Raw genomic sequence first — 72,089 nt, forward strand, 5'->3', positions numbered from 1 at the left:
AGTGCCCACAATTTAAAAGTTGATTTTTTATATTTATTTCATATTTATCTTTTTTTATTAAAATATATGAAACTTGTATATTTAAGACTGTAAAAATCATTTTCTTATTGTGCATCCTTGATCGACACTAGTTCAAGTAAGAAAAAGACAAAAGAATAAAAAAGCACTTATTTGTAACAACTACTATACATATATATATATATAGGTATATGCAATGTTGATTTAATGATAATACTAAATTTTCTTTTCTTAATTTAGTTTGATTCACAGATCATGACAGGAATTAGCTAAAGAGTGAGTTTTTTTTTTTTTTTTTTCAAAGAGCGTGAGACTTGTATCCATTATGTTATTCACTTATTCAAATCATTATATTTGACTCTATTCTAATACCATTCCAAATAGGGCTTGTGAGCTCTATATTTATTGTAAGAGAAATGATAATTGCAGTTATGAATGCGCAAGCGCGACCCAATCACTTTAAAAAAAGTGAATAAATACGGGATCTAAATTTAAAAAAAAAAAATTAATAGTAGACTCTACTATTTTTCAAAGTGATTACACGACGCTTACACATTCCACGACTGTATGTAGTATTACTTTTATTGTAATTGATATGCTCTTTAAATTTTTGTCAAATTAGCTAGATGGTTAAGTATATAAAGAGATGGACATTATTGAATGCATAAGCGTAATTTATTCTATCTGAAAATTCTATAAAGACAACATTAAAAGCTTTGAGACTCGTTTCATGTATAATTGAATCATCCAACTCAATTAAATAATTGGAGAAAATCTAAATTTCATTATTTGGGTTGATGCTCCAACAAATAGGATGCTGTCGGAACAAAGCTTCAATGGAGAGCACCAAATTCTACTTAACCATTCTTATTAATAAGTGCATGTTCGGGATTGCGGTGGTAAATATAACTTATAATTTTAGAATTTATAATTTAAGTATGTTACACGCCGACATTGCAAGGAAGAGAACAGAGTGAGGGAAGTGTTGAGATGAAGATACCAGCACTCTAATTAGGGTTCTTCCAGAAGGCATGCTTGCTGGGTTAAGGCGTGTACGTGCGTGGACTGGTGGACTGGGCCATAGTAACGGTCATAAAGATTAGAAGCTGAAGTGGATGCATGTGGGCTTCTAATGGGCCAAGAGGGCCTGATCCATGTTTATTTTGTGCTAGTTTATTTCTTTTAAGTCTGTAACCCAACGATCTAATGGCAATTCTGTCTTTACATATTACTAGTATATCTAGCTTAGTACCTTCCTAAGGAATCATCCATATCTAGCTTAGTTTATTTCTAGTCATTTGTTGAATTTCCATTATTTTTCTAGTTTGATCTATTACAAAGTAATAAGTTATACAATTAAAAAATTATTTACTGTTTAGTAACCATGTGTTTAAAATACTTTTAAATATGTTATATTTATTTGGAAACAAATTAAAAAATTACCTTTTGATGTAGAAAAGACAATCATTTAATTTTTTAAAGATTATGACCATATACTTGAAAGTTTAAAAGTTATAATTATCTTGAAATTGTTTGGATATTTTCGTCAATTGAAAGTCTTTTTAAAATTCGAATTACATTCCGCATTATTCGAAAAAAACATTCTTTAAATATACTTTTTAGCTTATTTGATATTAAAAAATACTTTAATATGTAATTTAATATATAACACCCAAATAATCTAATTTTTCTATTAAAGAATTTTTAATATTATTTAAATACTTTTTAAGCCTTTTAATGTAATCCAAAACAGGCTCTAAATTTGATAAAGAACAATGTTAACCATGTCGAGATCTAAGGACGTTAAATTAGTTGGAAGAATACATCATTCACAATATTGATCATTACAAAACTTTATTTTACGAGATTTACATTTTTAAATTTCTCTAAAAAAAGTCACAGACAGAAATCGCTTCAAATATTATATATGTCTCTCTAATATTCATGAGTTGGATCAAATGATTAAGGTTAGGTTTGGGAGTTATGTTATATATAGTTGTAAAGTGTTTAGATGCCACGTAATCATTTTGAAAAAACATAGGGTCTATTATTAAAAAATTAATATTTTTTCTTGTAAATCTCGTATTTACTCACTTTTTTCAAAACAGTAGCATGATTGTAAATATAATTTCTCTAGATTTGGATAATGAATTAAGATGAAAGTTAAAAGTTGAATAAAATATTATTAGAATATTATTTTTTAATATTATTATTGTTTTGAAATTTGAAAAAATTGAATTATTTATTGTATTTTATGTGAAAATTTATAAAAGTTATAATGAGGAAATGAGATGAGTTGAGAATGTTTTTCAATCCAAACTAAGCCTCAATTGCCTCAATGGCACGTGTGCAGAAGTTCTAAACACGTAAGCCACAACATTATTTTAAATATCGTACCGTACCGGCCATTGGTCTGATACAAGTATTACATATATTTCATACTGATCCAAATACCTGTCGATATTTTGATATTTAATTTTTTCTTTTTTTTTTTATTTTTTTCAAATTATAAACTCATTTTTTACTCTCAATTTAGATTAAATTATTTATAATTTATATATATATATATATTTATATATAATTTATTTATATATAAACTATTATTTTATAATATAATATATTTATATATAATTTATTTATATATAAACTATTATTTTATAATATAATATATATATATATATAATTTATTTTTATATCGACTATCTCCAAACGAAATCGGTAATAATATATTTTATTTCAGTGGCTCGAGTATCATTCAAAACTTTGAGCCGCAGTGGAACCCAAAACCAAAACCGTGTAGCTCTTTGTGTGGGGTCCAATACAGCTAAAATACATGTAACTTTGTAAGGATAGTGATGTATTACAACTTGATCGGAAGGTGGAAGTGAATCCACGTGTTAATGTGTTTGCTCATTGACCGCAATGCCCAATAGTGACTGTCTCTGTCTGTGACTTTGAGTAGCTGTTCACCCAGAAAGTTATAAAGAAATGTTAAGTGGTAGATGACGTAATTTCATTAATACTTAAATTAAAAATAATATTTAAAAAATAATTCATGAAAAAACTATAATATATAATTAGAAAATAAATAATATTTAAATTATGATTAATACTTAAAAAATAATAAATATAAGAATTATTAATACTTCAATTAAAATTATAATTAATACTTAAACAATAAATAATACTTAAATTATAAACAATACTTAAATAATACTAAACATAATAACAGTAAACAAAAATATTAAAAAATTCTTAATATATTTAATTAGAATAGTTAGAATGAGAATAGACTTAAAAAATACTTAATATTTTGTTGTATTGTATAATTGTATTCTCGTATCTTACATTGTTGTTGTATGATATTATCGTATTTTATATGTAATAACCTTTAGACCTATTCGAGAGTTATCAATCTTGTTGAACGGTTGATTGATAATTTTTAAATTGTTCAGAGTGGATAGTTTGGAATTGTAAGATCATTATTGCAAACTATTGAACTGAATCTGTTGCGTCTGACATCATGATTTTGGTGTCTCGACAAGAAAAAACATATTGATGAAGATGTACATCCAGAGGTTGTTAGTGATGAATACGAAGAGAATATGAGCAAATGTTGGGTGACATTAGTACAAGAATGTTTATGTATGAAGGTAATACGAACACATCAAATTCAAATGATTCATGTCGTAACACTTTTACACGCTTGTGGAATGGTTCACATTGTGAGTTATATCCAGGATGTAGAAGGCACAACAAGTTGTCATTTATAGTTAGACTGCTTCATATAAAATCTATGTGCCGAATCTCTATTAAAGCTGTCAATATATTGCTCGACATGTTTAAAAAGGCACTTCCATTAGACAATATTTTATCCTGCAACTTCTATGAAGCAAAACAGTTGAAAAGAGGACACAGATTTGACTACAACGTAATATATGCATGTATGAATCATTGTGTTATTTTGGAGAGAGAATAAACAGCTGAAAGAGTGTCTCATTTGCCACGAATCAAGGTGGAAAATTGAGAATGCTAATGTGCCGCGAAAGGTCGTATGTCACTTTCCATTGATACCTAGATTACAACGGTTATTTATGTCACGTTCAAAGATTGTGGACATGACACGACACTCATCATCTAGAGTCATGAATGATAATTTTTTGTCACATCCTACGGACTTTCAAGTTTGGAAGGAATTTGATTTTGAACACCTATAGTTTGCTGAAAAACCTCATGATGCGTGACTTGGGTTGGCAACAGATGGTGAGTAGTATAAAAGTTTTCTTCAAAAAATATATATGATGTTATCTTTGACGCAGAGAGACAAGATGATGAAGAAGATGATCCCTCTACTTCAGAAGCATACCAAGAGAGTCAATTCGTCTTTAACTTATTTGTACATTTGAGCTAATATGAGATGATCCCAGTATATAGGGAAGATATTGAGGCTGGAATTGTTGATGCGACAGTTGAGCAAAACGTTGAGTCATCTAAAGTATCTACAGATGATGAGAGCGAATCTACAAATGCAATTGATATAGATGATTAACCGGTTTTGTGTTCACATTACACAGCATCTTGAAATTATGTCATTGAGGATGAAGGAAGTTCGCATCCCATCTCCACTTGTTCCTAGCTCTCCATATGATTCACCACTAGAGACTGACTCTACAGAACAAGCTAAATATTTAATCTAATACTCATTTTTTCAATTAAGATAATTGATACAATGTAAATAATTAAATATTTTATAGAGTTAACAGTACAATCTCGTCAAGGTCGAGACACTATTAGAGGCATGGCATTGGAAAAATATTATAAAATGGGTAAGATTAAGGTTAACATTCTTGACGATCATATCAGACGCGAGAGATAATAAGTAGCTTGGCATGCACCGTATGTGGGTGCTCTTAAACGGATTTATGCACATTTGGTTACAAATTCATGACATGAGAGAACGTTCGAATAAATAAATTGATGATTGAACAAAATATGTGTAAGATGTAAAATGTGGTGCATGCCATTGATATTCCAATGGTGAGCACGCGTATTACGTAAATAATTTAAAACGAACATACATATACTATCAATATTTATAGATTAATTAAAGTAATTTTCTGATGCTTAAGTACGTACTAAAGGTCACTTGTGTTTGCTTAAGCTAATCCATGCATGGCGCATACATGCAGTACTGGACATATGATCATCAAATATTGCAGTACTTATTAATTACCTTGTAGGCAGAATATTATTCACAACTTTCCATAGAAAATGTTTAGTAGTAACAGGGATATCAAGCCTCCGTATGTTCCTCCACATATCATCCCTTTTATTTTGCTTAGAAGGACCATACTTTTCCCTTTGTTGCTTTTGTTTTTCCATGTAGTAGGCACCCTTCTTTGAATTCTTCTATATCAACTTATCTGCCACCTCATTCTGACTAACTAGTATTGCATATATCACCTTAGCCTCCTCTTCACTAAAAACAACCTCAACCACTTTTTCCTTCCATACCCTTTTTTGCTCATCAATCAACTCACAAACTTTTACATTCTTCTGCAGAATTCTTACAGGTGATTGTACATAATAGGTAGTGGGAGTAGGCAACCATTTCTGGCCCCATATACATGTTGTTCTCTCATCCCCATCCTCCACATCATACCTTCCTTCACTATTCTTAAATTTGACCGGATGCTTTTCCAGAATAGTGAAAGTGAATTCCAGCAGCTCCAGGTTTTTAAAATATTTATCTTTAAAAACCTTGGCTACCAATGAATGAGTTTCCTTTAGCAGTCTCCATCCCTACTTTGCCAACATAATACTGTTGAAGCACTCCAATCAAAGATATGACCATATAATAAGCAGTAGTAGTACTCTGAAGGCCATGATCAACACGTACGACCAAAAACAATGTAGGGCTTATTAATGCTCGATCAACCCAATCAAAGAGTTTTGGATCGATGCGGCCTGATCTACAATATCTTATCAATAGGTACATGAGTCTGATCATTATTATTTTTCCATTAATCTAAATTAAGGAGGATTATTCAAAGGTATATTAATAATTCGATAGCTTGTAATGATGAACGTACTCCCATTAATTAATTAATGCGATTAATCCAATTAACTGTAAGGATTTCGTTTTATGATGTCATTAATGCAATTAGCTTAATGAGCTGTTTAGATCATATATAGGTATTAATTATGCATATATATAGATGATTGATCCCGCGCGATCCATCTTGATGTAGAGTACTGATGATCTCCAACCCATATTTTCAAGCTGAGTTAATCAATGCAGTAAATATCGGGTTATAATATTTAATACAAGAAAATTGTTATTTATAGTTAATTATTTTTTACGAAAATGATATTTTTTATTAAAATAAATTTATTTTCGTCATGAATAACTCGTCATAAATATTTACTTTTCTTAGGATAATTGTGTGTTTCCCTCCAATATGGAATTATGTATCGTGATTTTAGGATAATTGTGTGTTTCCCTCCAATATGGAATTATGTATCGTGATTTTGGATTAATTCGTCTTTGTCTTTATTATTTCTTGCTTTTTTTAACCCCTCATTAATTCGAAGCATATATATATATATATATATATATATATATATAAATATACAGTCTTCTCCAAAACATATAATATTCAAGCAGAGTCAATATATATTATATAATATCATGATCATGACCTGCATGTGTTTATTCACAATTGGTAGGAGATCATGTAGCTAGCAGCGACAGATCACGTACAATGGTGGCAAATAATTATCAAAAGATTAGATTAAAAATTGGATATATAGTTACGTACCCACAAAAGAAAGGATAACGGGCCACTTGGATTCTCAGTGTGTATTATATATCTTTGCTTTGAGAGACATCATGACAGTGCCTGATAATATTTTCAATTTTTTTTTTTTTTTTTGGGTGGGGGGGGGGTTTATAAATTCAACTACCTTTCCAAATAGTACCTTCCATTAATCCAACTTTCCATTCATCATGATGATAATCGATCTGCTAGATGTACATGAATTTATAAGGCATAAATTAGCTAGCTAGCTTTCTGCTGATGGCCGCTTGAAGTGAAGGTATAAAGTGAAGGTTGAACCCAATTAAGGGCGGTAGGGTCTGTCAGAGAGAAAAAAATTAATAGTGTTCATGTCATTCGGCTCCCAGGCGGACTGTGAGGCACTTGATCTTATAAGCTAGGAGTCCCGGAGGAAGATCATCATCGGCTCATTAATGGTCTTTTTGACGTTCTCTCTTCGGCAGGATCCTACAAAAAGTACTTACAGGGCAAGATCATCAGACTCATGCATGATTTAAAATGAGAGAGATCATAAACACGTTAAGTACTGATCAACCGACCTATAGTATTTAGCAATCATTATTTAATGCTGGTTGAAAAATTTATCCGGGGCAACGACTCTCTGAATGCTATAATTAAAATTCACGTTATGTTTGTGTTTATCTCTCTAACTCCACATTAAACTCTAGATAGCTAGCTAGAGTTAGATGATCATCAATACCAACTTTTAGATAATTTGAATCTGAAGTATGCATGGCTGGTTTCGTACTTATGATCAGCTTTACTCTCGCTTGTGGCAGTGGGGATTTGCTGAGATTTTGCGGTACTGTAGATATCGATGTGAATAACATGGATCATAGAGGTTGATCCATGGCTGGGTCCTGGCCTCTTTTTGCCAACATGGCAATCATCATGTGGAAACATGCGTGAATCTCATTGCTAGTGTAAGAAATGGCACCCATGGTGGGCACTCCTTCCCCTTCTTTCGGGGCTTATATTTATAAATTGACTCTTATAAACCACTTCATGAGTCTTAATGGCTGGTCCTTAATGGCCAGTTGAAAGTTACACTTAGAGAAGAAGCCTCTCATCTCTTGTAAATGAGGCACTTGCATCACAAACAAATTCTCTCTCTCAAATGGTTCTCTCTAACTAGTACCGACATCTAGGTTGTAAAATATATGAGTGTTACACTGGTATATTATTACCACGTAGCATACTCCACTATCGCTGGAAGATTTCGGATGAACAACAACTATGACGGAGAATATGTGGAACATGAACTGCACTAAATCTACGATTTGTCAACTATGTGTAATATCAAATTTTGCTATATACTTTGATCTAGTATTTCTAACCCTCGTGAACAAGGTTGTTTAATGCATTGAGCTTCAATAAATAATGCATGTCCTTAGTTCTTTAGATTAACACAAAAACTTATAACCAAATCCAAAAAATAATATGTATAAAATTTTAATGATCTGTAGCCTTATCCTGCAAGTAATAAGTAGCATCTCATGGCTAAATTAAAGGCTACAGGTAATAATATATCTTTGAATTTTCCACATAATTGTTGTGGCTTTTGCAGATGATCAGAAGCTTAGAGAAAGAAGATCGACGCCTCATGATAGTAAGTACGTACTTTTACAACTTCTCAAATTATATCACACAACATATATATTTAATTTATTATGAACATTGACATGATCATTATATTTCACACAGCAAGAGATTATCATGAACTGATTGCCTCTCAGGAAACAAGAAAGAAAAAGGACATTAATTTAATTCCTTCCCAGAAGATCGATCAATCATATTCAGATACTGATCACTCAGAAATATTATTTGAGATATTCTTTTTCTGGCCTGGATCGATCGATTAACATGACGCACGCAAGAACCGACATAGATATTTAATTAATTAAGACACACTTAGAAGAGATGGTGGTGCTTCTTTCCATGAGCCTCTTCTTCTTCTTCCTTTGCCTCTTTCTTCTCATGATGCTCATGGAACACATAGCCGCCTGCGCCTACTGCGGCCGCTGCTGCAATCTCCTCCTCTACCTTGTGCTTGTGCGCATGCTCTGGGTCTTTCTTTGCCTCATGCTTCTCATGCTGGATTTAATCAATATTGAAACAAAAGCACACAATTTTAAGAAGACTAGGCCAAAACAACTATATATATATATATATATATATATATATGAACAAGTAAAATATGAAGGCTAGCTAGCTGCATGCCTGTGATCTGAAATTGATGGCAGATGAAAACAGTACTATGATGATCTATCGATTGACAGGAAAACCTTAAGAAAACACAAAGTAAAAATGATATGATTTTAATCTTAAAAGGCGCATATATATATATATATATATATATATATATATATATATATATAGATCATGATTAGAGTTACCAAGGCATAAGTTCCTGCAGCAGCAGCACCAAGCTCGCCTAGGTGCTCGAGATGCTTATGGTGCTTCTCTTCCTTCTCATAATCAACAGGTTTTTGTTCTGATCCATCTTTGTCGTGGTGAAAGAGGTGGTGGTGGTGGTGCTCCTCAGCCATGGCGATCGATCTTCAGAAAAAAAAAATATATATATATTACAGGATGAATTATTATGCCAAAATTGTGTGAGAATTCAAATGGCTTTGTGGGGTTATTTATAATCGGTGCAGGTAGTCATGACCAAATATTGCAAAAGACCAAACGCTCCTGCCTAATTCGTGGGCTCTCGTATACATGCATGATTGTTCTAATCGACGCTCTCGGGTGTGCACTTAATTCCACTGATATATATATATATATATATATATATATATATATATATACACACACACACACACACACCACACACTTCACCTATTATAATGTACTAATTCAAGGACGAATTTAAAGCCGTGGCCCTACAAATTAAGTTTGACAAGATAAAATATTTATGTATTTTTTTTCCTAAAAGAAATTGAAATAAAATATGATGTCCGATAAAGAAAGTTGTAGTAATTCTAAAAGTAGAAGATATATCTAAAGAGTTATTCTATTATCAAATCGGTGTGTACAACACACAATCTACATCACTTAATAATAAAATTTAATTTTCAAATTATGCAACGTAAAACAGTGTGTGGTGTATAGGACTTAGAATAACAGTACTCCACATATATAAGAAATCACAATATCTAATTAATTTTAGAGCACAATAATTCGTCCGACTCTACCATAAAATTGAGTGACTTAAAATACAGCTAGGCTCAATGATAACGATAGGGAAACTTAACTAGTAATCGAGCCAATTATACTCTATAGGTAAGTAGTCGACATGATCTCCTAATTAAACCCCCAACTTTCTTGATGTATACACCCAAGAACCATGATCTAGAGGCGTAATCATGATGCAATAATATTAATCCAAGTCGATAGCAGGATCGATCCATCCAGCTTTTACTACATGAGTCACTCGATCTCCATGCAGTACTACCAGATCGAGGAGCTAGCTAGCCTAAATGAGAAAGATACACATGAAGCCACGTACGTGCTAACGTTGATCTCTTGAAACTATCATATATAGGGGCCTATTTATCGAAGCGCGCAATATTGGTGCAATTACTTTGATCTCTTGAAACTTTAATTGTTTGTGTTCTAATTAAGAAAGTAAGTTATCTCGGATAGGGGGTTAATTGTTATACGCATATATAGTTAGAATTGTGAAATCAGCTTATCTAAAAAATTTATAAATTCGGTGAGAAGAGATAGATTTAATCATTTTTATTTGTCTTAGAGCAGTGCTAGCACGAGACCCATCCCGAGAATTTTTTTTCATTCATTTTTTTTATATTCTTAAATATATTTTTTTAAAAAAAAAATCACAACATCACTAAAAAGTACTTTCTTAATTATTAAGTAAAAAAAAATTATCGGGACCCAAATGTCGTGACTCTAGCATTTTTCATTTGTCTTAACATTCCGCCCATCATTTATTTTATAAATTTGATAGGAAAAGATAGATTTAACCATTTCTATTTGTCTTAACACTCCCCTATCATTTATATTTGATTTAACACTCCCCTTAATGAGTGGGCATAACATATAGAATATTTAATTAAATTGAGTAAAATATAGGGTCAGAGTTCGAACTCAAGATCATCCGATCTACTTTGATATTATGTGAAATATTTACTTGTCTCGAAAGTTTAGCTAATGGGAATATATAGATTTAATCATTTATATTTTTCTTAACAAGAATTTCGTGAGTCTAATACTTGAATTGAGTTTCATTTGTATATCAGATCCTCCGTCGCTCTACATGTATACTTTTTTGACCAGGGGCCTTCTCACCCCTGACCAGAAAAAGTGGGGTTTCTAACGTACAAATTAGATATATATCATTTATATTGTCACAATTTTCATGTTCATGATCTGGAAAAAAAAAATATTGAAATTAATAACAGATCAGACAAGTTCTTTAGATAATAAACATGTCATTATTAACGTTAATTAGATAATATGAAAACCATGCAGATGAAACCCACTTACAAAAAAAAAAAAAAAAAAAAAAAAACAGATGACACCCACAGTACATAATTCATGTAAAGGAAACGGAAACGTACATATACCAACCAAGGAAGCATTCACAGACTCACCCTCTCCCACAGGTATTATTTAGGGTAGTTGCTCACAGGTTTTTTTTTTAATAGATAGATAGTACTGGTTGGCATATATATCTAAATGCAAGACAAAATAATTAAAAACACGCATATATAGTTCATGAAGACACTCGGAACAGATCATGATCAAGGATCGGCCTTTCTTTTTCTTTTTTTTAACCAAAAAGGTGGTGGTGCTTCTTTCCTTGAGCCTCTTCCTCCTCTTCCTTAGCCTCCTTCTTCTCATGGTGCTCATGGAAGGCAAATCCACCAGATCCAACTGCAGCCACTGCTGCAACCTCCTCTGCTATCTTATGCCTGTGTGCATTCTCTGGGTCTTTCTTTGCCTCATGCTTCTCATACTGATGTAAAAAAAGAGCAAAAACCAATAGAATTAGTTGGTCAAGATTCTCAAGCTTTAACCACAACAAATTAGATGTAAAAACTTCAAAAATATTCACGTTTTCCAACAAAACAAAGAACTTCTTTTAACTTTCTACCCATGACAAGTAAAAGGTTTGGATCCATGGATGTTTGCGGGCCGGTGAGTCGTGCATATATATTTTCAATATGGCTCCATACTATAAGCAAAATATCTAGAACATACTTTATAAAAAGAACAAGATGCTGCATGGTAAAAGCAGAAGTAGAAAATTAAATATATACTTACCAAGGCATAAGCACCAGCGGCGGCAGCACCGAGCCCGCCAAGCTCCTCGAGATGCTTGTGGTGCTTCTTTTCCTTGTCGTAGTCAACGTCTTCCTCGTTGGTGTCCTTGTACCCAGCCGGGCGGTCAGAATCGGGATAGTCAGTGGTGTCTTTGTACCCACCCGGGCGATCAGAATCGGTGTAAGCAGTGGTCTCACTGTATCCACCTGGGCGATCGCCGGAGTAAGCATTGGTCTCTTTGAAGCCACCAGGGCGATCACCAGAGTAAGCATTGGTCTCGTTGAAGCCACCAGGACGATCACCAGAGTAACCAGTGGTGTCGGAGTACCCACCGGGGCGGTCAGAACCGGAGTAATCAGTGGTCTCAGGACGGTTATAGCCACCAGGGCCATCAGTGGAGTAATTACCAGTCTCGGAGTAGACATTATCAACGGGCTTCTCTTCATCATCCTTGTGGTGGTGGAAGAGGCCGTGGTGGCGCTTCTCTTCAGCCATATGGATATCTGGCGGTGGTGTTTGAGTGTATGTTTCGAATCGAGTGTGCAGAAAGTGAAGTAGAGGAAGAGATTGAAGAGGTGTTTGATGGGTGGTGGGAGAGGTTGTATGTGGGGTTGCTATTTATAGGGGGATGGTGGCCAAATGCCATAGATCGAGTTGCTCTTTCTTCATCGTGGGTGGCATAATGTTGGTATGGACGGTCAGGATGTGATCTGTTGGGTTCACTCATCTTCTTTATTATGTCCACCATTTTTAAGATAATGTTTTTTTTTTTAATTTATTTTTTTCAATCTCTCTCTCTCCCCCTCATGCTTTGTTTTCCATGTTTATAAGGAATTCGGTCGATCTTTAATTATTTGCTTTTAATAATTAAAGGGTTCTTAATTAGAATTAAAAACCAACATGCATTAAGTAATTAAAGACCATATATATCTCAATAATCTTAATTTGTAAAAGCTTATTTCACCAACACTAGTTAACTTATAATCTCATTTTATACAAAGAGCTAGCTAGCTATGCACTGCTAATTATGATCATGATCATAAAAATCTCACACTAATTATTAAATATAATCATAAAAATAATTATCGTACAATTTTTATTTTTAGTAGATATTATTTGATAATTATCTTGAATTTTTTGGGTATAAAATGAATATTAATATATACTGCTTAATTCATTTGTTTATCTACAAAAAATTGCTTAATTAATTTCTGAAAATCGTTCGAGAGACGTGGGAAATGGTACTGCACAAGATCTTGTCTATGGTTGTTTTGTATAAATAGTTTTAATACTCATCATCTTTACACATCACATATTTTTTTATTTTATTTTTTAAAGCAATTAAATTTTTCTACTCATTATTTATATACCATATGTTTGATAAGAGAAAAAAATAAAAAATAAAAAATTATATATAATATGTGGTGTAATTGAAATAAGTTTTCGTATATATATAAAGCGATTGTTTGCCTGTCCTCTTCATGTTGTAATGTCCTTTCCCCGTGTGATTAACCCTAGCTGCTAGTACTTCAAGTTTAGGGCACTAGGATTGATGCATGGCTAATGCTCTGATTAAATTTTCCGGCTAGACACATCTCATCTGCATGTTACCGCGCGACATGCATGCATGCTTGATAAAAGTGAATTCAAATCATGCTTTTCCGGTGGCCACCGTAATTTTTTGTAATTTTTTTTTTTTTTTTTTTGTACTTAGTGAAATAGTGAAAGTAAAAGTAAAAAAAAATAATAATAAAAAAAAGATTTTAACTGATCAGTAAAGGATTTCGATTGGTCTGTGGACATAGTAACGTCTATTCTTATATGAATAATGCTAGTATAGTGGGGTTAAAAAATTAATTTTTTATCATGTGAGTTTCGTTGCTCACTTTTTTAAAGAAATTGCTCAATACTTACGCATTTCATAACCACAAATATCATTTATCTTCTTATATTTGATCTGCATGCGAAAATATTATATATGTATATGTATATATATATTGATGATGTTGAAGTACATATATGAGATCTAATATTTATATACATGCATGTAAACTAAATATTGGAGTTCGAAGATTATTCATGTAATTTTATATTCTGATTAACATATATATTCCCCATCTTATGATTACATGATGATCTCTTGCATGCTGATGGGGTTGAAGGTTTCACATCATCATGATCTACTGGCCTTTAAAATGGAACATAAGTACTTTCGCTTGAGTTAATAACCCCATGATGTTAAGGAATCATTAGTGCATTTGACACCATGCACGTACACATTCTTAACTTAAAACACACATAGATCAGTACTTTATATACTACTTATAACTATAAGCCGTCTGTAGATTAATGTGTAAAACACACACACATATATATATATATATATATATATATATATATATATATATAATATACCACTTACTGTGAAATCTGTAACAACTTTTTTAAAATTAGAAAGACATGTTTTATATTATTATAAGCTGATGCGGCACGTTTGTTCATAATTAGTAATATATGTATTAATTTTATGTGTCACTAAACGAGTATGTAAATAGATTTTTTTCATAATCAATTTAATGATCTTATGAGTCACATGAAAGTTGACAATGACAATCGGCCTCTCTCTATCTCTTATGAAACAAAGTTCTCGTTTGATTACACAGATGAGATGAAATGAAATGAAAGTTAAAAAAAATAATATAATTTTTTGATATAATTTTTGTTTTAAAAATTTTAAAAAGATGAATTATTTATTATATCTTATATAAAAATTTAAAAAAATTGTAATAATTAAATGAGATGATTTGTGTTACGATACGAAGATTATTATGTGGGCTACACGTGAATGAAGTTAGATACGACTTTGATGTATGTACGCCCTAGCAAACTAGTACTCTAGTTTATATATATATATATATATATATATATATATATATTAATGCTCGTAATTGCTCGTTAAATGTCATCCTCATGATCCACCATCTTCTTGCCTTCCACACCTACTCTCTCTCTCTCTCTCTCTCTCTCTATATATATATATATATTATCATAAAAAAAAAATTAAAACCGTCCAAATTGAAATAAATTGGAATTATAGATTATGGCAGATCAATGTAGTAACCCTGCCAAAAAAAAAAGTAAAACCCTCTACATGTCGCTTACGTGGCTCGAACGTATGTCGATTTTTTTTCCAAGCAAACCATATAGACGCTGATCATCGCTTCCAAAAATATAGGAAAACTCTACTACTCCGCCTAAACTATATTATTTGATTTGATCGCTCGGTTTTTTTATTTTTTTTATCGAATGATGAAAAAAGTAATTTTAAATATATTAATGTATTTTTTTATTTTTTAAAAATATTTAAATATATTAAAAAAATTATTTTTATAACTAGTGATAATATCGAGCAGTGCTACTTGAGCAGCAGAGTAGCACCGCTCCCAAAAATATTGTAGTACTAATAATTATATTTATAATGCTAAATACAGTTTAGGATGCATAAGTCTCGTATTTTCTTTATAATTATAAATATTATTTCTTTTTATTTTTTTATAAATAATTGTATTTTCTCAAATTGAGGATACCGACCATATATAGTTTACTATGTACGCGGAATAACGGATGTCGGCTTAAACCTCAAGGGGTGTCCCCCTTTTTGTATTTTGTACCTTATAATATATTTTTACTCACAAACAAAAAGAGGATGTCGGCTCAATCAAAAGACTTGTAATATATAGCATTCTTACAAGTGTTTTATTGGACTTGTATTATCAATTTTATTTAATTTATAAAAAAATAAATTAAAAAAGAAAAACTAAGGAAAAGAAATCTCCAAACTTCACTCCACAAACGTGATATACGCGGACTTTTCACTAATTAAAAGGACCTAGTTGTTAGGCATTTTCTTTCTTATTTATTTTTTTATTTTTGGGATAAAATTTAATTTAAAATAAATAATAAATTGAGTTTGAATAATGGATAAGGCTAGGGGGCCCCGGGATATTAATTTTTTTTATATTTTAAAAGTACTATACTGCTAGCTAGCTAGCTGGTTGATGACCTTTTTCTCCCAATAATTTATTAGTGTATGTGACACTTCAACGTCAAGGACTTTCTATTCAAACAGACATTTTCCCGAAAAAAAAAAAAAAAAAAAAAGGTGGGGGGCCAAGAAAATTAAGGCTGAAGTTGTTTCATTGCTCATGGGTAATAGATGATGGCCGGTGGAGTGGCCCCAATTGAATTGGTTTTTGTGTCGGCAAAGGGTATATTCACCCTCGATACTCATGTGTACTGTTTCTTTGCCTCAAACTTGATCATTTTCTATTAATATATATATATATATATCTTATGGTCTCTCTTTCTCCACACACACCTCCAAAAAAAGTACCCAAAAATAAAAAAATAAAAACTATATAATAATTTTCACTTTATAATTATAGTTTAATAAAAAAAACAATCTTGTATTTCGTTCAGCTTGATATTGAATTAGATCTGGAATCGACTCAAAGAGATCAGAAAGAGTTAAGAAAAAAGTTATGATTGTGTCCCAATAGGTAATAGATTATTGAATTTACCACATTTTCTTTGGATTTATTGCCATAGTTAATTAGTTACTTTTTATTCTTTAAATTCACAATTTGCATGCATTTTATACTATTATAATTAATAATTTCTATTAAATAAACATTAATACAATAATCTAATCACTCATATACATGAAATGCATTAAGGGTGTTTATGGGAGTCATATACCTCATGATCCCATTTTACAACATGTCATGGAAATTTGGAATATAATTATTTTTATATTTATGTCATGGAACATATTTCATGATCCCATTTTACACCAAATTATATTTATAAGTTGGTGTGAATAACACATCTAATAAAATATTTATATGACATAATTTAATTTAAAATTTAAATTTTAAAATTTAAATCTCACAATTTAAGTAATATGAATAGTGTGTTATACATACCGAGACTTTGAGAATAGAATAATTAACTATTTCCCCTATGTTGTACACTTTACAACATTAATCCCATTTTACAAAAGTGATTCATTTATATATGGTTCAACTTTTGGTGATTACAGTTAGTATCATTTAATTGACAGATAGTATCATCTCTCCAAAATCAACGGTTAAAATGGAAAAAATAGATCAGGACGTGACATATATAATCTTAATTAACCATAAAATATGTTTAAAAAAAAAAGAGAAATACTCTAGATATATGTAAATGGATTACACAAAAGTAATCACACAAATTGACATGACTTGATAAAGTTACTTTTATTGTAAAGTAGATTTGACGGATCAGATGAACCTATATCAGTTTGTGAGATTACTTTTATATAATTTATTTGTGATTACTAGCTATAGCAATGATCCTCATTTATAATTTCATGAAAGTATTTATCATTTTCTTTAGAAGCATTATCTATGTTTTTTTAAAGTAAATTATAAAAGAACTTCTAAAAAATTAAATTAATTAAATGCAAGTAGCTGTGCCGTATCGTGTAATCAATCTCATTTGGCTTGTTTTGATTGCGATGCAAATGAGATGACTCGTTAATTATATTTATGAAGGCCTAGCTAGCTGCATTAGATCATGAATGTACGTACGTACTAATGCCAACTCATCATGTCTGTATTTCCCACATTTTTGAGGCCATTACACGCACACGCATAACACTCGTCGTGGTATGGATAGCTATATACGATGAATCAGTGAGAGTGAACATCAGACACATGATGATACATGACCACCTTCCTACTGATCATGACTATATATCGATCGTTTATGTCCACAGAAAAAATTATCACAATATATATATATATATATATATCTTATATATAATATGGATTAATACATGAAATTACATACGAAAGGTGTTAGATTTATAAAAAAAGATTATTAAAATAATTTTACATATATATATAATATGTAATATGTTAGATCTACTTTATATATAAAAAAATACTTTATATTCTAATATAAAATATCAAACCATATTAGTTTATAAACTTTTTTTATAAGATGATCTCTAATTTATTTGATCAAGCATTTTTCAAAATAGAAAGATCTCGTCTATTTATTTTTTTACAAGATATTTCCTGTCATTTACGGCCAGCCCAACTCCCTTAATTCCTACAGTCTATCTTGAAAACTATATAATTATATACTTTGCATCCTCAAATTGTTGAGTATTTCTTATATTAAATTTTATTAAATTGACATATAATATATATATATATATATAGCTTATTAAAAGTTGATCACATTTTGCACTCTCGATCAATCATACATGACTGTAAAGATCAATGAAAAATAGGCAATACCAAAGAAATATTGCAAAGGAATTAATGAATAGCATTTATTTTTCTTAAATCCTCTTATATATATATATATATATATATATATTATTTGACACTTGTATAAATCATTAACTACTCTATTTTTTTTTTTATAAGAAACTGGTTGAGTTATATATAGTTAAAGCTGTCACCTATATATACTTCCACTTGGATATTTTTATATTTTAAGAATTGGAAATTATTATACCATTCAATTTATATATAATAGTAATTAATAATATAATAATAACGAATAAATCATTCAAGAGAGTGTGTTTTCAAAATCCAATAATAAATTTTTAGAAAATCTAGACTTTGGTAGTACTCTAAAAAAAAAAAAAGCTAAAACCTAGATTTGCATTGTGATTCCAAGCATGCCATAAAAGACGAACTTCGACTATGGAGTTGTGAATTTTGGTGATGATGCATAAAGATACGCACTCTTATTTGAATTTTGTTACATAAAATTATATTTATGTATTTCTTTCATATTTTATTAATGTGACTGGTCAAAATATGAATTATTTTATATTAAAAAAAATAATACAGTCAATCACATAAATAAAATATATAAATAATACGTAAAAGTGACTGTACATAAAAATTTTTGTTTTATTTTGTGATATATGATGCATACGAATCCAAATAATTTTTAATAATTGAATCGTATAATATTTATTAATATTTAATGATATCAAAAATATTTATTTTAAATCAATATAAATAAAATAAATATTATTCTGTGGCTCTATTTTGTCTATAATTTTGTTTAAAATAATTTTAGAAAACAAATGTCTATGTCGACAGTTGAATGAATGAGTCAGGATGGTGTGAACGGGTCCCATTTGCAATCACGTTCGTGTGGCCACGTTTGCTTCGTTAATACTTCAAACAAGGAAAAAGCTCACAACCGGTCGGTTAAGTTCGTCATTTTTACACCAGCCATTAAGGATTTGCCACGTAAGAGATTTAGCAAACTATACTTTACACTCACGTTCACTGGATTACACTTTTGGATCTATTCTCTCTCCCTACCCCATTTCCGTTGCCTGCAAGCCCCTCTCTCTCTATGAATCCACTAAAAGCTCAACATTCGCTTTCTCTTCTGGTTCAAGGCCCCGAATCCACAATACTCTTGGAGGTGATTTCTCTCCCTTTGATTACCATATGTTATTCTTTTGGCTTTCGAAGAAATTTTTGGGATTAAAATTTTCAAATCCACTGGAGTGTGCTGCTTGTCATGTAAAAATGGTTTTGTCGTTTCTCGTACTTTTTTGGCAACCAAAATGTGGTTAATGCTCTCGTAACTTGTAATTATAGACCAGATCTTGTACATGGAACTTGATAGGTATTAATTAAAATTGTAATGTCGGGAATTTACTTTTAAAAAAAAATTAATGTTGGGTTGGTTATGGTTATTCTGAAAAGATTTAAACTTGTGTTTGCAATCGTGAAAGGAAAAAACGTGATAGAGAAGAGGGAGCTTGGGAGTTGCAGAGAAAGGGAAATAAAGAGGGGAGAGGAGAAAGAAAAGGGGAGAGGCAGAGAGACAGTATGTGCTTGAAGAGAGAGAGCATATTTTAGAGAGAGAGAAAGCGATGGGGGAAAGATATCGGAAATCAAATATAAAAGTGTAATCTACTGCATGCGGGTATAAATTTGTGATTGCTGCAATGCTTACGTGGCAAATTCATAGTGGCTGGTGTAAAAATGGTGAACTCACCCGACCGGCTGGTAGCTTCACTCTTCAAACAAAGGAGAGATTCACGGATGGGGCTGGGGGCCACTTGATCTTTAACCACGTGGCTACACCGCTGGCAACTTCAGCAGCTTTCATTGGCCTTTGACGCAACCTACTCGTCTTTACTGTTTTTTTTGTAATCTACTCGTCAGACATTGAAGTCTCTTGTCTTGCCACCCTGGCAGATGACTATTGGACCACGTCGGAACGTAGGATTGTGACCGCGATGGACTTATTGAACAGGTTGGGTTTCAAATTGTCATGTATGTAGGTTAGGGGGTGCTACCTGCCTTTTACGGGGCGGGATCACCCTTATCCCGCCTCCCGCCCCTGTATGGGCGGGGGTTGGAATTTTTCTCCGAGCTCTACCCCCTGGGTAGCGAAGACGGGGTACCCCGTCTGTTGACGAGGGTGCAGGGTGGACCTCCAACCGTCTGCCTCCCACCCCACCAATCTCCACAACAAATTACAATTCAATGATTTACAATTTCACAGCATATTCATTGAGCACAATCAAGTAATTCACAAAACCACATGCACAATCAAATCTTCTACAATTCACAATCTCATTCTCCTTTAATCCCATCCTCCAATCTCCATCCACAAATTAAAAAAAAAAAAATATGGGGCGATTGACGAAGAGATTCGGGAGTGAGCCATTGAGCCCTACTTACATTTGTCCAGCGCTGAGGTTGAGATGGCGATGGAAATCTGCGACAGCTACGGCGACTCGAGATAACGATGGTAATTGGTCATTGGTGAGGCAAATGACGACTCGAGAATCGCACAGAGAGAGAGAGAGAGAGAGAGAGAGAGAGAGGAGAAGATGCATTGCGAGGAAGAAGAGAAACAGAGGTTGGGGGGCTCTTCAATTGGGTATTAACCCATAATCAAAACGCTATCGTTTTGATTATGGCCAGGGGTATTAAAAGAAATACCCAAGCACGACGTCGTTTTGTGCCTGGGTATTTCTTTTTATATAATACGTATTACATATAATATATGTAATTAATATATATTATAAACGAAGCGGGGCGAAGTTCCACTCCATCCTGCCCCCACCCTCGCCCCCGCCTCCGCTTGAAGGCCCATATGCGGGCGGGGTCGCCCTGCACCCTACATAGGCGGACGAAGTAATCCGCCCCGCCTCATGGGGGCGGAGCGGTCGGGGGAAAGGGTAGCTCTCGCTGCCCACCCCTAATGTATGTCGATAAATTCTATTTACAATCTTGAGTGGGAGATTATGTGTACAGTTTCATTAATGAGTAAAAGTAAAAGGAGAAAAAATATCATTTTAAAAATGATATTATTGTAATTTTTAATTTTTTTAAATATAATTGTATGAGCTCGCATGAGTAGTCCCCATTTGGGGACTGTATATAGACTAACTCATGTATCTATACCTATTCAAACACAAAGGTATTGTTTGGATTGAGAGAATCTTTCAACTTTTTTCAACTCATCTCATCTCATCTAATCTAATTATTATAATGTTTTTAAAATTTCTGCACAAAATATAATAAACAATTCAAAATTTTCAAATTTCAAAATAAAAATAATATTCTAATAATATTTTATTCAACTTTCATCTCATTTCATCTCAACTCACTATCCAAACTTCACCAAAATGGTCATTTCTCCCTTAAATTTCTCGAAATGCTAAGGAGTAATTCCTATAAAAATATTACAATAATTGTTTTAAACTTTATTATACACCAAAGTAATTATAAGGTGTAATTATAAAGGAAAAACCAAGTGATCATAATATTTACTCTAAAGGGAAAATCAAGAGTAGTTTACCGTCATATATACATATATATATATATATATATATCTATCATAGTTAACTGATTTTTTAATAGATTATATATGGTAATAAATTAAACTCATTGCAACGTCTTGGCCATATCATATAATGAACAAAGGTCTTAGACTTAGTTCATGGAGGAACTAACATATGAAGGAAGGGTTGCTTCTATCACCCCTTGAACTCCAAAGTCAGGAGTGATATTTTGAATTAGTTAGGCTCTAAGCTGGGTTGGCAGCTTGAAAGAAGAAACAAGCCCAATCCAATGCATTGAACAGAATGAAGCCCGTCTTTACTAGGCATGTGCTGTTTGTTTTCATAATCATTCAAATTTAATTATTATAATTTTTTTTAAATTCTTATACAAAATAAGATAAACAATTCAATTTTTTCAAATTTCAAAATAAAAATAATATTAAAAAAATATATTCTAATATATTTTATTCAACTTTTAATTTTTATTTTATTTCATCTCATCTACAAAAACAAATGAGGCCTAAGACTGCATGACTAGATGAGATGAGAGTCCCAAGTAAACTATAACATGAATGTGAGATACATAAAATGTTCACTGCCATCAAAAAGGAAGTTCTGGTTTTTTCCTGGTCAAAATTTCAATGGAGACAATTTTTGTGCAGATCTACAAAAGTCCAAGCAATCTGTCACCAAAGTTTGTTTGGCTTCGCTTATTAACATAATCCAAGGTAACATGGCAGAAAGAAACCATTTTTTTTTTTTTTTGGTACAACACCAGTTTATAAAAAAAGAAAAAGTGAAGGCAACGCTGAAAGAAAGATAAGAGCAATCTCCTGTGCAATCTTCATCTACGAAATCCAGTTTTCGAATCTAAAAGCTTGATTTCGCTGCTGAACTGATACAGTGAACAGAAAATAAGATAGGCGGGGGTCTGTGCGACAGAAAGAAGACGGAAGAAAAGCAAGACAAAAAGAAAATATAATTGCGTAGTGTCACTTCGAATTCAAGCTAGATATAAGGAAAACTTCATAAAAGAGGAAAATAAGAGGCTTACCTTATCTATTGCTTAACTTTCAGAGAGTTTTCGATTCGTTGGATGAGCTGATCTGCAGTCAAAGCACCCTCCTGAAAATGATTAAACCAATACACTTAGATCAAAAGCATAATACCACTTATAGCCCTGGCACCCCGGCGCGCCAGGGGGGGGGGGGGGGGGGGGGGGGGGTGTTTGTAGAATGACAGTGTTTGAGTTATATGGTGCTATTTATTTTATACCAATGACTTGTACTAAACATTGGAATTTCTCAAGAACTTAACATTGAACAAGGGAATGAAACGGTTACTAAGCAGCAGACCTCAATTTTTCCAGATCGGACCATTAAAAGGAATTACACACTTGCACAAAAATATTTCAAAATGAAACTAGTCACTGTCATATTTTGACCCAGATTAAAGAGTGTAAATAATTAGACAAATCATGTAACTGAAGGTAACACAGTCTCAGGCATCAGTGTGATCTATCGAGCCTTGAAGAAGTGTAAGATGAGACTTCAATGCACTTTCATAAGTCAAAAAACAAACATCCAAACGATGTTCAAAGTTCAACTTTGATATGAGAGCAAGACAGATGAAAATTCAACTTACAAAGCGATCATAAGGTTCTCCGTCCTTAAACATGATGAAAGTAGGCAATGCTTCTATTCTGTACTTATCAGCGATGCTAGGGTACTTCTCGGTGTCTATTTTCACCACTTGGATCTTATCTTTCAACCGAGCACTGACTTCACTGAGGACAGGAGCCATGAATTGACAGGGACCACACCTGGAAACCAGAGATTGGGTTACTCATTCTTCAGTTTTAATTTCATATCCTCCGGCTGCTAGCCTAAAGGTTACTCAAAATAAAGAATTCATGAAGTTAGATCTTCACCCCACTCAGTAGCCTATTGGGTGAAAAATTACCACATTCATTTGAAATAACGATTTATTCACAAGGCAACCAAATTCTACAAAGTTTCTGAAATAAGTTAACATTTTTCCACTTCATCACTTCAGGTGATAAGACGGATTAACATGATGTCCAGAAACCATCTCAGCCTATGTGCATTTCTCCAAAATTCGACAAGCAAAAGAAGGGAAAAATATGCAAAAACATGGATAACGCACCAGGTAGCATAGAAGTCAACCAATACAGGTTTGTCAGTATTAGCCAGCAAATCGTCAAAGGAGGAGAATGTTTGCTTAGCGGCTTTGACCTACAGGAAAAGTTCAAAGGACATACATATTGACTGTTACATCAGAAGAGTAGTTCAAACTTAGAAGTTCATAGCACAGAAATATTTAAGAAAAGCCAATTTTTAGCTCCAGATAGCCACAATACAGTCAAATTCGATAACCGCTTTGTTGCATCCAATTTACTGATATTTATAAAATTTCTTTGAAAGGTATAAAGACAAAGGTGAACTCTTTTAATTAACAAGAAATAAGAATTAGAATAGAGAGAGAGAGAGAGAGAGAGAGAGAGAGGGAAACCTAAAGGGCATCATCCTCAATAGAACCTTCACTTATAACATATCAGAGGGGACACCAAATAACGGATATGCCATAGCTTACATACAAATATGAATTCCATTTAGGTCAGGTGATAAAGAATTGTACTAAAAGCACGAATTTCCAATGGGCGTTCAAATCAAAAGTTAAATATCTTTTCAGAAACCTTTCTAGGTGTAATACACATAAAGAACAGGAAACATAGACAGAGAATACCGCCATCCACTTCATACCAGAACTCACGTCATGAAACATCGAAAGAACTCCTAATTCCTGACTTTTGACCACTGATTACCACTTGAATGATCCCCCTACCCTATGGCTATGTGATTTAGAGAAGTTAATCAGAGCTCCCTACAAACCGAAAATTGAGAATTAATAAGGAAATGTAGATTATAATTCAATGAAGATCTAGTTGCCAGACAGAAAGCTCAAGATTATTGGTATATCCCGTCACTTAAAATACAGATATAACCAGGGGCGGAACTGTGTTGTAGATTTTTTTTGGGGGAGGGGGGGGGTAAAGTTTTAAAAATTAATCTTATATACTGTATAATTACAATTTAAGTTTAAATATTCTTAAAATATTTAAGGCAAACACACTGTTTATCAGCCAAATATTCTCAAATTCATTAACATAATAATAGTCTTGACGTACTAAAAATCTAACTCACTGTTACACTCAAACACACATGACATGATGTGCTTTCAGCTTTCCCCATTTGAGCCTGAGAGGGTAGCACTGACACAGCCAAACAAATTTGAGAGTGGCACTGACACAACCTGAGAAAGTAGCATTGACATGTCATCCTAAAAAGCATACTTGACTACCTCTCTATGCCATGTACCTAGCCAAATGCCATTCCTTTTACCAGGCCGAACGGATTTGAGAGAGAGCAGAAACAATTCTTTTTTCAGACTTGAGATTGAGAGGAAGCAAAGCAAGAACAAAATCCACATAATTCGAAAGTCTACCCCAACACCATAGACACAAAAAGTAGAAACGGTAAAATATTTGATCTATCTCTTTATTTACTTTTGGTGTGCACTGTACGGATTGTTTAGTTTCATATTAATGATATCATATAAATTTTTCTATTTTTTTTTAGCTTACATGGTTACATGATTTTTTATTTTTTTTCTCATCTGGGTTATTCTAAGATGACATTTCAGTTTGAAGGGAAAATCATAAGATGACATTTCAGTTTCATTTCTTTTTGTAAAGTTCTTTAGCAAACTAAGGAAATCCTGAGGAAAATTATCTTATAAGATAATTTATAGAGATATTTTTCATATACAATTTTGAGATGTATGATATTTTTTTTTTTTTTTATAAATACATATTACTTATGCTGACACATACCACACGCTTTGCCAATCGCCCACCAAATCCTAGTTCCACCCCTGGATATAACATCTCCAATCACAAAGTAGCAACCTGTTATGGCTCATTTGTTTCCCTCGCGAAAGAAACTCGCTGATGTATCAGTCTACTCTCCTCTTTCCAAATACAGCCATACATTGCTCTTTTTGTTTCCGAAGACATCATCTTGAACTAGTGCAGTTATTTGGCTTGCGTTTCTTAAAACCACGGAAACAATCCTAAATGACTCTTTAAGGACCTCGGAGCATAACTTAGTTTCTTCTATTGCGTATGGTCTACTATATGATGACAATAATAAATAGGTGATTCTCTATACCATTACGATGTTCCATCGATAGAGCAGCCAATGTGACATATTTTCGTAGCAAAATCTGAGGATATTAAGCTCGAGAATAATATTATAACGGTAAAAAAATACAAATTTGCAGCCAAATAAGTTTAAAAGATCAGGAATTTAAAAGCAAATAAAAAAGAAAAACAAAACAAAACAAAACTTTCTTTTATTCTTCCCAATTTTCTAGGCAAACAAACAGAGCAAGGTCCATGAAATTCGAAACCCTTACCAAAAGGACTCGAGGGCGTGAAGGAGAGCACACCCCCGTGGTTCCGATTCGAACTTGCGGAACCCGTAGAGGGAATTGCAGAGAAGACGACGAAGAAGACGGAGCGGCCAAACGATTAGAGCACCCCGAATTCAACGAAGGAATCGTCGACGTTGAAATTGAAACCGCCATTAGAAGCAGAGCTGCAAAAGAGAGAAACTTGGTCTACTGTTCGGATTATCCGACTCGAAAGGAATGGAAAATATCTGTTTGAGAGGAAACTGAAATCCGAGAAACAAACAAATCAGGTATGCTTCATCCAAGAGCGAGGTGAAAGCAATGAGCATTAGAGGTCAGTTGGTGGCCGTTGGATGGCTGGGGCAACATTTAGTATTCAGATCGGACGGACGGATAAACCGAAGCTTTGACTTTCACAGTTCCACTCACGTGTCGGCGAAGAAGATTAGATTTGGTGACCATAGGTTCTACTTTACCTCCTTGTCTCCTGTCATCCTGGAGACTATTTATCCCACGCGCCTTTGGAAGCTTTGAATTCTACTTTCTTTTTTTTCTTTTCCTTTTTTTTATCCAAAATTTCTTTTAATGATAAAATATTATTTGGAGCTTTTCTGGATTTCATTTTCTTTTCCGGAAAAAGCATCTAGTATTATAAAAGAAAGTCCGCTGCATTAAGCAGCCAAGCCAAATTACAACATAAAAGGTGAGTCTTTCTTATTATGAAAATTTAGTAAAGAAGATGGAATTGCAATAAGTGGAATATTTCTAAATATATTTTTGGAGGCAGCCCAGTGTGCAATTGAATACGTGCATCGATTTTTATCTCCATATATTTTCTTGAGTTCCCATTTCTCAAAACCTTTTAGCACAAGCCTGATATTATGTATTAGTGGTTGCACTTTCCAGTCAGGAATATAAGTAGAATTCTTTACTATTTGGAGGGTATTGAGAGTCTCCTACAATCACAATTCTCCCAATCTTTCTTTCTTTGGCTTCTTTCACTCCCATAAGCATTGTTGTTGCTTCCCCATGATTTGAATTTTGACTGCTGATATGCTTTGTAATAACAAAAAGAATGGATCCTGATGTTATCCAGCATACAGTTGCCGCAATGCTTCCATTTTGTCTGACCGCAACATCAAAAGTGACTAGACAGTGATCCTTTGGCAAACTTTCTCATTGTTTGCTAGAATTAATATGTAAATTGCCTCAGCATGACAATGATCTTTGAAAATCTTTTTAGTGGAATATATAAAAGCAAATAAGTCAAGTTTGAAATCTTCATGAAGGATTTTATTTATAAAGAACCACATACTATCCATAGCCACAACTGTAAAAATTTGGAAATGATGTTCTTCCTCTGGAGGAATTCCTAAAGTTCTAGATGGGTCAAGGATGTAGTTAATCCACAAGCTAGTGTCCTTTTGAGCACAAGAGGAAATATTTAATGGCCAAGGGGAGTGAAGCCACAAAATTCTAGTGAAGCTGCAATTTAAGAAAAGATGAGAATGAGTTTCTTCACCAGTATTACAAAAAGGACAGTCTATGCTTTCAAGATTCACAAAATTCTTAATGCGAGACCGAGTTAAAATGATATTATTAAGAATTTTCCAACAGAGGAATTTAAGCCTATCTTAAATCTTGAGTTTCCAAAGATTTTTCCACATGTCAGCGTGAGTGATGCTATTATCCATCCTATTCTGGTCATGAGATAAACTAATGGCAGCATAGGCTGACTTAACACTAAACAAACCAGAATTGTAATTAGTCCAGACATGTTTATCAATGAGAGTATGGAAGCCTTGTTGAGCAAAGGGGATTTTTTCTATCTCATTCACTGAACTTTGATTGAAGAGCGCTTGAAGAAGGATGATATTCCATCTCCTAAGTTCTTCCATCATTAATTCTAAAACTCTAAGAAGGGGTCTTTTGGAATATTTATGTCTTTTTGAATTGGAGTGAAGTTTGGATTGTTAGGAATCCAATGATGATTCCATACTCGAGTTTTCACTCCATTGTTGATCTGAAAGCATAATCCCTTCTTTAGAAAATATTTTTGCTTAATAATTCATTTCCATATCCATGAATCAATAGATTTTTTATTGGTATTTAAAAAGGAAGTCCTTTTCAAATACTTCCTTGCAAGAACTCTACTCCAAATGGCATTAACATTGATGATCATCTGCCATCCAATTTTTGAAAGGAAAACTTGATTAAAATCAGAGACTAGTCTAACACCCAATCTACCCATAGACTTTGGTTTACAAATGGAATTCCAAGATTTGAGTGTTAGATTGTGAGATTTTTCTTCCGGAAAACCCCACCAAAATTTCATGAAAGTTCGGTCAATATTACTAGCAACACTTTTTGGAATCAAGATAGAGGACATGATATAGCTTCGCATTGAACTAGCAACCGTTCTTATAAGAGTAGTGCGTCTTGCTTGAGAAAGAAGTTTTGCTTTCCAACCCACCAATTTTTGGGAGATTTTTTGTTGAATTTCAGGAAAACAGATTTTCTTTGAGCCATTGAAAGACAGAGGAAGGCCTAAGTACTTAATTGTAGGAGAAGCATTCTTTAAGTCGAAAACTTCCTTGACTCTTTTTTTTTTTTTTTTCTAGGCAAAGTGTTTTCACTGAACTTTATAGAGGACTTCCTAGCATGAACTTTTTGTCCTGACCATGAGGAATACTTCTACAAGCAATTGTTAAAACTATTTGCAGTGGTACTATTGGCCTTTCCAAAAAGAATAAGATCATCGACAAAGAGAAGATGAGAGATGGGAGATTATTTTGACTAATGGAAATCCCATGAATGTTTCCCAAATTTTCCTCACGAGTAATGAGCCTAGTAAGAACTTCTATACCCATAATAAAAAAGGAATGACGAAAAGGGATCACCCTGTCTCAACCCTCTACTAGGCTAAATAAAACCTCTTGGAGTACCATTAATAATGATAGAATAAGAGATCGTAGTGATACATTCTTTAATCCAGTTAACTCATTTTTCACTAAAACTCAGATTATCCATAATCCTCAAAATAAACCCCCATTCCATGAAATCAAACGCATTTTCCATATCAATCTTAATCGCAATGTTAATCCCTATGATACTATTCTTTCCTTTTTTTTCTTTTCAAGAAATGGAAAAGTTCTTGGGCCATAATAATGTTCTCCTGAATAGTTCTACTATGGACAAAAACTGTTTGGTAAAGATAGATGATTTTTGGGAGGATTTTCTTTAATCTATTCGCCAGAATTTTTGCAATCACTTTGTAGTAAACATTAAAAAGACTAATATGTCTAAACTAATGAACAGTATTAGGATTATTAGTCTTTGGAATTAAAGCAATGTGGGTATGATTTAACTCTTTGAGAAGATTACCACTATGGAACAAATTCTGAACCGCTTTAATGAAATCATTTTTGACAATATCCCAATAATGCTTATAGAAGAGGCTAGTGAAACCATCTGGCTTAGGGGCTTTTCTGGAGGGGTTTGCCTAAGAATATGAAGAATCTCTACCTCGGAAGGAATTTCACAAAGCATGATATTTTCTTGATCAGTAACCTTCTCAGGAAATAGGGACTCTAATTCTGAACTTATACTTGGATTAGAAGTTGTGTAGACCATTTTAAAATGGTCCAAGAAAGAGTTCTGGATGACATGTTGGTCCTTAGTCCAAATCTAACCTAATTTGAGACTATCAATGGAATTATGATGTCTCCTCATAATGGTAGAAAGATGGAAGAATTTAGTATTCAAGTCTGTTGTGGTTAACCATTGGACTCTAAATTTTTGTCTCCAAAGTATTTCTTCTCTCCTTAACAATTCATTCAGATTGGCTTTTAGGTCAGCCTCCATGATCATAGAAGCATGGTTAGGGTCATTAGCTTGAATATCCGAGAGAGCTCTGGTGGTGTCTCTGATGGAAGATTGAATGTGCCCATAATGTGACCTATTCCAATAATTTAAGTCTCTCTGAACCACTTTGAGTTTTCTTTGGAGGATGTAGCTCGGGTTACCAAAGAATTAACTATTCTAGGCATTTTGAACTACCATTTGACTAGTCTGATCTCTAATCCAAAATTCTTTAAACTTAAAGCTAGGACTATGTTTTCTTCTTCCCATAGTGTCAAGCACAATGGGTGAATGATCAGAAGCACTTATGGGTAGATGCTGAAGGGATGAGTTTGGAAACAATTCCATCCAAGGTTGATTTGCTACACCTCTATTAAGGATCTCTCTAATTTGACCCATTCCATGCCTATTATTGGTCCAAGTGTATTTGGACCCATGATAACCTAGGTCAATCATTCCATTTCTGTTCATGTACAAGCTCAGACCATTCGAATAAGAGGAACTAGCATAGGGTTGACCACCAAATTTTTCATTCTAGCTACAGATAGAGTTGAAGTCCCTTATAATAAGTCTTGGTCCCTTAAAATCAGTTCCACTCAGCATTAAGTTGTTTCAAAAATTTTCTTTTTTACTGTTTTGTGCAGGGCAATAAACAAAATTAAGCAACCAAGGGGTGTGCACAGGATCCGAATACACAAATATAGTGATTATATTACAGTGAATACTTACAGGTTCCACCTCTAGTCCATTCATCCAAAGTACCAAAAGGCCCTCCCAATTATCATTGGAAGGAGCATACACAAAATTTACAGTAGAAAACCCTAGCCTATGTACAATACTAGACATATTCGAATTAACCAAAATTGTCTCCATCAAGAAGACTAAATCAGGTTTATGATTCCTGATTATGGCCCTTAAGCTTCTGATTGCACGAGGTCAAGCCAGATCCTTGCAATTCCATGAAATAATTTTCATTTCTTCCCTAGTGGCAATATCCACTCTGCCACAACAACCTCATCATCAAAAGTAAGAGAGTTGAAAAACTGGGTACGAGTTTCATTACCAGTTGTGATCTCAGATTTTTTGTATAGTGTAAACTTGATTCTCTTTGACCTCCTGCGGACCACGTCATTCCTTTTCGTTTTGATTGATTTTGTTGGAATTTCAAGAGCTAGTGCACCTTCTGCTTGAGAAGAATGTTGGTATTCCTCTCCTATCACAAAGTTCCCCCTATCTCTCATAGGAATAAAATCAAAACTGAGTGGAGTCTTTCCTGATTTAACCGAAGCTTGATGAAGGGAGGTTAGGGTTTGGACATTTTCAGCAAAGGGTAAATTATGGGAAAGAGAAAATGTGTTTGCTTGGCTCCCTGAGGTGAATGGGGATGAATATTCAACTGACTTGGATTGTTGAGTTGGGCTTGATAGGTGCTTCATGGGAGAAAGACTTTCATGAGAAGGGCCTGTCATCTTGAGAGAAGAATAGGTATCTGATAGATTATTGATCAGTTGGGGTGGGCTAGCTGTTATGACATTGTAAAGAGTAGATGGGCTAGACGATTTGCTTACAGACATTGAGCTTTTGAGCTGGATTTCATTCGTGTTTGGCCTGATTACCAAAACTGACTTCTCTAATGGGCTTACTAGAAGTGACACTGAGTGACTAGCATTTGGGCTCTGCAGATTCTCAAATTGGGCCAGTATTTGCTGAAAAAGTCTTTTATTTGCCTCTTGGTTTTTGTAGTATTCAGACAAAGCCTCACTATTGTTTGAACTGATGTGTATTAAAGAATCTTGGCTGCTTGTAAATGAAGAGGGTGTCGTCAATTCAGATGGACAAAACTCTACGGTCGAGATTTTCTCTACATTTGGTATTAACTTCTCGAAGGATGACGGTAGAAAATGAGCAGATGTACTTTCATCGAGTGATCCTGTCAGCTTTGTCTCCTTAGTTGAAACGTTGCCACCTGTCCCTTCTTTCATCTCGTCTAAACCCTTGCATGCCAAGCTTCCATGAATAACTGGATAATTACTGTTGAGACCACCTGAGAATTTATCTTGCACTGGTCTTGCTGCTGGTATTTCACTTCCTTTCCTTTACTTGACACCAACGGAGAAAAATTCCTTATTTCATTTGAAGAGGAGAGGTCCTCTTGCAGTTGAGCGTCAATATGTTTTAGGTCTAAAGGGAATGAATGAGAATCATAATAAGTGGTCCTTTTACTGGCTTGTGTTTCTGTTCGCATCCATGGCCCATGGTTTGATACTTCAGTTTTGATTTGAAGAGATGGACATACTTATTGAAGATGACCTAAACATCCACAGCAGTAGCAGAACTCCGATAATCGCCCATACTTAAAACTAATCCATGTAGCTGGCTTACGTTTGCGGATCAGTGGGAAACCTTCAGGCAGTGGTTTTTCTACATTTATTTCGACTTGTATGCGCATGTATCGTCAGAAAAGTATACCTGGGCCTGCAGCTTTCTCAACTTGTATGAAATTTCCAAGCTTGGAAGCGATTTACGTCAATCATGAACTCCAGAGGAAGCCCATGAATCTGCACCCAAAATGCAGACATTTTTGTATTAACTTCGAGGAGCCTTAAACCAGGTGGCCAACTGCAGATGACCATATGGAATCCTTTAACGTTCCATGGCCTTTGGTCCAAAACCCTTTGCTTTTCATCCTCATTTGAAAAAGTAAACAGAAACATGTTGACATCCAAGTCTTCTATGTTAAGCCCTGTCGAGAAACTCCATGCCCATTTAATGGTTGCATGAAGGGCATGCTTACTGAGAGGGCGAGATGATATTACCCTGCCAATAAGGACATGCGATGATAACTGCGATTCTACGTCTGTTTCAGACTCAAGATTAAGATCATTCCAGTTTACTGGGATAGCACTCTCAGTTGACGACCCAGCCATGCTTTCCTAAAGGAAAAGAGAAGGATTCATGATATCCTAAAAATAGAGTTGAAAGTACAGAGGGAACAAAGATTTAATGGTTTGTGGGCGGGGAGTTAATGCTAGAAAAAGAGGGAGTTAATGATTGAAGAGAGAGTTGGTTGGATTTCAAAGTGGATAAATTCAGAAGACTCCATTCAGGAAGGATTCAACTCACCAGGGAGATGGGGAGAACTCATCGTGGAGCTGGAACAAATCATCTTCTAGATTTCATTATTAACACTTTACCTGTAAACTTTCTATATATATATATTTATTTATTTATATATATTTCATTTTTACTCTTCTATTTAAACACACGTATTTAAAAATTAAAATAAAATGACAAAAATGATAAATCACTTGTTGATTAGGTGGAGGTATGTGGTGTAAGGCTTCTATTTAGAATTTCTCAAAATCGAAATATTACCCTTATATTTAAAAATTATTAGATATATGATATATCTCATTATGAAAATGAGAAAACGAGATTGATTGAGATGAATAAGGAATAAATCTTATATGTTAATAGCTCTTTGTGGTCCGATGAATATCAGTAGATCTATAGGTGACACAAGGAAGGTTAGTCCTCTAGAGATGCCTTTATAATTTACTTACTGAAAAGTACAAAATAAATAAATTTATTAGCTTGAAAGATCTTTTGTATTGGGGAAGGATCGATCACCAAGAGATGAACCTTAAAAACAATCCACAGATGACAGAAGACCAGTACTTCAGCAAAGTAACATCCACGGAATGCAATCAAATTGGGATGTTTACCAGTCTTTTAGCATTTTCTGCAAGCATATATAGCAATTAACTGCTGAATATTGGTCGACAAAACAGGGGCCAAATCCCTCTTTGAACTTTTGAAAAAGCATTCATACAACAGTTAAAAATCTATACATGTCAAAAGAATAGTCTCCATAAAATTTTCAATTGTTTTATGGCAATCATCAAGGAACAACAGCAAGAAAGCAGCCATGTCTTTGAATGGCAACCCCCATGCACTTGCTGTCTGGTCTTATATATATATATATATATATATGTATAATTCAGTTGCTTACAGAAAAGAACTCACCATATTTGTTGCAGAGTCGGGATATTACATTAATTGCAATGAAAACTTCAGTCTACTGCAGCATTCTAGTCGTGCTAATTCTTGCGAGCTTTTTGGAAAATGGCCACCTTTGTGTTGCAGATCCTACTGATGGATTCACCCCTGTGCCTCTAACTGATGCCAACTTTAAACTGCAGAAACCATATGACATACCACTTGAGGATCGTTACACTTATAAAGATGGTGTTCATAGATTTTGGGTCTACAGCAAGGACAAGCCTTTCAAGCCTGATAGCACCACCAGACCACGCACTGAAATTCGCATCTCTGTAAATTCCCTCTCTCTCACTCTCTCTCTCTCTCTCTCTCTCTCTCTCTCTCTCTGCATGCATGCACTATTTTCAATTAGAAGTATATCTCTAATTCTGCATAATTTGCAGAACCTGACACAACTTCAAACTGTTTCATCTTAAATTGTCGTTTTCTGACATATCATGTGCGACTGATGATAAGAAAATATAGAATAAAGAGTAGCATTACTGGCTTCTAATAGCTGTTGGATTAGTTTTAGTTAATATATTGTTAACTCTCCGGGAGTTGTATATGATCTAGGGACATGACTACTCGTCAGGAGTTTGGCAATTTGAAGGCTACACTTTTGTGCCGAGTGGAACCTCCGGCGTGACGATAATGCAGATTCATGGCGCAACCGCTGGAGCCACGACGCTGCAGCTAAGGATGTACAAGCCTGGAGACATAAGGTATTATCGGTACAACTTGGTGGCTGCTGATCTCTACGATAGGTGGGTCAGAGTGAATGTAATCCACGATGTGGATAAGGGAAAAGTTACAGTTTTCATCGATGGAGTCAAGAAGTTTGTGGTGAAAGATCAAGGGCCAGGGGACCTGTATTTCAAATGTGGAGTTTATGCTGCGCCATTTGGTTCCAGCAATTACATGGAATCAAGGTGGAAAGGGATCAAACTTTTCAAAAAATGACTTGAATAAACGTTTCAACTATATCTACAAGACCTAAAAGAGTTTATTATATATGGTGTGAGAGAGTGAAAGATGTAGAGTTTGAAATCTGCTGTATATTTGGGTTCCTACGTTATGAAATATAAACCAGTGATTTGATAAGGTTTCTTGCCCTCTTCTTTGTATTGGTGTTTGGGTAGGTTGATCATATACATCCAGAAGTTGAAAAAAATCAGACCGTTAATAAGCTGTGTAGAGTATCTAATGGGTACTCACCTACACGTGTTCCAATGATACAGTAGGAAACCAATTCCCGTTTGCGTTAACACTGGCAGCAAACTTATGTAAACAACACCAATATCTAATAGCACGTTACCGAACCACGTAAATCTCGTATGTTACATGTGATTGATTCCCTTTTTGCTTGCTTTTTCTCTTATCTTCCTCGCAAAGTGGTGGAGTGGACTACATATCTATAAGCACGTCATTAGCTCTGTATGCCTATAACAATTTGAGCTGTGCATTGAAGCATTAATGTTTTTCAATAACAGATTCCCCACGTATGAGATTTTTGGGATTTCTTCTATGCAGATGTCACGGCTTAAAGGAGATCACAGCAGAATATTCTGATACCAAAATTCATCGCCCCCTTAATGTATAAGCTAAGGTAAATTGCATTACACAATTATGTTCAAATCATAACCGCCACCCTCTGCCCGCTGTCTACCCGGGTGGTGGGTGGGGAAGAGAAGGGGGAAAATGAAAAGAAAATAATATATTGCTGATGAATAGCGAATCAATATCATATAAAGAAAATGATAAGACAAGTGCAACCCATAAAAGGTCTGAAATGAAGAAACTCAAACTCTATAACTATACCCTCATTATGTGTTACAAATCAAGAAAGAAACCAAACACTGTTAGACAAGCAGGGAGAAAAACCTATGCTAACTTGTATTATCACTTTTTATCTAAACTATATTGAGTCAAACCCTTAAAGAGGCCCTTGAATGAAATGAATGGAATGAGAGGTAAAATGATATAAAAAAAAATGAAAAATGAACAGGACTATACAAACACTACAATAGACTCTACAAACCACAAGGCAGGCAGCACCACTTCTCGATTTGAATAAAAATCCACTGCAGGGGATTTGGTTGCTCATCTTCCTCCAAAGATGCAGTGGGCAAGGGTAGCTCTGGAGGTAATTGCCGATGAAAAGCATCAACCGCAGCAGCAACACCATCTTCGTTCTCTATCAACCTTGCCAGTTCCATTGCTCGAGACTTAACCTGGAAGTGTTTAAACTCATCAAGGACCAAAATATGTCTGAGTAGTCCTGGTGAAAGTTTATACATAGGACTAGAAATGAGGGACAAACTGGAGAGAGTCGTGACATATGCCAACAAGGGATGAGCAAATTGCTCAAAAGAAAGATTTCTTCCCTGATTTTTCATTTTTCTGGTTCGTGTCTCTCCCAAACGAAAAGTAACTAATGGACAACAATAAAGACTAACTTGAGATGATAAACAAAGACTGCTGTATGACTTTATAATCATACACGTGATAGTATGCAAATGTAGTCATCAGATGTACCTCAGGCTGAAGCATGAAATTTATCGCATTTGAAAGGCTCTCAACACTGAACTGAGATATTGGGATTGGGGCAGGTCCAAGCCCTTTTTGATGCACTCTATCACCCCAGAAGAACTGATCTCCAAAGAACGGAACTATGGTTGTTGGACACTGTAATTCATAAGCTGGGAATTAGATTCGCCTAGAAACGAGAAAGTAATTTGACTCTACTTGAAGTTGAATCATGTTACTCCAAAATAGCAAGCAACCATATTACTTAAATTCATTCCCCATGACATCATATAATAATATGATCCATTCACACTTCTTTCAAGATCTTAATCACCAATATCTAAAAGATATGTTGAAACATTCATATCATTTGAATCTCAGACTATCAGAGATATTAGTGAAACAGAACTTAATAAGTATATTACCGCAGCTCTTAGCCCTGTAGCCGTTGTTCCAGCACCACCGTGATGAACCTGCATGTTTGTGGCAATTCAAGTTCCAGTTATGGTCCCTTCTAAAGACATAAACTTCATGATAAAGAAGCTTGCATCAACAACTCCGTCATTATACTAAATCTATAAAGTTTGGGGACGCAATAACAAATTTTTAAATGATTGACAACTTATAATCCCAAAAGCTTAGGCTGATAGGAGCAAGTAATTTACTAGTTTAAGGAATATTCTAGTATTTTCCTTGATGTGTGGACTTAAATTCCACCCCCCATCCCCAATAAGTGGGGGCAACCCATGGAACTTTTAGCTTCTAAATGGAAGGTAAAGTGGCGACAGGCTTTTAAATCAGTACCACTTATCCTGATACCAATATAATTTACACTTTATCCCAAACTTTAGACTAACCAAAAATGATAAATTTAATAATATATATTTTTTTTATAGAGGTAATAATCAAAGCAGCACTTGCCCAGTTGCTCTGCATGTAGTAGTTATGGAATGAGTGTTTTTCATGGAGCTATATGCTAAAGAAGGGTGTAGATTTCATAATCTACATAATCAGAGCACAACAATTACATTTACCCACATCCAAAAGTTTTCTTATTGGAACATAAAGTGAAACTCACCACAGCAGAACACTGGGGAAACAACCAATCGTGAGGGCATTCCTCTAAGAGGAAAATATTGTCAGGAATCTCTGTAACTGCAAGAGAGATAATTGTTAGAATATTTATGCACGTTTATCACTTAAAAAAGAAATCAAACGAAACTATTTTGTGAGGAATATTAGTGGTAGGCATTTGAAATGTCACTACTTTAACAGTGGGAGTGTTGTCTATGGATGAGAGGGAGAGAGAAGCTACAAATTATTTTGGAGAAAATGTGCAGTAGGTTTCAAATGAGATTATAGATACATGATGAGGGGGATTAACAAAACTATCTCGCAACTAATTTAAAATATTGGCACGTATTGTCCCTTCATAAAGATGCATGCTATAATCCTTCATTACAAGTATATATAAATATATGTATATATATAGACACCCACACGCACAACAAAGAAAAAAGAACCTTTCAGTGGCAGGGATAGAATCTTTGAGGCTCTCAAAAGCTCGACGGGACCACAATGCCAAGTAGAGCAAGGGAGGTGATATGCTGAATTCTCATATCGTCAATACATCTTTTACAGCAGTTCACCTTTTATTATATCCTACTGATATGGGGTGGTTCATGGCATTAGGTGGTAGATTCCCATCTTTTCCATGTTTAGTTTACTAGCAGACGTCTTGGGATAATACCATAGAGTGACTAAAGGGCAAGTGGTAGGCAACCATGGAGTTCACATTTCTACCTAGAACAAGAGACAACTTGACTCTTTCCTCTTCCACTATGGCTGATAGAATTAGCAAAACTGATTCTTTGTTTCTTTCAAACTAAATCAGTTAAGCTTTGGAATATAGTCCAGTCCAATAGATTATCTAGTAAAACTAAACATTCATGATATTGCTCAAGGAAGTTAAAATCTAAGGTGTGCTTCAATAGACATGCCACTCTGATAATAGTCTTCTGTCTTACATATTAACCCATGACCAAAAAGGTTTCAACTTGGTTGTGAAAACAATAAAAGGTGCTGGTCTTAGGATTATTTGTGGTCCATAACCAAAAGTGAGAATTTGGAGGAAATCCACAGATGAGAAACATAAAAAAATTCAACCAAAAGTGAATTACTTACGATGCCCAAGACCTCCCCAGCCTCGGTCAATTATTCCTCTTTGTCCTGTGTCTTTTAAAGCCTCCAACACAGTATCCGTTATTTTCTTGGGATCTTCGAGAGGCTTAAACAAACAGATAAAAGCACTATCAATTATTGTCTCTCCAAAAGTTCCTTAAGAAAAGCACATTCTCCAAAGTCAATTAGAAGTGTAGAAGAAGACTGATAGAGTATTGACAGATGGGTTTCCCCTCTTTTTTTCTTTTCTTTTTTCGTTTTCTAAATATTTTCCCGTCATGCTACCCTTGAATGAACTTTTCCTGTCAAACATACCACCTGACTCCGAACAGTTATGAGCACAAACGACAGGATGATCACAATGGACCATTCAGGGTAAGGTATACAGAGATACGATGGAAGACAATTTAAGATTTCAGTCCAAGAAAAGGCAGAAAGATAACTAAAAACAACAAACAAGAATATGTAATAATGAAAATTCGTTTCATATCAAATAATTTCATTAAGTTATATATTTTGATAAGTATTCCATTAAGGTATATATGTAACAATGAAATTACTTTTAATGTATCAGGAGTTCTGCTAATATGAACCACATCAGGGATCTTGGGTTATTAGGTTAACACAATATGGGGAAGTATTTGTCAACTATTTTTTTCTCTGTACAATTATCTTCAGTTACTAACAGAAGAAATGGCCTAAAAATATGTAAGTATTGACCTTGCGAAGTTGTATAACCAATTCATATCTGATTTCTTCAAACATCCAATTGGCCAAATTAAAAAAATAACTGTGGACACGTACTAAAACTGAGATTGGTTGAAAAGTGAACTCGATCCTATGTTTTCATTGCAAAAGTCATCCATTAATTTCAGTCCTTTTTAGCCACTGTAACCAACCATGGGGCAAATGTACTCCTATGCATAAGGTACAAAATATAATCCATGAAAGTAAAAAAATGAAGCCCCAGGAAAGGTCAAACCCTGCCACGACTCGTTCAAGGTCCACAAGCGAAGTCACATAATTAGAAATTAATAAGAACATTAAAAGCAATAATATGTAGATATATAAGTGGCAAGACATAAAATCACTGATTTGGCTAGGGCATATCAGGTGATAAGAAACTATTCTTCATCAATCTAGGAAAGAACATAATCCCAAAGGGTCATGGTGAAAAACACATGAAAATCTAAATAAATTCAACAAAAGTTTTAGTGAGTTCACCATACCATGCTCCCAAACCCAATATATATAGGTTCAGGTCCTTCTTGAATCCACTGAACAAATTCTTCTTGAGGCTGATACTTTGACCCAAGGTTTAAGAAACAAAATCCAACAACATCAACTAAAGTTCCCCAATCTGCAAAATAGTCAGTGAGGTCAGCCTCTAGCATATTTGTCATATATAAAGCATGGACATTCGTGCTGGGCATTCCAGATGAATATTATTAAGACCACAAATATGAATAAACTTGAGAACTTATAATTAACAAATATCATGAGTATGTGCAATTGAGAGCTTTCTATACGATTGTGTAGTGGGAAGTTCTTGCCCTAAAAAAATAGTAAAAAATAGGATTTCAGGCTAAAACGTTTTATAGACAATGAGTGCACATGGTAGTTTCAGTTTTATAGCTAAATGAGACTAATCAAATGCATGCCCCTATTCCTTGGTTCAAGTGTTGAAGAGGGTGGTGGGGAGAGGAGGGAGGTAGGTAGCAATAGTAGGAGTATTGGCTTAGGACCCATCACAAAATGGTATAATTTATAAATTAACCAGTGAATGTAAATAGTTAAAGTTTTATCGTCATTCTCAAAACACTTTCAAGTTGTCAACCAGGTACTTAATAAAGACAACACCATTCTAGCATCAAACTTCTTGTTTCCTGCTTATAATGCCCGTCATTACTTAGATGTTGCAAGTTTTTGTAATCTTCAGAGGCATCAAACTTAACCTAGTTGATGTGATATGGTTTTTTTTTTTTTTTTTGATAGGTTAGTTGATGTGATATGTTCATCAATAGAAAATTATGAACGACATGGCAAGTGATCAAGCCACCAAAAACTAGGATAAACTACATACAGAGATGTGTAGAAAATGCTGATAAAAGTTTCAATTCATTGAAAATTTTGAACAAAAAAGTAGCTAGAAAATACATGTGATGCTTGGAAGAGTTCTCCTTGTTTCGATGAGGTGGAGGGTAACGTGGAAGAAATGTATTTAATTACTGGGCTATTCTAGCTTGATTAGAAGAAAGAACTGATATTTGAGTGGTGCGGAGACAATACCTCTGCCATGTTTAGTTCTTCTATAAACTATGTAATACCTATATGATGGAACCAACATTGAATATTCTTTTTCTTTTATGGGTAATGAATGATGAATATTCTTCTTTATATTTCTACGGCAATTGCACAAGTATACTAAAGGATACACCCAACTAACAAGAAGAAGAAACAAGCATCTACATTGTTTAAAGCAATAAAATGAGTGAATACTGACCAAAATAGAATCATCTTATGAGTAACTTATATTATAGTACAAACAAGATGATCCCTACCATTCGGCTTTGGTACAAGATGGGGACTCCACATGTAGCCTGTTGGCAAATGAGATATTGACCCACGGTATGTGCTGAAATATGCAATAGGAGCAAGCTTCAATTTCCGTTTCCTGAAGTTGTTAATATATGACCTTATGCCCCACCATATCAGTAAATCCACGACTATATATGAAAGCTGGATACAGCAAGCACAAATGGAAACAAAATTGTTGGTGAAATCAATCCAATGATTCATTCAATAAAATTAAATGTATGTATGATGAGGGACTCTAAGGGAGACTTATATCTTAAAATTCAAGTTCAAATTCTAAACACAACCTAAATGAGATTGTGGAAGGCAACCAGGAAACATACCCAATAACCAGCACTTTGAGGTACACGCGCCAATGGGTGAGGGAATTCATAAGTGGGCCTGCCTATTAAAAACATGTTTAAGAAGGTATAACTTAAAATATCAATTAAAATAAAAAACAGTAGCCATGAGCATAAGATGCTTTTGAAGTTCAAAATCACTCTTTGATTCAGTATGGTGTTTTCATTCATGTCAATCCCAAATTACCAACACAACCTAATGTAACTAAGAACCTTGCGTCAATTACTTCCCCCATGTTATGTGTGCCAGACATGGCAAGCCCCCTTCCCCATACAAATTAGGAACTCCTATTATTACAAGTTGCCATGTATAATGCTTTCATAATGTCATTGTTCTTGACAAATAATGCCATATATTTCTTAAACACAAAAGATATACCACTTATTTTCCAACTGAATTGTTATTCATGAATGTAATACATTATACACTCCAGAAAAACTTGTCCGTATAAGTAAAAGTGGATCTGTTATAATGAATTAAATGAAAAAGGTTGTCATCCTATCAGAACAGGAAGAGGATGCCCTTTTGTGGTACTATCAGGAAGGGGATGCCCCTTGGCAGACTGTTATTGATGTCAAATATGGGAGTATTTGGGGAGGTTGGCGCTCAAACGAAGTAAGAGGAGTGTATGATGTAGGAGTGTGGAAATTTATTCAGAATGGATGGGGGATTTCTTCAGAAATTTCAGATTTGAGGTGGGTAGGGGTACTCGGATCAGATTTTGGCATGATTTATGGTGTGGAGAGGATGCTCTGAAGAATGTCTTCCTTCTCTTTTCAGGATTGCTTCGGATACAGGTGCTTCTGTGGCTATTATATGGATAATTCTACCAGTTTCCTTCAGAGGTCTGTGAGGTTCATTAGAGCTGTCCAGGACTGGGAAGTGGGGGATATCACTGATTGTTACAGCTTGTTATATGCACCTAATATAAAGTCAGGAGGGGAGGATAGGTTGCTTTGGATTCATCCTGGAAATAAGAATTTTTCAGTCAGATCTTTGTACAAGGTTATGTCGATCCATTCTCCTATTGATTTTCCTTGGAAATGTATTTGGAGAAGCAAAGTGCCTCTCAAGGTTGCTTTTTTTGGCTGGTTGGCTTCTCATGGGAAAATTCTAATTATTGATAAGCTAAGAAAGCACGGTATTGTTATAATGGATTGGTGCTTTATGTACAAAAGGAATGGAGAATCGGCGGATCACCTTCTCCTCCATTGTGATGTGGTTAAGGTTTTATGGGATGAGATTTTTGTTAGGCTTGGCATTGCTTGGGTTATGCCTAGGAGGGTGGTGAATCTTTTGGCTTGTTGAAGAGGAATTTAGGGCAATTGACAAATTGCGGCTGTTTGGAAGATAGTGCAATTATGCCTTATGTGGAGTATTTGGAATGAGAGGAATGGTCGCTGTTTTAACATAGAGAACGTTCGGTGGGAGGGATTAGAGATTTTTTCTTTCATACATTGTTATTTGGGCCTCGGCTATTGTATTGGATGGGACCCGCTTAATGACTTTAACGTAGTTTTTTTCTAGCTCTTAGTTTGTAATTAGGTGTCTTCCTCTTATATACTCCTTGTGTACTTGGGGTATGCCTAATTATGTGGATTAACAAAATTTTCTTAATTATAAAAAAAAAAAAAATGAAGAAGAAGAAGAAGAAGAACAGGAAAAGCATAATGCTATGGCAAGGAGAAGTTGAAAATATTACTGATAAAAAAAGAAAAAGATAAGTTCAAAATATTAGATATTCAAAATACACTATATTAGATCCAAATAATATGATAAATATAATCAAAACTCACGTCCAAGGCATTGTGAAGAAAATGTGAAGGGGAACACCAAGAGCTTCAGCAACATGTGTGTGTCCTGTAAAATAGCTCAAGTTAAAAGTTGACCTCCAACTATTGTGGAAAATATATTCTTAACTATGATAACAGATACAAAGTCGAAGGTAAATTCATACTGCCGTTATCAAATACTGATCAGACAGCAGTTTATAATTTCACCTATATTATTCAGAATCACACAAAGGTGATTACTGAAAGAATCTCTTAATTCTACAGAATTAGAGATGAAAGTCATTAAATTTAAGTACCTCCATATAAGATGTTTTATCACACTGTTTCTGCCCGTTGCATTTGTTCCTCAATAACTGAAGATGAATGCTATAATTCTTCAATGTTTCTATAGTTACAAGATCTTTTATCTACAGCATTCTTTTTTTTTTTTTTTTTTTTAATGTTAAGATTGGCTAACATCCATACTAGCTAGCCATAACCAATTCTAGAGGTACTTAGAAGACATGGACAGGCAGATAAGCTAAAGGCAAAAATTGTTAGGCGTCAGTAAATAATTGGTACAGTTGGCTTTTATAAAAATGTGATTTAAGGGAAAGATGGAAAAATCAAGTGACAAAATATTAGCTTTGTATGAACTCACCATAAGCAGGAGGGTTTGCAATGATAGCCTGAGCTCTAAAAGGAACACCAGTTTCCAAATCTGCTTCTGTACATGCTGGAAGGAGAGATTCAATAATGGCTTTCAGTTGCTTCCTTTGTATGGATATTTCTCCTGGTCCAGATGGTATGAAACCTTTATTTCTGGCCATATCTGAAGTTAAAAATCACTCATATTTAGTATAAAAACTTTGTGTCGTAAAAGGGAAAAAAGAATTAACTCTACAGTACCAAACAAATGCAAACAAGTTTGAAGCAGGAATAGGATTGAAATTAAATTGGAGTTCCAAGAGAAATATGATATTTTTATCAGATCTCTAGAGAAAATGGCCTTTGGACCAAATGGCAACTCCATCTTCTTTGTTGGGGGGGGGGGGGGGGGGGGGGGGGGGGGGGGGGGGGGCGGGGCTGGGGAAGGGGGTGGGGTTGCTGAGGTCAAGCACTCAAATCCCCTTGGTTGGGTGAAAGATGGCCATTTGACAGTCATAAGAGAGAAAGGATTTGCCAACAAGGTGTTAATGCATTCTGTTATGGGCCACTAACTGCCCCAGAAAACTAGTAAGAAAACAAGGTAAAAAAAAAAAAAAAGCAGTGCACAAAGCAGTAAAAATAAGCAACAAAACATTTGTATGACAGTATTTTCCACATTAGGGACCTCTTACATCCTGCCAAAACTCGAGGATCACCACCCAAAGGATAGAAGTCCACCCCGGCTGACCTTACGAAGGTGCTGAAGTTAGCATGAGCAGCCAACCTGACACAATGACCAAACTCCTGCAAATAGACAATTAATCGTTTCAACAATTTACAGATTATTAAACATAATGCAGAGAAGAAACTTTTTTTTTTTTTTTTTTTGATAGGCAAAAGCAAGTTTTATTGAAATAAGAATAGAAACAAAGTACTCCAAGAGTATACAAACAGATCATGAAACCTAATTACATCTAGGTACTAGTGAGAGATACAAGCAGGTCATGGAAAGTATCTGTATTACAAATAATGGCAGAAGCCCAAGAAAATAAAGTACTGTAAAAGAATCACTTCAGCTCCTCCAAAGAACACTTCATGTCTTCAAAGCACCTCTTATTTCTCTCTAGCCACAAGCACCACATAATGCAATGAGGAATCATTCTCCACACAGCAGCTATATGTGAATTCCCCCTAATTCCTGTCCAGCACCCCAGAATATCTCTAACTGTTCTGGGCATAACCCAAGCCACCCCTGTCCTATTAAGGATCTCATTCCATAAACACCTTGCCACCTCACAATGTAACATAAGATGATCTGCTGATTCCCCATCACTCTTGCACAAGAAGCACCAATCTACTATGATAAGACCACTTTTTCTCAAATTATCCGACGTGAGGATCTGCCCAAGAGATGCAGTCCATACGAAGCAAGTGATCTTAGACGGTACTTTACATTGCCAAATGGCCTTCCAAGGAAAGTTACGATCATTAGAAACTCCCAAGAGGGCCTTGTAGAAAGAGCGCACCGAAAATTTGTTATTGCCATTCAAAATCCAGATCAGATTATCCTCCAACTCACTGCCCATCGCTATTGCATATAGCAAGTCAAAAAATTCAGCAAGCATATCCAGCTCCCAATCATGAACAGCTCTCGAGAAGCTTACATCCCAATGGACAACACCATTAGAAATTACCACTAAGTCAGCCACGGCAGCCTCTTTGTCGCTGGAAATCTGATAAAGCGTGGGAAACACCTGCTTTAGGACCCGTTCACCACACCAAGCATCGTGCCAAAAGAAAACTCTATCACCTCTTCCAATTGCAAATCTAAAGTACTTGGAGAATCTATCCCATCCCGCTCTAATATTTTTCCACAAGCCCACCCCATGTGTTCCAGTAGCTTCCTTAGAACACCAGCCCCCCCTCATACTCCCATATTTAGCATCTATGACTTCTCGCCATAAACCCTCCCCTTCCTTATGGTATCTCCACAACTATTTCCCCAATAGTGCTTTATTGAAAGCCCTCACGTTACACACCCCCAACCCACCACATTGAATGGGTAAGCAAACTTTATCCCAACTCGCAAGATGGAACTTCATTTCTTCCCCCATAACTCCCCACAGAAAGTTGCGAAAGATTTTCTCCATACAAGAGGCCACACTTGCCGGTAGTGGAAAACGGTAGTGGAAAAAGGGATAAGAAATAAATAGGGAGATTAGAAAGAGTGCTCTTGATAAGAGTCAAATGACCACCTTTGGACAAATATATCCGTTTCCACCCAGCCAATCGTCTTTCAATTCTTTCTAACACACCATCCCAGATGGTTTTTGTCTTGAAAGCAGCCCCCAAAGGTAGGCCCAGATATTTCAAGGGCAGCGAGGCAACCTTGCAGCCCAAAATGTTCGCCAAAGCTTGGATATTATGTACACTATCCATGGGAACCATTTCAGACTTTGATAGGTTTACCTTCAAGCCTGATACCGCTTCGAAACAAAGTAGTACAGCCCTCAAATACTGCAAATTATCAATGTTCGGCTCACAAAACAATAGTGTGTCATAAGCAAATAAAAGATGAGATATGGAAAGCCCACCCATTGAAAATCCAGCAAGAAAGCCTCCATTCAACGCCGCACGCAACATTCGACTCAGTGCTTCCATAACAGCCACAAATAGCAAAGGGGAGAGTGGGTCCCCTTGCCGGAGGCCCCTAGAGCTGTTAAAAAATCCTTCCGGTACTCCATTTACCAAAACCGAGAATTGAGCCGTATATATGCAATGCCTAGTCCATGTAATCCATCTATCCCTAAAACTGCACCTCCCAAGTAAAAAACATAGAAAGTCCCGATTAACATGGTCATAAGCCTTTCCATGTCTAACTTGCACAAGAGTCCAGGTAAGCCCTCCTTGATTCTACAATCCAAGCATTCATTAGCTATCAATACCGAATCCAGAATTTGTCTCCTCTTCACAAAAGTATTTTGAGATTTATAAATAATGCTACTCATAACTGTGTTCATGCGATTAGCGAGCACCTTTGAGGTGATCTTATAAACTCCATTTATAAGACTAATAGGCCAAAAGTCCTTCACATCCACAGCACCAACTTTCTTAGGGATAAGAGCAATAAAAGACACATTAATGCTTTTTTCAAATTTCCCAAAAGTGTATAGTTCCTGAAAAACCTGCATAATATCACTACCCACTACCTCCCAACAATCATGATAAAAAGCCATCGAAAACCCATCCGGATCCGAGGCTTTATCCTTGGTCATCCCACGAATCACCTGAAAAACCTCCTCCGACTCAAATGGCCTCTCCAACCACGTAGAGCTCAGCTGGTCTATAGTCTCGAAAGGCATACCATCAAGTTTGGGTCTCCAAGCAGCTGTTTCAGCAAGAAGATCTATATAAAAGTTAACAATTTGATTCTTAACAGCATCATGATTCGAGTAAACCTGACCCTCAACCTGAATCACCTCAATAGCATTATTTCTACGATGAGAATTGGCCACCCGATGAAAGAATTTAGTGCATTTGTCTCCTTCCTTTAGCTATAGGGCTCGTGATTTTTGTCTCCAAGAGATTTCCTCCGTAAGAAGCACCTTCTCTAATTCCGAAATGATGACTGATTTCCTACACGAGTCCTCAACCAAAAGAGGGAGGTACATCTCCCTTTCCTCCAAACCCCTTAGAGCCTCCAAGAGGGACAATTTTTTTATTATAAATGTCACCAGAGACTTCAATATTCCACCTTTTCAAGATTCCACCTTTTCAAGTCAGTCTTTAGGGCTTTCAGTTTACCCGCCAAAGTGAAGCTTGGTGATCCCTCAAAGGAGTACAAGGACCACCATGTCCTCACCTTCTCCACAAAGCCCTTGGTTTTCAGCCACATGTTCTCGAACTTAAAATATCTTTTTCCTTCACGAATACTTCCACAATCCATAACAACGGGAAAATGATCTGAGCATACTCTATCCAATCTTTTTTGAAGCAAGGTAGAATAATGTACCTCCCATGCGGGGGACACCAAAAATCTGTCCAAGCGAAACCACGCCCAGTTATTGGACCAAAGTATGCACACCACCTACAAGAGGTAGGTCCACCAAGTCCATCTCGAAAATAAAATCAGCAAACTCCTTCATTGCCTGACTGAACCTAACTTCACCCGATCTTTCACTAGGGAACTGAGTAACGTTGAAATCACCCCCAATGCACCACGGAAAATTCCACCAACTGCCCAATCCCGCTAGTTCCTCCCATAACAACTTCCTAAGTGTGTCCACATTTGGCCCATATACACCAGCAAAGGCACAACAAAAACCATCATCTACATTTTTGAATGAACATGCCACTGTATAATTCCCAACACACTCCTCAATGGATTCAATTACCCTTGAATCCCACATGACAAGGATACCCTCTTATGCTCCCTTAGATGACAAGTACGCCCATCTCACAAATGGACAACCCCAAAAACTAACGATGATGCTACGATCTATGAACTCTATTTTGGTTTCCTGCAAACACACAATATCCAACTTCCAATGCCGTAGAAGATTCTTCACCCATAGCTGCTTATTGGGATCATTAAGACCCCGAATATTCCAAGAAAGAATTCTAGGCTTCATGGATCGATACAGCCTTTCCCTTGATTTTACTCTTGTTAATACTCCCCTCCCTTCCATCATAGTTAATGGAGCAAGTGAGGCGCTTTAGTTCCATGTTTTTCCTAAAGACGGATCTAGGAGATTGAACCCGACCTTCTTCGATAGCAATGAGTAATGCCCTAAATTGCTCCTCAAATCTGTCACAAGAAATCCCCACATATTCCTAGAGATCCTTCACTTTTTTAATCACCCACTCCGAAGGCACGCCCACTGTAGAGATCAAACGAGACAGAGTGCGTAGCAATACAGGGTGCACCTCTACCTCCTCGTTAACCAACTGGTTTGGTTCCTTTTGCCTATTCGAGATGTTAAGTGGTTTCACTACAGAGTCCTTCCTTGGAGTGAAAAACACTTCCCCACAACCCCTCGAACTAGGAGGACCACTAACCATGAAGAAGAAGCCTAAGGCCCATTCCCACTACCCATTGGCTCTGTCTGTGGTTGTTGTGACTGAGAATCTGCTGCCGTTGGTGAGAAAACGCTGAGACCCATCGTTGAGTCACCCAACGGAACCACAGAAAGCTCCTCTTGGACCACCTTCGATGTTTCCTCAACCCTTCGCACCCCCACCATCAGTAACCCATCCTCTTTAGACCCTTGCGGCCCCTCGGCTTCTACATCTCCAACTCTCGAATCCTCCTTCTCGCCGTCATTGAGCTTCTCGGGGATCCCCTGGGTTCGCCATGTGAGCTCCTGTTGTTGTGGTTACAATAGGAGCCCCGCCAACCACCTTCGAACTGGTCTGGGCGGGGGCGGGGTACGGGGAACAATTTCCCACCCCTGCCCAGGAGGGGCTAGGGGCTAGGTAAGGGTGGCCCCGCCCCGTAGGGGGCGAGTAGCACCCCTACATCTCGACAGGATCAGAGGTGGTGCAGGAAAGCTCAAAACATGGCTCTGCAGGTGCAACCTCCAACATCAGAGTTCCCATCAATGGTTCAACAACCTTCGTCGGCGTCCTCTGTCCCTTCGCCGACGCAGAAGGTTGTGTTAGACCCCCACGTCGAGTTGCCTCTAGAGATGCCGCACATGCCCTGGTCATGGTGGGGATATGCACCTTGGCTAGCACACAAGCATGCCTTGGCTTGTGGGGTGACATGCACGGGGCGCCCAGCATGCATGCATGCCTTGGCCTGTGCGATGGCACACACGGGGTGCCTGACATGCGGGCCAGCGAGGTTAGCGAGCGCAAGGCAATGTGCGAGGCATTGTGCGTCCCAGTGCGCAGGCCCATGCACACGCTTATGGGCCGCGTGGCCCTGCGCGCGCCCATGTGCTGCAAGGCCATGCGCCGTACAGCCAGCCCAACCAGAGCGCGTGCTCGCGCTTCCACGTACAACCCCTGCCGCATGCCAGCGAGGTTAGTGGCATGCAGCCTCAACGCCCAAGCCACCAGCTTGGGCCATGCAGAGTCAGCGCCAAGGCCACCAGCCTGGGCCACCAGCCTGGGCCATGCAACGCACACACATGGCTCACCATCAGCAAGCCATGCCGCACCACTTAGCCATGGACCAACCCGAAGACCACCATGCACCAACCTAGCCCACCATGGGCCCATGCATGCCACGACCAAGCTTGGTCCATGTCTTTATCATGTTATTAATTTTATTTATTTAATTTGATTTATTTATTTATTTTCAAGGGACCTAATGAGGGTTTCCAAATTGTATTGCTTATAAATAAGACTCCATTCACTTGCCTTAGAATATTTTGGCAAATTTCCTAGAGGGAAGACTATTGTTTGAGAGATCATAAACGGTGCCTTTGCACTTGGGCTTTTTGGGTGAAATTCGTGAATCCCAAAGATAGAATCACACTTTGCAATTCTTTGAATAAGTGTGATTCATTTATCTTGTCTTGCACCTTGGTGCAATTTGTGAATCCAAGTTGTGTTTATCAATATATGAGGTTTATTCAATTCTTATACAATTCGTGAATCAAGTATTGAATTATCATTATTGTTCATTTGTTCATTCAAGTTCTTAAGTGTTTTATGCCTTTGTTCTTGAGTATTCTACATTGTGTTCTTGGTGTTCATCACATGCTTGCTCTTCCAAATCCAATAAACCCTAGAAGTCGACCAACCATAGTGTTAGACAATGCAGATTCATATTGGAAAGATCACCTTTTCTTTCATTGATGTACAAATGTATATATACGCTACATACAATTGACCTTATACCCTCACACACTTATACTAATTACAAACATATCCTCTAACACTCCCCCTCAAGTTGGGGAATATATATCATATAAACCTAGCTTGAAACAAATAAGTTTTAACTGACTCTAACACAAAGACTTAGTAAACACATCTGCGAGTTGATCTGCAGACTTCACAAAAGGTGTAGCAATGTCACCACTTAATATCTTATCTCAAATAAAGTGACAATCAATCTCTATATATTTAGTCCTCTCATGGAACACAAGATTAGAGGCAATATGTACTGCAGCTTGATTATCACAAAATAACAGAAGAGGAGTAGGAGCTGGAAACCCAATCTCTTGAAGGAAGTGTTGCAACCATGCCAGCTCACTAGTAGTGTGAGTTATTGCCCTATATTCAGCTTCTGCACTAGACCGAGTTACTACTGCTTGTTTCTTACTCTTCCATGTAACCAAGTTACCTCCTACAAAGGTACAATATCCAATAGTAGATCTTCTATCTGAAGGAGATCCTACCCAATCAGCATCTGAAAAGGCTTCAACCCTAAGATGTCCATTTGGTCGATACAGTAATCCAAGGCCAGATGCTCGCTTAAGATAACGAAGCATATGAATTATAGCATCCCAATGTGACACCCTAGGCGTTTGTAAAAATTGACTCAACACACTCACTGCATAAGAGATGTCTGGTCTAGTGATAGTGAGATAATTCAATTTCCCAACAAGTCTTTGATACCTACCTGGATCACCAAACTCACCTTCCTCTCTCAAGAATTTACGATTTGGATTCATAGAAGTGTCAATAGGTCGTGCACCCAGCATGCTGGTTTCTTCCAGAAGATCAAGTACATATTTCCTCTGAGATAGGTTGATACCCTCTTTAGATCTACTAACTTCAATTCCAAGGAAATATCTCAGCTTGCCCAAGTCTTTTGTCTGAAACTGATCATGTAAACATTGTTTCAGCCTAGCAATTCCAGCAGAGTCACTCCCAGTAATTACAATGTCGTCCACATATACAACCAACAAAATGTGACCTGCATCACTATGTAGGTGAAATACCGAATGATCTGTTTGGCATCTATGGAGACCAAATGCCAATACAACATCAGAAAACTTCCCAAACCAAGCTCGAGGAGATTGTTTCAAACCATATAATGCCTTTTTTAACTTGCATACAGTACCTCGATACTCCCCCTGAGCAACAAATCCAGGTAGTTGCTCCATATAAACTTCTTCATGCAAATCGCCATGCAGAAATGCATTCTTAACATCCAACTGAAATAAAGGCCAGTCTAAATTAGCAGCAAGAGAGATCAACACTCGAACAGAGGAGATTTTGGCAACCGGGGAGAAAGTCTCCTCGTAATCAATGCCATATGTTTTGAGTGTAACCTTTAGCAACCAAGCGGGCTTTCAAACGTTCCACAGAACCATCAAGATGAAATTTGATTGTATATACCCATTTACAGCCAACAGGTTGCTTACCAAGTGGTAGTGGAACAAGATCCCATGCCTCATTATGATGAAGGGCATCCATTTCATCTTTCATAGTTGTCCTCCATCCCAGATCAGATAAAGCATCCTGAACTGTCTTAGGAACAGAAAGTTTTGAAAGTTGAGAGGTTAAAACATGAGAATGAAGGAGATAAGGCATGATATGAGACAAATTGACTAATCGGATGTTGAGTAACACAAGATTGAGTAACTTTGCGGAGAGCAATAGGTGGAGAGTCTAAAATACTAGGTAACTCAGGATCCGAAGATGGAGACACAATTGGTGAAGGCATGGAAGCTGGTAGCCGTGAGCGACGCGAGTAAACCTGTAAACGAACTAGGGGAGGGGGTGGGTGGAAGACCCGCGACAGGAGGAGAAAGTGTAAGAGTAGATAATGGTAGAGGATCACACTCAACACTCAAAGCTGTGTCAGAGAAATAGGGTATGGACTAAAAAAAGGTAACATCAGCACTCGTGAAGTAGGGTCTAAGAACAGGACTATAACAACGATATCCCTTTTGAGTTCGAGAATAACCAACAAAAAAAACACTTGGTTTTGACTATTCAAACTCAAGGATTGGATAGCTTATTCCTGCAACGAAACACTCTGGGCTTCAACCTTTTGCCGGCAACAGAGGCCCTTTCAGGCCACGACGAAGATGCCGGTGCCCACAGACAAGGCCGGCGAGTCCACCCTTGGTGCCCAGTACCGAAGAAAACACCGGAGAGTGGCCAGAAACCACTTCAAACACTTTCGGTCTCGACGACAAAGGGAACCACCGTATCGATTCCAGCGGCGACGATGATTCTGGTAACCACAGACAAGGCCGGCGAGTCCACCCCTGGTGCTCAGTACCGGAGAAGACACCGGAGAGTGGCCGGAAACCACTTCAAACGGAACCACCGTATTGATTTGGGCGTGAACCACCGTACACGATCAATCCAACGTACGCTACGCTCTGATACCATGTAGATTCATATTGGAAAGATCACATTTTCTTTCATTGATGTACAAATGTATATATACACTACATACAATTGACACTTATACCCTCACACACTTATACTAATTACAAACATGTCCTCTAACAGACAACTTTCCATAATTGTTTTGGCTTCATCCATTTTACCCTAGCCGAAATACGCTTTCCTACTTGGTGCAAAGTCCTATTCGGCTACCACTTGCCTTATTTGGATTTGCCCTAGCCGCCCACTCCACTTGCCATATTAGTGTTCCTATAATTTAGAAACCCTAGTTGACCCAATCAAATCCCCATAGCCAGCCAAACACATCCCCTTTGACTTCCCAAGATTTTTTCCTAAAATCTCTCACTAGCCCAACTCGTCCAACCCTAGCCGCCCATACCAAAACCCTAATTCCAAAACCCTAGCTGCCATCACCACTTTCCAAACCCTAAACCCAAGTTCCAAGTGGCGCCAACCCTAGCTTCACTCTAGTGCCGTGCGCCCCTTTCCACCATTGTAGCCCTACACTTCATCAAACCTTTTCATCATCCCATACACCAATTCAAACCTAAACACCTAACCTCACCATGCCAAAGTGGTCATCTTGACCACCATTGTTCGAGAATCAAGCAAGAGAGAACGAGCTTTCGATCATCTCAAGGAGATCCTAGGTGTAGAGATTATAGTGTTTAGGGACTTGACCGAAGTCCTTAACAAGTTGCTACCTGACGCCATCGACGATGCCCAACACAGCTGTGTTCCGTTTCCTCCAAACGGGCCCGATAGGTTCTTGAGCCCGCTGGGTGTCCCCTACAAGCATGGGCTCTTTTCCTTTGTTAAGCTGCCCATAGGGCCCAATTGCATGTGGCCCAACCCCAGTTTCCTTAACAGTTGCATCCCTTTTATTTTTAAAAGGCCCAACTTCCGGACCCAGACCCAGGCCCACCCCCACCCCCCTTCCCTCTTCAACGCACCGTTTCAACCAGTTTAAATTAAACTGAAGATCCCCCAGTTGCTTTTACATTTCAGACATCCCGTCTGTGCAACTCCTGTAGAACTGACATCCCGTCTGGTGTGGTGACGATACAAGTACGCCCATCTCGGTTGTTGAAGAACCGCCAAGTATGACCAAGAAGAAGATTGAAGCGACTCTACTGATGCTGCTATCGGTGCCTCCCCACCCAAACAACCTTCATGTTCAATTTCCCTCAACGCCTCTGCCACTTACCGCCATCCGCTTCCATCAATACCTTCAGGGATGAAAATGCAATTCCAGCATCCACCACATCGGTACTCTACTAGTGCCATGAAAACTCCCTATGAGTTTAAACCCCTCTGTGCAATAAAGCCTCTATCACCTTCTCAATGGCCTGCGTAAAACTCCTTCCTCCCACCCTTCACACAATTCTCCAATGCCTTGGTAAACCAACGAGCCATGACTAACTCCAAACTGATGTTTTTCACAAACTTCCATCCTTTTTCAGTAATGTTCACCCATCGGCCTTCCCTTGATACTAAACAACCCACTCTCCTACCCATACAAGCAATCATATACACTCACACACCCATCAACACCAGACTTCCTATCCACCAAAACATGTTTTCAAGAAAAAATCGCACTGTACGGAGAGAAAAAGTTCACGCCACATACTTCATTATACTTAATGTGGGCAACGTCTGGTGGCTGTAGAGAAGAAATTACCAAGTCTTTTCTTCCTATAAATTAGATGTATTATGTCCACCAAAGAGCAATAATATAAGACCAGTTTCAATTTGACAAGGAAAATAGTTGTAACTAAAAAGCTTTCCACTGTGCATTAACCTTAAATTTAAAAAATATGAGATGGAGAATACCGAATTTGCAATTGGGAGAAAAAATGTTATCACACCCATTTACAGAAAGGGTATAATTATCTGTGGATTACCTTGAATAACGTACAACTGAGAACGTACAACTGAGAAACCCAGACAACTTAATAAGATAGAGACCAACTATACAAAAACAAATTTCCCATGGCATGTTTGTATATTGTCACTGTAACCTTGAATTATTTTATCATTAAATTTAAATTTTGTTAGAAGCTGACTCTCCTAGGGGTATGTGCATAATAGAAAATTAGCAAATACCTGAAGCCTCTTTGCTACAGCAAGGAAAGGCTGTACATCTCCTCTTGTGCCAACTACAAGAATGGCAATTTTCAATCTGGGAATTGATTTATTAGATTCAGAATTAATATCAGCGACTCCGACAGGTGTCATTTCAGCAGTATGAAGCTCCAACAATTCAGAAGCTACAGGTGCACTTTTAGTGATATCAACTTCTACCGTCCCATCCTTTTGTATCTTGACTAGGTTAGCGATTAGCTTTATCTAAAAAACCAACAGAAGAGGTACTCATGAGTAACAAGAACTGCATACAGGAACCACAAAGACAAGCTCAGGGGCCAAGTAAAAAGAACAAAAGAGCCAGACGTGCTATGATCTTCTCAACAAAGCCCTCAACAGATACAGGGTCATCAAAATTGCAGGAAGAGTAGTACAGAGAGTAACGGAGCAAGTAAATGGTTCATAATTTCCAACTTTGCTGACAGATAAGGCAGGATGGTTATGTAGCAACCTCAACCATTGCAGCTATTTCATCACTAGATAATATTATTGATGGCGATATTATGCTTTTATTCTTCTTTAAAAACCAGGATAGAAATAAATACAATAAGGAATGCCATGATAAAGAGACACAGTACTCAAAAGAAGAAAAGAATAATAAAATAGAGGTTGCATTTGAGATGCACCTACTCAGCATGCAACTATGAAGACATAACCATCTGGTTATGCATGTTTTGGATGTGTAAACAATGCACTCTCATCTAGGCACAAATAATAGAAACTTGAATTGCATATGACTCAGTGTCTACCTTTTCACGCTCTGACAGCCTATCCAACTTTAGGTCATGCCTTGGAACCTCCTTCTTCTCTGTCATGGATCTAGAGAACGTGACTGCATGGTCATCAATTAGCAGACTTCTGTCAATGCAGACAGGAGCAGTGACACAATGATCCAGGCCTGCAAGAACAGATACTTTGAAATCAGTGTGTATGGAATAACCTTTACAAGAAATAAAATGAGAACATGCGCCCATGTAGTCCTGCATAGTGGTATGGACTGAATACATTTGTAGCGGGTAGTGGCTGGTATGGTTTCTTGGATTCACTTGTCACAACTAAACCAAATAGATAAATACGTAAATAAAATAGAAACATTCATAATGTGCTGGAACATCTTTATTGTAGCTGATTTGGCTTGGATTTGAAATTGGAAATTTAAGAATAGATGAAACCAAATAATTAGCTTTCCTTCATTGGTGAGTTACAAACACACACACACACTCCTGGAGGGCCTTGAACCCACGAATTCAGCCTCACTCATTCCTCCAAGGAAGAGTTCACTGGAAAACTGTTGTGAATAGCAGCGGTATATACATATCGCTTGATCCAAGGCATAAGCCAAAAGGTGGAATGTGACATTAGATATGAAACCTCCAAATTCTAAGCTGAATGCTGACTTGACTTTTTTTTTTTGTCCCATAATGCAGCTGCTTTTAGGTGAGTGGTGGTCTTTGGCCTTTTGGGGGTAGTTTGGGTTATGCCCTCCTGAGTAGCAGATCTTCTAGCATGCTGGAAAGGCCAGTTTGGTAGCATCTTGGTGTACGCTCTAGAGACCAAATGCATATGAGGCAGTAAATATAACAGTTATTGCTGCTGGTTTGCCCCAGTGACATTTGCAAGGTTACCGTGTTACCAGAAATATAATCTGGAGTTAAAAAGGAAGCTTATATGTATTCAGAAACAAAACTCTGACCTTCATTTAATTGGGATTCTTCCTTACCAAATAGCCCATGGATAGAGACTTATAGTGGGAAAACCAGATAAACATTTGCTTCTAGTTAATAGTTATTGTGGTTGGCTTTACTTATTTCCTCTATTGTTGCTGTTTTCTCTCCCATGCAAAACCTAGGGATATTAGAATGCTTTGGGATGTGAGAACCAAATGTTTGGCACACTTATTCCAGAAGCTTTATTTATGCCACAGGTTTGCCGCCATCTTAACGAATAGTTTTCTGGAATAGTTTTCTGAAAAAGCATACGGCCTCAGTGCTTAAGCTTTTAGTCTACTGTTCCGCAGACAGTATTGAGTACACATTTGGGACAAATGAGTAAAATCAAATGTAAAAGTAAAAGCTATTATAACTGACAGGAGCAGCACAAACCAATCCTTCCTTTTGTCAGGTCATTCTAGCTCACTACTTCAATCTGAATGTTTATAAGATGGATATAACCCCAGGATTAGCTTAATTAAGTAGTTGCTTGGTACAAAACTAAATGCGCAAGATGGACATTTCCAAGTACTACAAATGTACTCCAGGAATTGAACCTTAGGTCCACTACAACCAAATGAAGTGTAGGCAAGAGAGAGAACACTTATGTTCCGTGTGGTAAAATTGAACAAATATTACTTGTCAAAAAAATTGAACATATATGATGATTTGGTGATGCCCAGTACTTTCAGTAAAATAACTTGGTTATCGGCCTAAAGCGAAGAAAATTGTATTACTATATTCACTGAAATACTTTCAGGAGGGTAGAAATCAATGAACAGAAGACGCTTTAGGACCATCTCCATTGCTCAAATTTTGATTCATAGATGCATAAAAAAATACAGGAGAAGAAAAAGTTTCTTTCAAGTAATTAGGATACCATAACTTGAGGTGGTCGCACTAACCTCTTCGAGGTGAAGAACTAACAATCAAATCCTTCGACTGAGAAATCTCTAAAAAAGAAGGCCTGTTTGAATTCTTCTGATAATCTGCCTTCTCGAAAGAACCTGCATTGCACCGTTCATTGGGGCACTGCTTTTGCGCCACTGACCCATAAACAATACCAATCTGCCCAACACCTGAATCCACTTCCTGGCTGCTAAGAGCCTCTTCTACTAAATCATTTGACAAATGACCAACCCCGTTACTCTCCATGATACCAAGTGCACAACTTCAACAACTAAAACCCTCCAAACCCGCAACTCCCTGAACCTTTAATATCACGCTCCAAAACACAAACTCTTGAATAACCAAATTTCTCGTAATCACCAAGGACTAGAGCCCAGAAAATGCACAAAAACACCATCAAGAAGCAAACATCAGCATAGTCACAACTTTAAAAACCTGGAACAACAATACTCTGTATCCAAATTAATGAATTTTCCATGACAATTAAAACTTCATGTGCTGAAGAACAAAAGAAGGACAACTGGGCAGTTTTGAAAGTCCAGAAGAAGGCTTTAATTGAATCCCTTTAATGTTAAATTTACTTCTCGAACACACAAAACCAACCAACAAGTCAATAAAACAAGTTGAACGTTTGGTGAGCTAAAGTATTAAAGTTTAAACTCGCTTTACCGCCGACCCAATACAAGAATCAAGGCAAACTTCAAGTTAAGCACGAGGAGGGGGTGAAACTGAAGGCAAAGAACACGCACACAACTGATAGGTACTTCCCAAACTCCACGAGCAAGGAACAACGTAGCGCACTTCAAATCAAAGAGAACTAAGCAATCAGCGGCTTCAGCAATCCAGGGAGTGGTCCAGCAAGCAAATAGAACTTGATGAAAAATATGGGTAAAAGAACAAGATGACAAATTGAGGGGGTTTAAGGTGGTCGTTGGGTGGTGGGTAAAAGAACAAGATGACAAATTGAGGGGTTTAAGGTGGTTGTTGGGGTAGTGTTGAACTATTAGACAGAGGCTTTGGAAGAACTAAGAAAGTTCAGAGTGTCTGGAGTTGAACTATTAGGAACCCGAAAAATAGAGACTTTTTGAGTCTGCTAGAAATTGGGAATTAAATATTTTAATGGCCTTTTGGATCGAAAGTGAGATGGAAAAGGTGAAGAACGTGAGAGGATACGGTATCTTCGCAGCGAAGTGAAGAGGCAGAAGAAATGGAATATCGTACCTGCGTGGCTCTGTTGGCTTAACGGGTCAATCCTAATATTAAAGTATGCATTAATGATCTTCCTAACACCTAATCATGTCACGTTACTACGTCTGCCGTATTCAATTTCCAAGAAAAATCAATAATTTTCTTAAGAAGATTATATGAGGTCGAACAATATTAAATTTTGAAAAAACTTTAAAATTTAAAATTTAAAATTTGAATATTAAATTTATAGATAATTATAAAAATAAATTTAAAAATAAAAACCCTTTGACGAAACCGTTTTGGGTCTATGAAAGGAAATGAAACTGTTAGATTCTTCGTAATGGTATCCCCACCAAAGTCCTCTCTTCCTTCTAAACTTAACCTATATAACAGAGTCCACCAACCAATAAGCGGAATGCATTCCACCTAAATCAGTAACTACAGCGTGCATTTCTGACAAAGCTGTCGGCAGATTCACCAAGCTTAGTTTAATGCGCAGCTAGCTGGCATTTCATTCCAAAACTACTCATTTTTTCGTACCCTTCTTAATGAATGTAATCTAGACTAATGGTACGTTTAGAAGTATAACTCCTCTTAATTTATATCAATTCATCATTATAATTTTTTTAAATTTTAATATAAAATATAATAAATAATTTAATTTTTTTAAATTCTAAAATAATAATAATATTAAAATATAATATTTTAATAATATTTTATCATCTCAATTCAATTCAACTTAATTCACTCTAACATCCAAACACAACTTTAAAAAAACAAGAATCAGTTTGTCATTACATACAAAATTAAATTTACATAAAAGACAACCAAAAAGCTTCTGAAAATTCATTAATGGCTAATACAGTTTTCAAGATATATACAAGATGATGATGTATATATAACTGATCTGTACAGACCCAATTCACTCTAACATCCAAACGTAACTTTAGAGAAACAAGAATCAGTTTGTCATTACATACAAAATTAAATTTACATAAAAGACAACCAAAAAGCTTCTGAAAATTCATTAATGGCTAATACAGTTTTCAAGATATATACAAGATGATGATCTATATATAACTGATCTGTACAGACCCAAATATGGTAATCAAGAACCCTTTTTCTCTGCACAAGATCATGAGGTCATCTCCTTAACAACCAAGGCTCTAGCCCTATTAATGGTGACAAGGCACAAATATACATGCTCTTCAAGCTCCTGCACTTGCTTCCTGAACCCTACATCACTCTTCTTAATCTCCTTCACTACTTGCAGAGAAAATGTATCGTCTCTCCTCTCCAAAAAGAACTGTATCATTGATTTCTTGTGTTCAACCTCGTCATGAAGTCTAGCCACAAGTCTACTCACTGTGTCCAAACTTCTGTTCAAAATATACGTTCCCTTTGCTGCTACATCAATCTGCTCCCTCACTTTGCTGAGAATCCCACTTCTTAAGAATCCAAAGCTCAACATCTTGATCTTCTTTGAGCGCTTCATGGGGAAGCTGATGAAAAGTGCAGGCCCCAGGAGCAGTGCGGCAAGAATGTGAAATGCCAGGACAACGGCTGCAACTGCTATCAAGCCACCGGCTGCGGTTATGCATATCCCAAATGCCTTCTTGAAATACTTTATCAGCTTGAGTTTTCTTGCCACCTTTTTTCTCATTGTCTTCAGGTGGTGCAGCGCGGATGAGTACTTGTTGTTTATCTGCTTAAAATCATGCTTGTCAGGATTGGAAAACGGGTTGCTTAGGATGATGAACGCCTTTAGCTCTGAAATAATCAGCTTGACTTGCTCGGGAGAGTAATCGTCATAGGTATCAAGTGCACGTTGGATGAATTGGTAGTTAGATTGGACAGAGTTTATGCTTTTGAGGAGGTGGCTGCAGATGTTTGAAGCCTCAGCACTGATGTCAAAGTACATGAGCATAAGGCCTTTTAGTTCAGGTATCTTTGAAAGAATTGCAGAATCAAGAACAGCCATGATCGTTTCTTGACCTGGTTCGAGAAGATCTTCAGAGAATTGATCATGATGGCAATATGATGGAAAGGATGGCTGGTTTACCACTAATTGAGCTTTAGTGAAGAATTCACCATAGGATTTGGTTCTTAATGCACTAAGGTACTCCTCGTTGACATTTAAGCTCTTGTGGGCATCTCTCAGTTCCTTGCCATCTGATGAAAGTACCCAAAATGTCAAGAACTGTAAAATTATCTAAAAAATAAAGATAGATAACTAATGGAACCCGACTACACATGACATAGCATCTTTAAATTATCTGATAAAGCAACAGTAGTTTAGGATGTTAATCTATGTGTCCAAACACATGACTGCATAGACAAATTAGCATGAAAAAGTATTATTCGTGGTCTTTTTAATCATCGTTGTACAATCCTTTGATGTTATATGAGAGGATGATAAAATAATGATCATGATCAAAATGATGAAAAATAACAATTTTTAAGTACTATGAGGGGACATATATATATGGACAGGGGCAAAACACGAGATTAAGGTTTGGATTCAGAGATGAGATGAGATGAGATGAGATGATTTTAGATGAAAAATAAAAGTTGAAAAAAATATTTTTAGAATATTATTTTTTAATATTACTATTGTTTTGGAATTTGAAAAAGTTGAATTGAGATTTGAAAAAGTTGAATTATTTATTATATTTTACGTGTGAATTTGAAAAAATTGTAATGATGAGATGAGATGGAATGAAATATTTTTCAAATCTAAACGGGCTAATTATCTGACATAGAAAAAGAAAGTAATTATTAGCAAGAACGAAAGAGGAATGATTTTAAAACAGGGAAGAGTTACTTGAAATGCAAACACAAATTGAACAATTCATCCAAAAAAAAATGTCAATCTGGTGATCATTAGTAGCCAGAAGAAATGAAAGGAAATTTAAAGTTGAAACTGAAGAAAATATAAAAACATACCTTTCTTGATCTTTGAAGTTGCTGATGATCTAGACTTTGCCCACATCTTGAAGACAATATTTGAAGAACCAACTTATAATTGCAGTATATATGTTCTTGGGCTGAGATCGAAGGACAGCTAAATAGCTCTAAATATTCTAAACTGAGTACTAATTTTTTATATCAAACTTGGAAATATTCCGTAAAAACCCTTAAAGTTCGATCGACAGAATGATTAATGAAGGTGGTAATAGCTATTCAACTTCCTTGGCAGTCGGTTGCAATTGGCATGTTTTTTTCTCTGATCTTTATAAAGCCCTCTAAAAAGATGGATTGTTCTTTACGTTATTTTTCTGGGTAACACTAATCTCATCAGAAGAGAGACAGATCATCAGAAGATAGATGATCAGAATTTAGTTCTCCAATTTGTTTGCAAACTTTAAGGCTGAATTTGCTGAAGAGCCTCCTCTTTTTGGGGACCTTTATTGCATTTGGTAGTTTATATATTTTGTCCTTACTTTGTAGTATAACTTAGAAGCTGCCTGCATGCACATTAACCGTACGTAAACCAAGAGGCCTCAACAAATTACGCCCTATTACCAGTAATGTTAGGTACAAACTTCAAAGAGATATATTTTTTGTAAAAAAAGTGAGTCTCACTAATAAATAAAGATTTTTATTTTTTACATTTTGTAGGTGGGATTCACTTTTTTACAAAAGCTTTTATGAGACTTATCTATTTAGGACTTGTAATTTAACAAAAGAAAAATAAATAAATAACGAATACGAGTAAATAATTATTTATGAAAAATTATTTAGGACAAGAATGATTATTTGCGAGTGAAACTTGGTCATCTCATGATCGTAGAACCATAATTTTTTTGAAAATTGATGTGTAAATGACGTATTTCACACCACCAACTACTCATATGACTTGCAACAGATGAGAGGGCATCACTAGATGTCCAAAGGAGCTCCGATGCCTAAGTTAGAGATAAGATGTAATCTTAATATAAGTATATAAGTAATAATCATGTATTATATATCACATTTAGGTGTTATTTATATAAGTGTTGAAAACGTAGATAACCATTAATTATCCCTTAATAAGTGGATAAGATAACCCCACCTTTGATATATTGGTGTTATCATATCACACGGTTGGTGCCATGGGTTCCATGGGCTCTTGGGCTGTGAGTCCCCTAATCTTGGGCCCATAGACTAAACATATCCTCTAGTCGTGGACTTATGCCAAGGGACCTAACCATCTCTTCCAGTTACCCCGCTAATTTCTTTTGTGCCAGCATATAGGAAATTAATTTATTTTATATCATTTTAATTCGCGTGAAGGCACCTTACCCTGCTAGCTTGGGGCAGGTAGGTGGCCACTCAAACTTCCTTTCCTTCTACCTCACTGAGGATCCATGTTAACTAAGGTGTGGGTCCAAACTTATCGTTGTATCCCAAAAACGTGGCGCACATAACTGTTCGCACACTTTCATTCTCTTTCATTCGAAAGAATGGTAATCTTCGGCACTGTCACCCATTTGGATTCCCAAGAACCTCCTCATCATTACCTTTTCTCCTCTTTCATTTTCTTGATTCATTTCCTCTCCCCCATCCGTGCCACATTTCTTCTTCTTGCTTTGTACGTTCCCTTTCATTTTTCTTCCAGTTTCCCCTTTTTCATTTCTCACATTCTCTCTCATGGCTAGCCACGGCTCCTCACGTACTCCTAACCAACCTTCAACCCAGAATCCTGCGAGGGCCTCCTCCCACTTCACCATGGAGTCTTCCGACGGCCGAGCCCCTCCATTCTTTGAAGGGTTCACTTGGCATTCCACCCTTACTGAGTGGGACCTGACGAAGCTGAGGTTCACCTATTGAATCCCAGATATTGTGGAGCTCTCTATTCCAAAGGGAGGATGTGTCGATAAGGAAAGGTACACTGGATCTGTTGCCCTCTTGGTTTGTCCTAACGCACAGCTTGTGATTCCCCTTCAATCGCCTAGTCCGCAATGTCTTGGAATTTCTGGGGTTGACTCCCACTCAACTTCATTCACACGCGTGGTCTTTTGCATGACCTTGGAGCCCTTGGGGGAGACGTTCTCAGATTTGACTGCCAAGGAATTCCTATATTTTTATTCCGTAAAGGGATTGCCAAGTAACATATGTAGCTTCTGCGTTCATTCACAACGCTTGACGGCGTTTAAGCGCCACCACTCTAATGCCAAACAATGGCAAAGAAAAATTTTCTTTATTTCTGGTTGAGGTTGGGAATTTCCCACCTCTAAAGGCACATTCAAGATTTCCTGGTTCATGCGAATTGGGGCAAAGTCCCCAACGACAAAAGTCTCTTGCTAGAGCTAATTGATAAAGAACTCTCCTGCGTTGATATAGTCCTCAACTGGGCTAAAGAAAATGATGGTGGCCTGGGGACCAAGCAACTCCTGATCGCCTCTAACATCGGTAGGTTCCTTGTGGTGCCTATGTTAGGGGGCATAAACTTAAGGTCATGACGCCTCCGATAAAGAGGCATACTTCTCAGTCTACTGAGAGTCCCCAAAAACTCCCTCGTCGTAGTGAAGTAGCGAGGGTAAACTACAGAGTCCGTTGTGGGGGTGGAGGTGGAATTACAAGGGGCCATGGCTTCTGGTTCCAACCTTGCTGCTAGGAGTGAGACGCCCGAAGCCTCTCCTGTGAGGGTGTCACCACCAACATCACCAGGTCTTGATGACCTCAATAGGCTCATGGGGCAAGCCCTTGTTGACTTGGTGATGGCCTTTGACTTTGACTTTGACTTGCCCTCTAAGCAGTCCAGTTCATTGGGTACTCCACCTTTCGAGTTCCCTTCCCTTCCCTTCTCTCCTCGACTTTGATTCCCAGTGGTGGCGAGATATCTGAAAACATTTGTGACATCTTTTCCATGGGTGTGTTTGGGATGGCCACGCATGAAGCTGCTAACCCCCTAGTTGGCGACGCCCAGATCAATGTTGAAGGTAGCGACGTTAAAACCCGTGGGGGCAAGATTCCATGCTACGTTCCCTTCCTGCGACCATTTCAGGGGGTGAAACCCCGCCAACGGATCAAGAAAGGGTCTATATTCCCTCCCCCTTCTCCCTCTTCCTTAGGTGGTGATGGGGACTTCATGACTCCCCAAGAAGGGGGTGGTTCCTCCTTGGAAGAGGTGAGGGAAGACGAAGACAAAGCTGATCAGGATGTGGTTGGCAACGAGAGTCCTGGTAACCATGGGGAATGGGCCAAGGTGGAGGCCACACTGCGTTTATATCTGAGTTGGGAGTTCCAGCCACCCCTTTCCTGCCTTTGGTGCATTTCTCATTAGGGGGAACTCATACAGCCGCTAGAGCAAGTGGGGTTGAGGGGGCTACACCCAAGTGTCCCCCTCCTCCCTCCGGGCCAGTAACGGAGATGTCACAACACTTGAAGAATCTCCTATCCCTCGTATTGACTTGATTTCTACCTGAGCTTTTTATCTGATAGTGTGATGTTCTTGCTTGTAATGACCATCTCATTTGGCCCTTTATGTTGTGCAAGGCATGGTTGACTTAGTGGCTTAGATTTTAAATGATCACGCCCACTTGAAAAATGAGGTGCGAGAGAGGCAGATTTGCGGGTTCTTCACCAAGAAGGAGATTATTCAACTTCTGGCCTAAAAGACTGAGGTGGAGTACTACTTGGAATAGGCTGATGGGCACATTCGTGCCATAGAAGCCGACCTTAAGTCTCTCCTCGATGAGTCGTGTGAGCTTCGCAGTGAATTATTTTGCGCCCAGTCCCTCCAAACTTGTGACAGTTTTGCTCTACAGCTGGAGAAATCGGAATGGGTGTCTGCTAGGGATTAAGTATCCCGCCTGAGTAAGGTGCTGGCCTCCTTTCAGCAATCGCAGGCAAAGGCTGAGCAACGCTGCCAGGAGTCTCAAACATTGTCTTCTTCTTAGGTGGAGCGCAAGAGACTTGCCCTTGAGCTATTAAAGGTGAAAGCATCACATGTAGAGGAGCATATGCAGTTCAACCTTCAAGTGTCCAAGGTATAAGGAAATCATGAAAGGTTGGAGTTGAGGTTCGCTGCCTATAAAAAGAACAAGGTAGATGCTGACGCCGTGCTGGATAGGATGAATAGAACCATGATGTGCTTGGACACTACAGTGAAAGAACAGAAGGTGAAGCCACACGAGTTGGAGTCTTAATTGGCTTCTACCAATGGTGAGTTGATTTGTTTGCATCCTCAGGTGGCCGCCGCCAGGTCTGTTAAAGACTGGGCCTTCTGGTACAACATTGGGGCTGGTATGGTTCGCTTACGAGCCCATTTGCTGGCAAGCCCTCGAGCCAACTTGAGGAGGCTGGATCTGAGCGTCTTCAAACCTGATGCGGCGTCGTGCCAATTTGTGGACACCCCAAGGCACAACACCATGCATGACACCTTTCTTGCCTCACATTCTTTCTCCAAGCCTAGTAGGACTTCATCGTCGCATAAATACATCTCCTCGCTGAACGACCTCCTCATTGTTAATGTTGTTTACTTTACTCCTCCTATTTTCTTTGTTTGACAATGTTGGCCTTCGGTTTGACCCTTTTTGTACATTGGTATAACTTTGGCCCTTGGTTTGGCCCTTTTTTATTAATTCAATGTTGATGCGCTGCTTTCTAATGCGAGTCTTTTGGACTTAATAAAGGTCGTGGGACCTTCTGGCCGTTACCCCCATTCGTTGCACCGTGAGTTTTTGGACTCGACCCTAGTGGCTAAGTGTTAGGGTCATGGAGTCTTTTGACCTCCACGCACATTCGTTGCACCGCGAGTCTTTGAACTCGACATTGGTGGCTAAGTGTGGGGGTCGTGGGGTCTATTGATCTTCACGCCCATTCGTTGCATCGCGAGTCTTTGGACTCAATCCTGGTAGCTAAGTGTGGGTGTCGTGGGGGTCTTATGACCTCCACACCCATTTGTTGCACTGCGAGTCTTTGGACTCAACACTGGCGGCTAAGTATAGGGGTTGTGGGGTCAATATCCACCCCTATTCATTGCACCTCAAGTCTTTGGACTCGACACTGGTGGCTAATTGTGAGGGTCGTGGGATATATTGACCCCATGCTCATTTGTTGCACTGCAAGTCTTTGGACTCAATACTGGTGACTAACCGTGGGGTTTATTGACCTCTACGACCATTCGTTGCACCACGAATCTTTGGACTCGACATTGGTGGCTAACTATGGGGGTTGTGGAGTCTATTGACCTCCACGCCCATTCGTTGCTCCGCGAGTCTTTGGACTCGACACTGGTGGCTAAGTGTGGGGGTCGTAGGGTCTTATGACCTCCATGCCCATTTGTTACACTGCGAGTCTTTGGACTCAACACTGATGGCTAACTGTGAGCTGAACAACCATCTGCGTTTATTGACTTGTCTCTTATCAACCAAATATAAATTTTGCAAAAATATAACCAAACATAAATTTTGCAAAAATATCTAAAGGTAAAACCTCTTTAGATACTCGGTATTCCAAGGGTGTTGCAACTCCCTTCCTTGACTATCCTTCAGGCGATAAGAATCTAGTATGTTATTGGCAACAACCACGTAAGGTCCTTCCTATTGCGGGCTGAGTTTCCCCTCGTCTTGGGTTGTCACTTATGTCCCTTTAAGCACCAAGTCACCCACGTTAAAGGATTTGGGCTTGACCCGCTTATTGAAGTAGCGCTCGACTTTTCTTTTGTTGAGGGTGTTTTGGATCTCCGCTTCTTCTCTCTTTTCTTCTAATAGGTCGAGGTGTTCTTCAAATGCCTCATTGTTTTCAGCTTGGTTGAAGTGGCTGGTCCAATATGTAGCCAAGCCAATTTCTACAGGAGCGACTGCTTCGCTCTCGAAGGCCAAGGTGAATGGTGTCTCGCCTGTTGAGGTCTTCACAATTGTCCTATAGGCCCACAGAACTCTTAGGAGTTCTTCCGCCCATTCGCCCTTCTTGTCGCCAAGCTTCTTTTGCAGGGGCTTGTTTGTTGACTCTGCTTGTCCGTTGGCTTGTGGGTATCCTAGTGACGAGTATTTTACTTGGATGCCTAACTCTCGGCACCATTCCTTATAATTTTCTGAGTCGAATTGTTTCCCGTTGTCGGAGACTATACTGTTGGGGACGCCAAACCTACACACGATCCTTTTTCATAGAAATATGGTGATGGTATTTGTTGTTATGGTTGCAAGGGGCTCTGCTTCTGCCCATTTAGTGAAGTAGTTTACAACAACAACTATGTGCTTTACCACGCCCTTCCCTGACGGAAGGGGCTGACAAGATCAATCCCACATTGGGCAAACGGCTACAGAGGCAGTGATGGAGAGCACTTTCTCAAGTGAACAGTGTGGAATAGGGGCATAGACCTGACACTGAGTGCACTTTTTCGCAAACTGTTTGGCGTCCCTCAAGGCATTAGGCCAATAGTAGCCCGATTGCTGGAACCTCTATCACCCTTCTTTGAACTTCCCAAGGCAGGTTTGTGTCATCTCTTGCAGAGGCAGCTTTGGCTAGCATATTTGCTATTGTGTTATCCTCCCTTGGCACTTGCTCAAGGCTAAAATAAGCAAGTTGGTTGTGGATTTCCAGTACTTGGTTTAGATACATTTTCAGTTTTTCCCCTTTCATGGTATAAACCCCATTTACTTAGTTTACCACTATTTGGGAGTCGGCTTTGGCTTCGATCTCGCTGGTGACCAAAGTCTTCACAACTGAGAGTTCCGTTATTAGGGTCTCATACTCGGCTTCATTATTGGTGGTTTTGAAAGTAAATGTGGACATGTAGTAGTACTCCTGACCTGCCTCACTAATGATGTAGATCCTTACACCTCATCCTTTATGGCAGACGAATCCATCCACAAACACTACCCAGGGTTGACTGGGATGTGCAATTTCAATATCCGTCAGAAAATCGATGAATTCAGCAACAAAGTTTGCTAGGGCTTGCCCTTTCATTGCACTTCTGGGTGCATGGTCGATATTAAACTCGCTGAGCTCCATCGACCATGCGACCAATCTTCCTGAATTGTCTGGCTTCTGTAGTATTCTACCAAGGGGTGCTCTATCAGTACTTTTATTGGGTGGGCCTAAAAATATGATCATAACCTCCTGGCAGCTATCACCAATGCAAATGCCAGCATTTCCATCCACTGGTACCTAATCTCAGTGCCTTTTAGCACACGACTCGTATAGTATACAGGCGCTTGTGTTGCTTCTTTTTCTTTGATTAAAACCGTTGAGACGGCATGAGGGGATACTGCCAAGTACACATATAAAATGTCCCCTCGATTGGGTTGTTTTTAATAGAGGTGGGTTGGCTAGATATTGCTTCAGCTCCTGGAAGGCTCTGTTGCATTCTTCATTCCATGGGTGTGCTTTTCACAGGACCCTAAAGAAAGGAAGCCACTTGTCTGCAGACCTCGATAAGAATCTATTCAAGGCGGCTACTCTACCTGCCAACCGTTAGGCATTTTTAATACTTTTTAGCAGCGCAGTGTTCGCCTCAATACCTCTCTCCGAGACAATAATGCCTAAAAACTTTATCGAGTTGACCCCGAAGGCACACTTAGCTGGGTTCAACTTCATCTTGTATTTGCGTATCATCGCAAAGGATTCTCTAAGGTCAGCTAGGTGCTGGACAGGTTCTTTGCTCTTCACTAGTAAGTCGTCAACATACACCTCCATAGTCTTCCCAATTTGATGCTTGAACATCCGATTGACCAGCTTTTGATAGGTCGTCCCAGCGTTCTTCAACCTAAAGGGCATCACTCGATAACAATAAAGGCCTCAGTCAGTGATGAATGTTGTTTTCTCCTCATCTGCCTTATTCATTCGGATTTGATTGTACCCAAAATATGCGTCCATGAAGCTTAAAACTTTGTATCTAGCCGTGGCGTCTACAATGACATCGATTCATGGTAGTGGAAAATTGTTTTTGGGGCAGGCTTTGTTAGGTCGGTGAAGTCTACACACATTCTCAACTTCCCGTTAGCTTTCTTAACTAGTACTACATTGGAGAACCACTCTAGGCAGTACGTTTCTTTTATAAATCCCACCGCCAAGACACAGTCTATCTCTTCAGCTATGGTCATGCACTTCTTTGTACTGAACAACCTACTCTTTTGGCACACCTTTTTGGATTCTGAGTTGAGGCATAACTTGTACTCTATGATGGCGTTGTCAAACCTTGGCATATTTTCATGGCTCCAGGCGAACACATCTCAGTATTCGATCAATAATTGTTTCAATGCCTCTCTGTGTTCTGGCAGGAGCCTCGTCCCAACCCTTGTTATGGTGTTTGGGCATTCTGGATGTAAGGCTACTATTTCTAGTGGTTCATTTGTCTCGGCCTGAATCAAGTTGTTCTCATTTCTCGATTCTATGTTCTGGCCGACTTTTATCAAAGGCGAGGGTTGTAGCCTTTTCTTCAGACCATTCGTGACACACACGCTAGGTGCCCTTGCCTTTAACTCTTGAACATAACATTCTCGCACAAGGATTTGCTCTCCACAAACCTCGCCGCCGCCTATTTCTGTAAAAAATTTCATCTTCAAATGGTAGGTAAAGGTGACTATCTTTAAGTTGTTCAGGGTTGGTCTCCCCAATATGGCGTTGTAAGACGACAGAGCCTTAACTACCAGAAAATCCGTCATTGTGGTAACTATGTGGGAGCCTTGGCTAGCTGTGACTGGCAGCGCAATGGCACCCATGGGTTAGACAACTTCTCCCGAGAACCCCTTAGGGGAGATGGCGAAAGGCATAGCCTATCAGGGCTAATGTCCATTCTGATGAAAGCATCCCAAAATAAGATGTTGGCTGAGCTCCTGTTGTCAACTAGAACCCGCCTATCGTGTAGTTGGCTATCAGGAGGGTGATGACCAAGACTTTGTCATGGGGGTACATGGCCCATTGGCAGTCTTTATCTCCAAATGAGATGGTATGAGTGGTATTTAGTCTGGGGTGTTTAAGAGGCTTATCCGCCATATACACCTCATGATACTTTACTCTGCGGGCGTGAGCCTTTTTACTGGACGTTGTTGCACTCCCGCCTGTGAACCCTCTCGCTATGGTGCGGATCTCCCCAAAAGGAGCTTGGTTTCTATCACGTGGCTGTCGAGGGGTGTTGTGTCTCTGTTCCCTCTCTTGTTTTTGTCGTTTGGGACTTCTGCTTTGTCTGGGTTCATACTCATAACCTTCTTCTCTCATAGGCTTGAGATATTCGACAAACATTTATTCGAGCTCCCTGCTTCCTGCCAGGCTGGCAACCCTCTTTTTCAACGTTGAATAGTCTTATGTCCAATGAGTGTCCGACTGTGGTACTTGCAATAGCGTTGCCCTCTTGCTGACGGGCGTGCTTCCTTCCTTGCCACCTAGT

The 72,089-nt window shown here is 37.4% G+C and overlaps 6 protein-coding genes across 6 annotated transcripts; 1 reads left to right on the forward strand and 5 right to left on the reverse strand.

Moving 5' to 3' along the window:
* Positions 1-8,495: 8,495 nt before the first annotated feature.
* On the reverse strand, positions 8,496-9,482 carry LOC121242036 (abscisic stress-ripening protein 1-like). The gene is made up of 2 exons (XM_041139918.1): positions 9,254-9,482; positions 8,496-8,951 (listed from the first exon to the last, which is right to left on the reverse strand). The coding sequence occupies exons 1-2, from the start codon at positions 9,404-9,406 to the stop codon at positions 8,769-8,771; spliced, it is 336 nt and encodes a 111-aa protein (XP_040995852.1). The 5' UTR covers positions 9,407-9,482; the 3' UTR covers positions 8,496-8,768.
* Positions 9,483-11,529: 2,047 nt separating this feature from the next.
* Positions 11,530-12,854, reverse strand: LOC121242033 (abscisic stress-ripening protein 5-like). Its single transcript, XM_041139916.1, has 2 exons — positions 12,153-12,854; positions 11,530-11,844 (listed from the first exon to the last, which is right to left on the reverse strand). Exons 1-2 carry the CDS (start codon positions 12,645-12,647, stop codon positions 11,659-11,661), a joined length of 681 nt encoding a protein of 226 aa, XP_040995850.1. The 5' UTR covers positions 12,648-12,854; the 3' UTR covers positions 11,530-11,658.
* Positions 12,855-22,637: 9,783 nt separating this feature from the next.
* Positions 22,638-26,899, reverse strand: LOC121242034 (thioredoxin Y1, chloroplastic-like). Its single transcript, XM_041139917.1, has 5 exons — positions 26,539-26,899; positions 24,208-24,296; positions 23,686-23,863; positions 23,096-23,166; positions 22,638-22,936 (listed from the first exon to the last, which is right to left on the reverse strand). The coding sequence occupies exons 1-4, from the start codon at positions 26,707-26,709 to the stop codon at positions 23,101-23,103; spliced, it is 504 nt and encodes a 167-aa protein (XP_040995851.1). The 5' UTR covers positions 26,710-26,899; the 3' UTR covers positions 22,638-22,936; positions 23,096-23,100.
* A 7,447-nt stretch (positions 26,900-34,346) lies between these two features.
* On the forward strand, positions 34,347-35,400 carry LOC121242038 (citrate-binding protein-like). The gene is made up of 2 exons (XM_041139920.1): positions 34,347-34,730; positions 35,014-35,400. The coding sequence occupies exons 1-2, from the start codon at positions 34,347-34,349 to the stop codon at positions 35,398-35,400; spliced, it is 771 nt and encodes a 256-aa protein (XP_040995854.1).
* A 739-nt stretch (positions 35,401-36,139) lies between these two features.
* On the reverse strand, positions 36,140-58,933 carry LOC121242037 (sterol 3-beta-glucosyltransferase UGT80B1). The gene is made up of 14 exons (XM_041139919.1): positions 58,582-58,933; positions 56,717-56,865; positions 55,929-56,171; positions 45,197-45,308; positions 44,518-44,688; positions 43,881-43,944; positions 42,066-42,123; positions 41,709-41,886; positions 40,377-40,507; positions 39,151-39,253; positions 38,045-38,121; positions 37,392-37,439; positions 36,976-37,125; positions 36,140-36,671 (listed from the first exon to the last, which is right to left on the reverse strand). Exons 1-14 carry the CDS (start codon positions 58,829-58,831, stop codon positions 36,471-36,473), a joined length of 1,935 nt encoding a protein of 644 aa, XP_040995853.1. The 5' UTR covers positions 58,832-58,933; the 3' UTR covers positions 36,140-36,470.
* A 1,975-nt stretch (positions 58,934-60,908) lies between these two features.
* LOC121243096 (UPF0496 protein At1g20180-like) lies at positions 60,909-64,485 on the reverse strand. The gene is made up of 2 exons (XM_041141156.1): positions 64,276-64,485; positions 60,909-61,973 (listed from the first exon to the last, which is right to left on the reverse strand). The coding sequence occupies exons 1-2, from the start codon at positions 64,483-64,485 to the stop codon at positions 60,909-60,911; spliced, it is 1,275 nt and encodes a 424-aa protein (XP_040997090.1).
* Between the last annotated feature and the right edge of the window lie 7,604 nt (positions 64,486-72,089).

Source organism: Juglans microcarpa x Juglans regia, chromosome 8D (genome assembly GCF_004785595.1).
Source record: "Juglans microcarpa x Juglans regia isolate MS1-56 chromosome 8D, Jm3101_v1.0, whole genome shotgun sequence".
Classification (NCBI taxonomy): domain Eukaryota; kingdom Viridiplantae; phylum Streptophyta; class Magnoliopsida; order Fagales; family Juglandaceae; genus Juglans; species Juglans microcarpa x Juglans regia.

Excerpts from the sequence above, each read along its gene's own strand:
- LOC121242036 (XM_041139918.1), bottom strand. The coding sequence starts at position 9,406 with ATGGCTGAGGAGCACCACCACCACCACCTCTTTCACCACGACAAAGAT. Across the intron at positions 8,952-9,253 it reads CTGCAGGAACTTATGCCTTG|CATGAGAAGCATGAGGCAAA; the intron begins GTAACTCTAATC and ends GATTAAATCCAG.
- LOC121242033 (XM_041139916.1), bottom strand. The coding sequence starts at position 12,647 with ATGGCTGAAGAGAAGCGCCACCACGGCCTCTTCCACCACCACAAGGAT. Across the intron at positions 11,845-12,152 it reads CCGCTGGTGCTTATGCCTTG|TATGAGAAGCATGAGGCAAA; the intron begins GTAAGTATATAT and ends TTTTTACATCAG.
- LOC121242034 (XM_041139917.1), bottom strand. The coding sequence starts at position 26,709 with ATGGCGGTTTCAATTTCAACGTCGACGATTCCTTCGTTGAATTCGGGG. Across the intron at positions 23,864-24,207 it reads GTTGACTTCTATGCTACCTG|GTGTGGTCCCTGTCAATTCA; the intron begins GTGCGTTATCCA and ends TCTGGTTTCCAG. Across the intron at positions 23,167-23,685 it reads GAGAACCTTATGATCGCTTT|GAGGGTGCTTTGACTGCAGA; the intron begins GTAAGTTGAATT and ends AATCATTTTCAG.
- LOC121242038 (XM_041139920.1), top strand. The coding sequence starts at position 34,347 with ATGCACTTGCTGTCTGGTCTTATATATATATATATATATATATGTATA. Across the intron at positions 34,731-35,013 it reads GCACTGAAATTCGCATCTCT|GGACATGACTACTCGTCAGG; the intron begins GTAAATTCCCTC and ends TATATGATCTAG.
- LOC121242037 (XM_041139919.1), bottom strand. The coding sequence starts at position 58,831 with ATGGAGAGTAACGGGGTTGGTCATTTGTCAAATGATTTAGTAGAAGAG. Across the intron at positions 42,124-43,880 it reads TTCTTCACAATGCCTTGGAC|GCCCACTTATGAATTCCCTC; the intron begins GTGAGTTTTGAT and ends TTTAATAGGCAG. Across the intron at positions 41,887-42,065 it reads CTCAAAGTGCTGGTTATTGG|CTTTCATATATAGTCGTGGA; the intron begins GTATGTTTCCTG and ends TGCTGTATCCAG.
- LOC121243096 (XM_041141156.1), bottom strand. The coding sequence starts at position 64,485 with ATGGTGAAGTGGGAGGAGGCCCTCGCAGGATTCTGGGTTGAAGGTTGG. Across the intron at positions 61,974-64,275 it reads AAAATGAAAGAGGAGAAAAG|TTCTTGACATTTTGGGTACT; the intron begins GTAATGATGAGG and ends ATAATTTTACAG.